The sequence below is a fragment of the Centropristis striata genome, chromosome 22, assembly GCF_030273125.1.
Source record: "Centropristis striata isolate RG_2023a ecotype Rhode Island chromosome 22, C.striata_1.0, whole genome shotgun sequence".
In the NCBI taxonomy this organism is placed as follows: Eukaryota; Metazoa; Chordata; class Actinopteri; order Perciformes; family Serranidae; genus Centropristis; species Centropristis striata.
In genome coordinates, this window is record NC_081538.1 from 19,859,833 (window position 1) to 19,920,780 (window position 60,948).

The 60,948-nt window shown below is 42.1% G+C and overlaps 1 protein-coding gene and 1 long non-coding RNA gene across 2 annotated transcripts; both read left to right on the forward strand.

The window, feature by feature from the left end:
* The first annotated feature begins 24,227 nt into the window (after positions 1–24,227).
* LOC131961119 (uncharacterized) lies at positions 24,228–58,089 on the forward strand. Its single transcript, XM_059326389.1, has 9 exons — positions 24,228–24,348; positions 44,368–44,505; positions 46,669–47,112; positions 47,243–47,538; positions 51,385–51,455; positions 51,769–51,975; positions 52,056–52,268; positions 55,658–55,952; positions 57,048–58,089. Exons 1-9 carry the CDS (start codon positions 24,313–24,315, stop codon positions 58,087–58,089), a joined length of 2,742 nt encoding a protein of 913 aa, XP_059182372.1. The 5' UTR covers positions 24,228–24,312.
* Positions 33,571–34,327, forward strand: LOC131961175 (uncharacterized). Its single transcript, XR_009389843.1, has 4 exons — positions 33,571–33,606; positions 33,730–33,812; positions 33,931–34,066; positions 34,149–34,327. It is a non-coding gene; the product is annotated as an uncharacterized LOC131961175 (long non-coding RNA).
* Positions 58,090–60,948: the final 2,859 nt, after the last annotated feature.

Consider the following 60,948-nt stretch of genomic DNA (forward strand, 5'->3'; position numbering starts at 1 on the left):
TTGATTGGGAGGGATATGGCCCAGAGGAGCGGGCTTGAATCTCTCGGGCCCTCATTCTCGACCCGGATATGGTGAAGGACTTTCACGATGCCAATCCTACCAAGCCTGGGGGTCGCCAGGAGGCTCCCATTGGAGGGGGGGTACTGTCAGGATCCTAGTGTTTCTCCCTGTTTTCCCTCCCCTTTTGTGGGCGTATATCTTGTCTTGGTTTCCCTGTCTTCTGTGTGTGTGTTTGTCTGGAGCTGGGCGGAGCTGGAGTTACCACTTACCTGCACACCTGCTCACCATCAGCCATCTTCAATCAAGCCACCTGCCAACTATCAGCCACTTCCACTCTCCCCTGGATATAAAAATAATAATAATAATGCATTTTATTTACAGGCGCCTTTCAGGACTCTCAAGGTCACCTTACAATAAACAATTAAAAACAAAACAATAATAATAAAACAGCAATGGCAGTAATAATAAACAACAATGAAACAATTACAAATTAGAACAATAAAGACAACAATGACAGTAATAATAAACAATAAACAACACTGAAACAATACAGAGAAAAATTGTAATTTGAAAATGATGAATATTTTAGGGATAGGCTAGTCTGAACAGGTGTGTTTTGAGATGTGACTTGAAAGTTGACAGTGTTGTTAGAGAGCGGATGTACTGAGGGAGTTTGTTCCAGAGTCGGGGGGCAGAGCAGCTAAAAGATCGTAGTCCCATTGTGGCTAAATGGGCGGAAGGGGTGGAGAGGAGTGAAGCAGAGGAGGTCCTGAGTGTACGGCAGGGTGTGTAGGTTTGGAGGAGCTCAGTGAGGTATGATGGTGCAAGGTTGTGGAGGGCTTTGAATGTGAGGAGCAGGATCTTGAAGTTAATACGGAGGTGGATCGGGAGCCAATGAAGGTGTTTGAGGACGGGAGTGATGTGCTGCGTGGATGAACTTCTGGAGATTATGCGTGCGGCCGAGTTTTGGACTAATTGCAGTTTATGGAGGGATTTTTGTGGCAGACCATGAAGAAGAGCATTACAGTAATCGAGTCGGGATGTGACAAGGGCATTGACCAGTATGGAGGTGCTATTATGGGAGAGAGATGGGCGAAGGCGATTGATGTTGCGAAGATGAAAGTATGCAGACCGGGTGATGTTATTGATATGGGCAGTGAAGGAGAGGGTGCTATCCAGGATGACGCCCAGACTTTTGACCTGAGGGGAGGGATGGATCGGGGTGCTATTATCAATATGCAGTGAGAAACTGTTGGTTTTTGATAATGTGGATTTACTGCCAACCAAAAGGAGTTCTGTTTTATTTCCGTTGAGTTTAAGAAAGTTGTGGGAGAACCAGGTGTTAACTTCTTGCAGACAATCAAGGAGGGGGGGGGGGGGGGGGGAAGTGTGGAGCCAGGATTGCAGGACAGATAGAGCTGGGTGTCGTCTGCATAACAATGAAAATTGAGTCCGTGATGCCTGAAGATATTACCGAGAGGGAGTAGATAGATGATGAAAAGAAGAGGGCCAAGGACAGAGCCCTGTGGTACACCACAAGTGACTGGGGAGGGTTGGGATTTGTGATTCCTGAGCTGTACCATCTGTGTGCGACCGGAGAGGTAGGAGGTGAACCAGGAGAGAGTGGTGAGAGTAAGACCAATGGAGTTTAGGCGGTTGAGGAGGATTCTATGTGAGATTGTATCAAAAGCTGCAGTGAGGTCAAGGAGGATGAGTATGGAGAGATGTCCGGAATCTGCTGCTGTGAGAAGGTCATTGGTGATCTTTGCCAGGGCTGTTTCAGTGCTGTGATGAGGACGGAAACCAGATTGAAACTTTTCATAGAGGGAATTGTGGATGAGATGATTATGAACCTGTGTAGCAACAACTTTCTCTAGAATTTTGGACAGAAAGGGAAGGTGTGATATTGGTCTGAAATTATTAAGGTCATTGGGGTCCAGGCCAGGTTTTTTGAGTATTGGAGTGATTATTGCTGTTTTGAGGGGGGCCGGAATGAAGCCAGAGGAGAGGGAGGAGTGTATAATGTCAGTAATGAGTGGGAAAAGAGAAGGGAGACAGAGTTTAACCAGGTTAGTAGGCAGGGGGTCAAGACTACAGGTGGAGGACTTGGATTTCTGTATGATGGTGGTTAATTCTGTGGGGGTTGGTAGATCAAAATTGGATAATGGGGGTATGAAAGGTGGAGCAGGGGAGAAGCAGTTGATGCAGTCGGTGCGTGTGCATGGAGGAGGTAGTTGTTTATGAATGCTGAGAATTTTGTCATTGAAAAATTCCATAAATTTATTGCAGAGGGTAGTAGAGTACATGTGAGGGGCAAGAGTGTCTGGGGGCCGTAGCATATTGTTGAGTGTGGTGAACAGAGTGCGTGTGTTTCCTTCAGCAGTCCCGATGACAGAGGTGTAGTAATCTGTTTTGGCCTTGGCAATGGCATCTTTATATTTGAGCAGATGGTTGTGGTACATGTTATGGTGAACAGTGAGGCCGGATTTTCTTGCGAGGCGTTCTAGTCGGTGTCCTTCAGTTTTGAGTTTACGGAGTTGTGGGATGTACCAGGGTGCAGAGCGTGTGAAGGTGACAGACCGTGTTTTTAATGGCGCCAGTGTATCCAGGAGGTTGTTGAGTTCATAGTTATAGTGGAATATCAGATCCTCGGGTGTGGTTAAAGTGGACGGTGCTTGGGAGGGAATTTACTGCAGCAGAGAAAGTTGATGGATTGATGCTCTTGACGTTTCTGAATGTAATATAGCGTGGTGTTTTTATTTTGGATATCGGTAGTTTAACGGTAAATGATACAAGCTTGTGATCTGACAGGGGAAAGTCTGATATTATATATTTCAGTGGTGGTATGCCAGTGCAACAGATGAGATCCAGAATATGTCCTCTTGAGTGGGTGGGAGTGTTGACAAACTGATGTAGACCAAAGCTGTTCAGGCAGGATGTGAAGTCTTTTGTGAGAGAGCTGTCTATGTTGTCCATGTGAATATTGAAGTCCCCTAGCAATATGATATTGGGTGACAGAGAGGACAAAGTGGCAACAAAGTCAGAGAATTCATTTATAAAACCAGAATTATTTTTAGGTGGACGGTAAATGGCAGCTAAAATAGTGGGTGTGGTTCCGTGGATTTTTAATGCAGTAGATTCAAATGATGTGTGAGAGGTGGCAGGGAGAGAGGAGACCTTGTATTCATCTTTGTATAGTATTGCCTCCCCCGCGTCCAGAGGCACGAGCTTGGCAGGTATATATAAAGCCTGGTGGGATACACAGGTTAAGTTCATTGTGATCATTAGGCTGCTGCCACGTCTCAGTTAAGCAGAGAAAGTCAAGTTTATGGTCTTTAACTAAATCGAGGATGAGCTGCCCTTTGCCAGTAAGTGAGCGGACAGCCCCATGGCAACGTTGCTTTCACCGGGATTATTGTTGGATGTCTCAGCTAGGCTAGTTAGCACAGAGTTATTTCTGCCTCTGATGGCTGGAGTGGGAAGGAGTCTGTTGGTAGTATGGACAGGAATGGGATAAGGCAGAGCAGCAGTGTGTATGTTTGTTGTCATAAAAACAGCATCAGCTTCAGCATCAGCATTAGCTTCAGCAGGACCCACATCGACGGAGACAAGGCTATGTGGGATGGAGCCAGTGGTCTGGGCAGGGTCCTGCTGGAATGACCATCAGTTGGTGTTAAAAGCAATGAAGTTGATGAGGTTTTGGGTCAGAATACCAGTTCCTTTCCTGTTAAGATGCAGTCCATCATGCCTGAACAGGTCCCACCTAGTCCAAAAGGAGTCGAAATGACTGATAAAACCAAGCCCAGTAGCAGTTGTAAAATTTTCCATCCATCGGTGTAAACTAAAAAGACGGCTAAAACGCTCAGAGCTTTTTGATAAGGTGGGGGTGGGACCGGATAGAATAAACCTCCTTCCCAGGCTTTCAACTGTTGTGGCAAGAGACTCAAGGTCATAGTGAAGTTTGGTAGAGTGCCTGGACATGACGTCATTTGTGCCAGAGTGCGAAATTATGGTGTGAACAGAGGGGTGAATGTCCAGGAGAGTTGGGATCAGTTCAATAAAATCAGTCGTTTTACCTCCAGAGAGACAATAGGTAATTGCACCGGGGAGCTTTACAAATCTGACAATGGAATCACCTACAATTAAGATCTCTGGACGGTCTGTATGGAGGTTATCATTGTAAACAGCAAGCTTTGATTTCAGGTGCTGACCAATAGGAAGTGAGCTGGTCGTGGTTGACCAGGCTGCGTAATTGCGCACCGGGTCTGAAACCTGCACAGCAACAGGTGACTTTCGTAGGGGAGCAGGAGACCCCGGTGCTGACACGGAGGGCTCCGAGTCAGCAGGTGACAAACGAGGTCGTTTGCCGCAGGGGGCCGTTGGGGAAGGGGAGCCCGAGGGAGAGGAGGAAGGGACAGGTGCATGGCGCTTCCTTGACACAGGCTGGGCCATGGACGTTGTGTGAGCCAGCTGAGGGGGGGCGGGATCGGGCGTCTCAGGCTCGGCGAGCGGGGTGAAAAAGTTACTGAACAGGATGTCGGCATCAGGCGGGTCGTAGAGAGGAAAAGAGAGACGCTTGGTGCCTTTTACTACCGTGGTCCAGGTGGGGGACTGAGGTGAAGACGGGCCGGGGACATCAGGAGGAGGAGCGGATGAAGCAGCGGACCAAGGCGGCTGGTTGACCGGGGGCTCGAGGCGCGCCAGCCGAGAACACAGGTCCGATTGCCGCTGGAGGAGTTCCTTAATGAGCCGATGTATGGACCTGAGTTCGGACTTCAGCTCCACGGCCTCGGCTCTTTCCATTGTTTCAAACGGAGCTATGATTGGAGCTGAAAACAAAAAGAAACACACAGCCAGCAAGACGCGGACAGACAGACAGTGGTGGAGTTTGGCAGGAACTTTGCTGAAGAGTGCAGGGCGCCGGAGCGGGGACTTACACGCCAGGGCTCCGTGTAGGAGCCCGAAAAGCGGAGAAATCAACTCGGAAAGTGGATAAGGTAAGCTGGATAGGAAACTTACCGGCAGGGGCCTGAGTCAGGCCCGCTGCGGTGAGATCGGCTCAGTAGATTCCGGTTTTTGGAGGGAGATTCAGACACAGTAGGTTGAAGACTGACAGCTGACAGGTTTTTCCCACGCTGTCAAGTGAGGCGGGCGGCAGAGCAGGTCAGGAAAACTAGTAGAATCTCTAGAAATCCTCGCCCGATGGCAGAGATCATTTACCCGTTTAAAGGTTATGGTTTAACACATGCAATCTGGTGAACTGCACGATAAAAAGAAGGCTTAAAACAGGGTAAAATCGAGAAAAAGGAGTCAGTTTAAATGAAGCCTTCCGTGAACGGCACGTAGACGGAAGCTGGAAGTGAGTGATGATGAGTGACAGTACAATGAGACGGCGGCTGATGGATATTTATTAATATAAGCCTGGTTCAGCTCAGCACTCGTCGCCAGATTGTCAACTTTGCTCAGTAATAGTGAGACGAACTTTGGCTCTGTAGTTCTCGTTGTTTATAGATATTCTTGCTTGCTAATCTAACCGTATTCTCTGTCCTCAGTTCCTGCCTTTGCCTGCTTCCCCCCCGGACTCTTACAACTACCTCTGCACCGCTCCAGCTCCAGCTCCAGCTCCAGCCCCAGCTAACTCCTTCACCTTCATTAAAGAGATTTTTTGTTGCAACTCTTTCGTTGACTCAGTGTCTGCATCATAGGTCCAGTTCTAGTCAACCATGACAGACGCTGATGCTCCGATGTGAGAGCTGGGTAACATTAAACAGCAGAAGACAACAACATTTAATATCCTCGGCTGGTATTCTGTTTAAAGAATTTCACGATCACAGGGTGTATTTATTTTTGAATTATGTTTTAATGATAAATTATGTAGTCTAAACATGTTTTGCTTTGTCACCATTAAAAATCAAAACACCACAGAGTTTTATCAGCTCCAGGCACCGATACAATAGTCTAAGATCAATTCTCCGACTCAGACGTGTGGACTTCACGCTGACTCAAATTTGCGTACACGAGCTGAGAGCAGGCGTGAGATCTGATCGTACCCTCCGCTCACGTCCACATTGATAAATGCCGAGGCTGCGCAGAAATTATCTTACGCCCACTTTAGGCTCACTTTCTGACGTACACTCGTTTGATAAATGAGGGCCCTGGTGCTCAGGATAAAGGAAGGAAGCGCCCAGCCACTTCCTCCTTTTGTACCCTGGGTGAGCAGACTAAGGAAGGAGGAGATGCCGATTTAAAATAAGTTATTTTATAAAGTGCTGCAATGATAATTGTAACTGTAATTATTAATATGGGAAGAATATATACTTGATAATGTTTCCTGAGTCTCCTCCTACAATTTACACTACAACAATGCTTTACAAGGGCGTCCCGGTGGCTCACACCGGTAGAACGCTTACCATGTATGCCGTGTGCTGCGGCGGAGCCGGGTTCGAATCCGGCCTGAGCTCCCTTTGCCGCATGTCTTCCCCTCTATCACCCCCTTTCTATCTCTCACTATCAATAAAGCAACAAAATGCCAAAAAAATACTCTTTAAAAAAACAAAAAAAAAACAATGCTTTACAATGTCAATCCCTGTGGGACGGAGGGAGACTCTTTCTTGCTGGTGCTTAACAATGCACGAGTTAAAAGGAAGGACACTGACCTTTGCCTTTGTATAGGTAACTTGAATTCAGCCAGGCCAGACCCCAGCATTGGGGGTCTAATGTTAATGCTGGACCACCCAGACACCCTGTGATTTTGCTGGATCAGCAACTTGTTGCTGGTCAGACCCAGTGCTGGTTCTTGCCACCAGCTGGCTGTGATGGCCAATGTTCTGCCTGTGGTCTTTCCTCACTAAATTCAATTTGCTATAGCTGCTCACTAAATGATTAATGGGCCACTGTCTTCGCTGTTAAGTCTCCAGAGTGAGGCAGAGGATTTTTGGGGTGTGGTTGTCGGCTAATTCTACTTGAGGTTTAGCTGTATTATTATCAGAGACTGGAAGTTAAAAAAGTTAAAAGCTCAAAAGCATGTCTTTTTCCAGAAATCATGACCCAGTTACTCAAGACAATCCACAGACGGGCGTTCCCGGTGGCACACCTGGTAGAGCGCATACCACAGAGGCCCAGTCCTCGTAAGCGGGCGGTCCGGGTTCGAATCCGGCTCGGAGCCCTTTCCCGCATGTCTTCCCCTCTGTCTCCCCCTTTCACTCTCAATATCTCTCCTGTCAATAAAGCTACAAAATGCCCAAAAAAATCTTAAAAAAAAAAAAAAGACAATCCACAGACATTGTTGTGAGCAGTTCCATGTGGGATCTATACTTCAGATCAAATAGTTGGCTATGAGAAATTTAATTATTTACAGAAAACACTTAAATGAAAAGGATTTGATCAGTTATGTATAGATGCCTATTTAAGCAATAGCCGCCACTGTGTTGTTCTGGGGAAAACTGTAAGGACATGAAAGCAATGGAACTAAATTTATTGAGAAATAGGGAAATTTGGTTCATGGAATATCATAAAATAATTATTAAACATGTCTATAAAACAAATGTTTGTGTAATAAGAGATGAACAAATTTAGATTTTCTTTTAATCCAAATCTGTCCACAAAAACTCAATATTATCTCTCCCCCCCCAAAAGGTCAAGCAGCCTTGAAGTACCTTATGTGCCGGTATGTGTCTCCATGCATAATAAAGTTAATAAATAATAAAATAAATAATAAAAATTTGTTTTCCAAAGACAGGAGTTTTAACAGACAAAATTACCTGTTGATGAAGTTAAAATGCACATGAGCAAGGTACTTTGCCTTTTACTCAACTTTTCAGTCTTGCTTCCTGTTTAACGGTAAAATTTCTCAAACAGAGAATAGGTGTGTGGTTAATGGTCAGAAGTCATCCATTTCCCTGGTAACCAGAGTTATTTTTTCCAACTAACCAGCCAACTTACAGTGGTTGGAAAACACCGATATAGCACTAAATTTGATGAATTTACAGTTCATCATCATCAACTATCTCTCTTTCCACCACAGACTCAGACTCTCCATATATATATATATATATATATATATATATATATATATATATATATATATATATATATATATATGCTCCCCCTTTCACTCCAAATATCTCCATCAATAAAGCTACAAAATGGCCAAAAAAAGGTTTAGGACTTCAAGACAAAACCTTTTGACCTCTTTGCTCCCGAATGCGAATGTGTGTTACATGTCAGCAATTTTAACTTAATCACAGGGTGCCAAACTGCGATGCGTAGGGTACTATTCAAAACGCTTCTACATCACAGAGAGAGGCATGGTACCAGGTCCAAGAGCTGTAGCAGACGCTACTGAAGCTGTTCTGGCTACAGCAGATCTTGTTGCGATGTGTCCTCTAACTGTGCATGTGCAACATGCTGTCCATTGATTCATTCTGAAAGCAAAAACAGCCCATTTGACACCAGCACAGTTGCTGCACTGGCAAAATGTCCTGCTGACTATGGCTCATGTCACGGATGGCTCAGCCATGAGAAACCCATCTGATGGTACAGGTGTCCTATGTTGTATGCACTGGACACAGTATTGAAAGTTTTAGCTGTAAATCTCTAGTGCATTTTTAATTTTTGAGGATCTACTGGCTCCTGGCTTCTGGTGTAGTGTATGCTTTAAATTTGCTTTTCTGCTTGCTGTGGTATTGCTGTATTTGTATTTTACTCTACTTAGTGGTTTTCACCTGACAGGCCTGAGTCACTTAGCTGAAATTGGCCTGTTAAAAGGCTTTGTTTTCTAGTTTCTGGGGGTGCGGTCTCGGGCCTTTATAACTATAGTTTTAGCTGTGGCTTTGCTCTTGGTATCATCTTTCTACCTCTTCCCTTGACCATGACGACTTACTCAATCCAGGTTTGAGTTTCAACTTGTAGATTCTTCAGACCACGCTCAGCCTATCGTACTTATTGCAACCTTGTGCAACCCGCTCGCTCAAAACACACTCAGCACCTCGTCAAGGGTGGACTCTGGAACTGACGGTCTGCATGCCGTAAGACTGAGTTCATCTCTGGCTTTGCTGCTCAGCAATCAGTGCTCACCAAACAACTCTTCCACTCCTGCAGCTCTTTCTGCTGCCTTCTCCTTCACTCACACCCCTAGACCCACTGGTAGGGGTGGAGGAACAGGTCTTCTCATCAACCGTGATTGGAAGTTCTCCCTCCATCCACTGCCACAGTTTTCCCCACGGTTCTTTCAATACCATGCTGTCACCATAACTTCTCCCTCACGAATAACCATTGTTGTTCTTTACCACCCACCAGGTCCCTTTGGAGAATTTCTGGAGGAATTGAACGTCCTATTTTCAAACTTCCCTGAAGATGGTCCACCACTTGTTCTTCTCGGCGACTTCAACATCCAGCTCGAGAAGTCAGCAGACTTACAACTCCTTCTCTCCTGCTTTGCTCTACTGCTCACTCCCTCACCACCTCACCTCACCACAAAGCTGGCAACCACCTCGATCTCATCTTTACCACCAATCTCTCCTTAACCCCACTTCATGTCTCTGATCACTACTTCATCAATTTCTCTCTCCCACTCTCCCGATCGGACTGTCTGCCCTCACCGACAGATACCACACTGGTCCGCCGCAACATTCGCTCTCTCCCTCCTCCTGCTCTGGCCTCATCCGTTCTCTCTTCCCTCCCTTCATCTGACTCATTTTCACTTCTGCAGCTCAACTCTGCAACCGACACTCTCCTTTCTACCCTCTCCTCCTCTCTTGATTCGCTCTTTCCTCTCACTCCTCAGAAAGTACGCAAGTCCTCCCCTGCCCCTTGGTTGTCGGACTCTGTGCGTGCCACCAGAGCTCCCCTACGGGCATCAGAACGGAAGTGGCAGAAATCGAAACACCCGGAAGACCTACGCAACTACCAATCTCTTCTCGTTGCCTTCTCATCTTTGATCTCAGCTGAAAAAAGCTCTTTCTATCAAACCAAGATCCAATCCTCATTTTCCAACCCGAAGAAGCTCTACTCCATCTTTACAAACCTCCTGGTCCCTCCAACTCCCCTCCTACCTCCTACCGACCCACTTTGTCAACCACTTCCTGAAAAAGATTAAGGACTTACGCTCTTCATTTACCGATCCATTCTTGCAACCCGCCTCTCCTCCTTCCTTGTCATCGTCTCCCACCCTCTCAGCTTTCACTCCACTGTCTCCTCCTCAAGTGCTCAGCCTTGTAACCTCTGCCCGTCCTACCACTTGTCAGCTGGATCTTATTCCTTCCCACCTGTTTCAGTCTATTGCTCCGGCTCTCCTCCCGTTCCTCTCCCATCTTATCAACACTTCCTTGACTACTGGCTGTTTTCCTAACTCTCTGAAGGAAGCAAGGGTGAATCCTCTCCTAAAGAAACCCACCCTCGACCCATCCTTAGTGGACAACTACAGATCCGTCTCTCTCCTACCATTCCTCTCCAAAACTCTGGAACAAGCTATCTTCAATCAACTATCCTGCCATCTGGCCTGCCATCTCTGCAATCTCCTTGACCCTCACCAGTCTGGTTTTAAGAAGGGCCACTCAACAGAGACTGCCCTTCTCACTGTGACTGAACAGCTTCACAAGGCGAAGGCGGCCTCTCTCTCATCTGTGGTGGTTCTACTTGACCTATCTGCGGCTTTCGACATTGTGGATCACCAGATCCTCATCTCCACCCTTCACCACCTTGGAGTATCAGGCTCTGCCCTCTCTCTGCTCAAATCCTATCTCAAGGACCGCACCTTTCGTGTAACTTGGTCTGCTCCTTTTCTCGGTGTACACCAACTCCCTCGGCTCCCTCATCCACTCGCATGGCTTCTCCTATCATAGCTATGCCGACGACACCCAGCTAATCCTCTCATTTCCTAAGTCTGAAACACAGACAGCAGCACGTATCTCTGCATGTCTGGCCGACATCTCTCAGTGGATGTCCTCGCACCACCTCAAACTCAACCTGGGAAAGACTGAGCTACTTTACCTCCCAGGGAAGGGCTCCCCCACCACTGACCTCCACATCACTGTCCAGAACACAGTGGTTGTCTCCACAGAAACTGCAAAAAACCTTGGCGGTACTCTTGACAACCAACTGTCCCTCTCCACAAACATCACCGCCACCACTAGATCCCGCAGATTCCTGTTGCATAACATCAGGAGAATCCGCCCGTTTCTCACTCAGAAGGCAGCTCAGGTCCTGGTCCAGGCGCTGGTCATCTCACACCTGGACTATTGCAACTCCCTCATGGCAGGTCTGACTGCCAAAGCCATCCAACCTCAGCAGCTCATCCAGAATGCAGCTGCTCAATTGGTCTTCAATCTTCCCAAATTTTCACACACAACACCCCTCCTCCGCTCCCTCCACTGGCTACCGGTGGCTGCTTGGATACGCTTCAACACTGTAGCTCTGGCGTACTCCGCTGCTAATGGTTCAGGTCCTACTTACATCCAGGACCTTGTCAAACTCTACACCCCTACTCGCCCTCTCCGCTCTGCATCAGCCAAACAGCTGGCAACCCCCACCCCGCGTGGGTCAACTCGCCTCAAAACCACCTCCAGACTTTTCTCTGTCCTGGCTCCCAAATGGTGGATGAGCTCCCCACTGACATCAGGACATCAGACAGCCTGTGCATCTTCCGCTGCAGGCTAAAGACCTACCTCTTCCAACAATACCTCGGTTAAGTCTTGGTCACCTAACATATATATATATATATATATATATGTATATATATATATATATATTAAATGCTCTTCTTCTTTTCTTCTTTAACATATAGCACTCCTGTAGCGATTACAGTTGGCACTTAGTTATGTACTTACTTGATTCCTGTGGTCTAAGTCTAGTACCCTCAGGTTCAATGTACTTATTGTAAGTCGCTTTGGACAAAAGCGTCAGCTAAATGACATGTAATGGAATGGAATGGAATGAAAGTGCAAGACTGCCTAAAAACCTGTCAGCACAGGCAGCTGAATTATTTGCATTAACACATGCTTTCATGTTAGGAACGGGACAGAACATTACAGTCTACACTGACTCAGTATGCATTCAATGTGTGTCATAATTTTAATGCTTTATGGAAAAAACTTTGCTTTCTTACTTCTACAGGAAAACTTTGTTTTAGTAGTCATCAACGCAGTCATCGTTAACCTCTTGTCTGCATTACTCCTGCCCGCATCTGTAGCAGTATGTAAATGCAAAGCTTATACAGGTTTCAACAATCCAGTGTCACATGGAAATTTGACTGCTGATGCTGTTGCAAAAACAGCTGCTTTGTCTCCAGCCTCCCCATTTTGCAGATGTCCCATTTTGTCCAAATTTTGTTTTCTACCTTAATGATGTTTCCTTACTTCAAACAGGAGCTGATGACAAGGAGAAAGCATTATGGCAAAAGAAAGGGTGCACAAAAACCTCATCTGGAGTCTGGGTAAATGCAAATGGCCTCCCAGGAGACGTTTTAAGAGAAATGAGACGTCCTTCCCTCCGAAGCGTCACGTGAAGCGACGTCCGTTTCTAATGACGGCGGCAGCGGATCACAGCTGGATCAGCTGTCAGTCGGCTTTTACAGCTGTAGGCATGCACTAATAATAATAATAATAATAATAATAATAAAGGGTCTTTAGGGATTTTTTCTTATTCCTTTTCCGGACGCAATTTCGTCCCACTACTAGTCCTACAACTTGAAGAGTTGCAGGACAAATTATATATCAAAACGTGCGGTTTGATGGGGATCGGTGTGGTATTACTTTTCTCTACAGAATACAAATTTTTCGCGCAGTAAGTCGCGAAAAACTGCCCAAAATTTTGCATTGAAATGAATGGGACGGCCGACAAAAAATGAGCGAAAAAGAAGAATAATTGGAGATTTTTAAACGTCTACTTCTCCGGCATAATTTCACCTAGAGACTCCATTTAAACTTTAAACAGTAGACACAAGTCTTGTGTATTGGTGTATTAATTTGCGTTTCGATAGGTCATATAGTTTTTTATCAATCCCTGTTCAATGACCATGATCATTTTTGGAGAAATTCTGAGATTATATTGGGTGGGTATTGCACGGAATGTTCGTGTCACAGTGTGTGACATCTTCCCCAGAGTGTAGAGGGAGAGAAAAAATTGTCAAAAAATAAATTTGAAAACTGCACTCCAGGCTGAAATAATTTATACATAGAAATGTAGGAAAATTTGTCTTCTCACTCACAATCCTCTGGTAAAGCTGTCAGAGTTATAGTTTGGGCGTACGACGCACAGATTCGCCACCAACAGCCTCATTGGGTCACATATTAAAAACGCAGGGAGATTTCGGAAAAAGGGAAGATGGAACAATTTTTTTAGATCGCTCTAACAAAGCTATTTTTTCATTTTTCTTAAAAAAAATCACATGTAGACGTTCAGGAAGAACTCAGGACGCTCAAAGTGAAGTCGGATCAATGATAGGTATTATGGTTTTGCCAAAAATGCTTTCTGTTCGAGGCCAGAAATTTCCGTCTACCTCTGGCTGCTGTCACTCTTTCATTAACAGGTGTCAGTTAATTCTGTTGATTGCTTTGATCTGATTTCCTTTGATCTTTGATGTGATTACAGTTACAGATACACACACACACACACACACACACATGCGCGTAAGCACGCACACTCCTCACACATGCATACACATGCTTCAAACACACGCACGCACGCATGCACGCACACACACACGCACACACACACACACACACACACACAGTAACTTTATGTGATTTTAATTACACACACACACACACACACCGGCAGTAGCCCCCGAGGCCCTTTCAAAATTTCCCCAGAGGAAATTTTCTAGTTTTTATTATGATTTTATGATCTTATGTGTATACATGCATATTTTATTTTGGGCAGTGTATTTTATTTATTTTTTATTCTATTCTATTCTATCTTATTTTATTTTATCGTTTTATTGTCTACTTATCTTTTTAATTGTGCTTTTATTGTGTTATCTATTTATTGTGTTTTTGTGTAGCACTTTGGAAAGCCTGTGTTTGCTATAAACGTGCTATACAAATAAAGTAGCAATATATAATATAGCCTGGTATTCAATCTGTAAACTATGTTCCCATTTAGAGTAAAAGGCATGGCTGCCTTGTGACTGACAAGTAGCTACCACAGAGTTTACTGGTTTGGGTGTTGTTCATGTTTTTGTTTTCAAACTTTGACCTTTCTGACAGTCCAAAGACATACAGTTTAGGTTTAAATGGTGACTCTAAATTGTAAGTGTGAATGCGAGCATGAATGATTGTCTGTATGTATGTTTCAGCCCTGCAATAGTCTGGCAACCTGTCCAGAGTGTTCCCCGCCTCTCGCCAAACCCAAGTTTAGCTAAGCAGTTAAGGATAAAGAATGAATGAATTAACTTTGACCCTTCCTCTTTGTTTTTTCAGTTCATGAAAGATAACTAAAATTTTGGCCACCAGTCAGTTGTACTGAAACAGGACTCTAAGGGGTTCAGGTCAAGTACAGAGGAGCGAGGTTGTGGATGGTTTTGAAAGTGAGAAGAAGGATTGTGTAGTACGTGCAGTATTTGACAGGAAGCCAGTAAAGTTGCTGTAGTACCGGAGATGTGACCGGTGGAGTTTTGGTGATGATAAGGGCTGCATCGTTCTGAACCAGTTGGAGTTTGTGGATGGATTTTTGAGGGAGACCAAAGAGCAGGGAGTTACAGAAATTGAGGCGAGACGTGACTAGAGAATGAACCAGGACAGCAGTGGTGTTGGATGGGAGGAAGCGGTTAACGTTGTGAATGTGGCAACATGTAGTTAGTCGTCATGGTGACCATCAGCTGTGCTGTTTAGTCCCAGCCAATCACGGTGGGAGACTGCCACATAAAGGCAGCCATAAAGCACCTGTCTGCCTTTTGCTTCCTGGAAACTGGCGAGTGTTTGTGCTTCTTCCTCTTGCTGCTTAGGCGAAGCGGTGGCTCGGCGAACGCTGTCTCTTTTATCTTTTGTGCAGCTACATCTTTAACTGTGTGTGTGTGTGTGTGTGTGAGAGAGAGAGAGAGAGAGAGAGAGAGAGAGAGAGAGAGAGAGAGAGAGCACACAGTGTGGGAACATACATTTGATTTTGTTCCTTTGTGGTAGTTTTTTAAATTTCTTTTGTAATTGTTTTTGTTGTAACCCATAAGTATGATTATCCTGTTAGATTTGTGTTTATTTTTGGGTTATTATGGGTTGCATCTCATTTGTGGTTATAGTTTTGCTTATTTGTCATTTGTGTTTAAGTACTATAGATTCTGTGTGTTTAATTGTTTGATTTCTCTTCTGCTATTAGTTATTGTTTTGTTTTCATTTCCTAACTGGTTGCTCTCTGGTCTCCCCCATTCAGGTGTTGAGCCTACGGTGGTGGATCGATGTCCTAGTCACGGTGTCCCCTTTGTATTGTGTTTGCACTTGGTTTATTATTTTACTTTTATTTGCTTCACGTGTGGTGGGATCCCCCTCTCCTTTGGATGCAGTTTGCCACAGTAGGTCTTAGCACTGATTGGAACCCCTTATTTCCCCTCAGTGAATACATTTTTAATTATTTTAAGAGGCATACCCCCATACCTCATGCTGCCACACGAAGATGGAAGAAAGCAGACCGGGTGATATTATTGATGTGGGAATTAAATCAGAGTGCTGACACCCAAATTCTTGACCTGAGGGGAGGGAGAAATGACAAAGTTGCCCATGTTGACATTAAAACTGTCAGTTGTTGATATTGTACCAATGAGGAGAACCTCTGTGTTGTCACTATTGAACTTGAGAAAATTGGAGAAAAACCAGGATTTGAATTGTTGAAGACAGTCACAGAAGGAGGATGGTGGGAGGGTGGAGGTGGGTTTGATGGAGACATAGAGCTGAGTGTCATCTGGGTAGCAATGGAAGTGAATGTTAAACTTTCTGAAGATATGGCTAAGGGGGAGAAAGCAGATAGTAAGTAGCAGAGATCCCAAAACAGAATCCTGGGGAACACCTGAAGAAACTGAGGATCGTTGTGATGTGGCGGTTGTGAGTTTAATGAACTGAGTGCGACCAGAGAGATATGAGTAGTCAATAGAGGGGGATGTTGTGGGACATGGTGTCAAAGCCCGCCCTCAGATCAAGCAGGATGAGGTTAGATAACAGTCCACAGTCAGCTGCAACGAGGAGGTCATTGGTGATTTTTTTATCAGGGCTGTTTCAGTGCTGTAGAGGGGACAGAAGCTAGATTGGAACTGTTCAAACAGGTTTTTGTTAGATCGAGGAGTATGGACCTGAGATGCAACTGTGTTTTCAAGATTTTTTGACAGAAAGGGGAGATTAGAACTCGGACTTAAGTTATTGAGATTGTTGGTCTGCAATGATTCAGACTGATTAGTTTGATTTGTAATATTTTTAAAACTTGAAGTATCCTTGGATTCAATCTGAACTGCCAGACTTACACACTTGTGAAATGAACCAATTAGATACACAATGAATATATGTATTTATCAGAAGTCACGCAAAATACCAGTCTATTTCTCTGCTCTCTCACCTTTGTAAAAGCCTCTTCTCATTGGCTTTGAGGGTTTCTTTGAATCCTGCCCTGGAATGGATGACCCTGGCACCACAGCTCAGTTTCTTTGGCTTGTAACAGAACCAAGGTTCGCCTGTAAGGAGGTCAGTGAAGTTGCACAGCGGCTGCTGTGTTGGACGTAGGCAGACGTTACAGAAGGTTGTTTCAGAGACTGAGCCTGAGCGGAAGACACTCTTGAAGTAAATCCTGTAAGGCTGTTGTCTGTCCAGCCTGTTCAGCACTGGGATAGCAGGGCTGCCAAGTTTCAGAAAATGACAAGAGTGAGACTCTAGCACCATGATGCCTTTGGCCTTTTAGCGTCGATTTATTCCTTAAGACTGATGTCCTCACCTACATGCCAGCGGCCAGGGGCGAGTCTAGGGTCAGAGCTTTAGGGCTGCTGAGCACCCATTGAGCCCCGCTGCCACCACCCACCCTCAATCAACAGTCATAAGAATTGATTAGATTGAACTTTATTGTCAATGAACAAAGTAACAGCTACTTGGACAACAAAATGCAAAATATAGGCCATCTTTCTCTCTTTCCCTTGGCACTGACAATCATACACAAATATATTGTAGCAGACCATTTCCTACATTTTTAGTTATTTTGTGTCTTTTTTTGGCCATTTTGTGTCTTTTTTAAGTAATTTAGGTTTTTTTCTGTCATTTTTTGTGATTTTTTTAAGTTATTTTGTGTCATTTTTCTGTCATTTTGTGTCTTTAAGTAATTTAGTTTTTTTTTGTCATTTTGTGTCCTTTTTAGTTATTTTGTGTGATTTTTTTAGTTATTTTGTGTCTTTTTTCTGTCATTTGTGTCTTTTTTGTCATTTTGTCTTTCTTTGGTCATTTTGTGTCCTTTTTAGTTATTTTGTGTCTTTTCTCTGTCATTTTGTTTTTTTTAAGTAATTTAGGTTTTGTGTGACACTGACAATCATACACAAATATATTGTAGCAGACCATTTCCTACATTTTTAGTTATTTTGTGTCTTTTTTTGGTCATTTTGTGTCTTTTTTAGTTATTTTGTGTCTTTTTTGTTCATTCTGTCTTTTTTTAGTAATTTTGTGTCATTTTTCTGTCATTTTGTGTCTTTTTAAAGTAATTTAGGTTTTTTTGGTCATTTTGTGTCCTTTTTAGTTATTTTGTGTCTTTTTTAAGTAATTTAGGTTTTTTTCTGTCATTTTGTATGACACTGACAATCATACACAAATATATTGTAGCAGACCATTTCCTACATTTTTACTGATTTTGTGTCTTTTTTTGGTCATTGTGTCTTTTTTTAGTTATTTTGTGTCTCTTTTTGGTCATTTTGTGTCCTTTTTAGTTATTTTGTGTCTTTTTTGTTCATTCTGTGTCTTTTTTAGTAATTTTGTGTCTTTTTTCTGTCATTTCGTGTCTTTTTAAAGTAATTTAGGTTTTTGTCTGTCATTTTGTGTGATTTATTTAGTTATTTTGTGTCTTTTTTCTGTCATTTTGTGTCTTTTTTAAGTAATTTAGGGGTTTTTTGGTCATTTTGTGTCCTTTTTAGTTATTTTGTGTCTTTTTTTGGTCATTTTGTGTCTTTTTTTCTGTCATTTTGTTTCTTTTTTTAAAGTAATTTAGGTTTTTTTCTGTCATTTTGTGTGATTTTTTTAGTTATTTTGTGTGTGTCTTTTTTCTGTCATTTGTGTCTTTTTTGTCATTTTGTCTTTCTTTGGTCATTTTGTGTCCTTTTTAGTTATTTTGTGTCTTTTCTCTGTCATTTTGTGTGTTTTTCAAGTAATTTAGGTTTTGTGTGACACTGACAATCATACACAAATATATTGTAGCAGACCATTTCCTACATTTTTAGTTATTTTGTGTCTTTTTTTGGTCATTTTGTGTCTTTTTTAGTTATTTTGTGTCTTTTTTGTTCATTCTGTGTCTTTTTTTAGTAATTTTGTGTAATTTTTAAAGTAATTTAGGTTTTTTTGGTCATTTTGTGTCCTTTTTAGTTATTTTGTGTCTTTTTTAAGTAATTTAGGTTTTTTTCTGTCATTTTGTGTGACACTGACAATCATACACAAATATATTGTAGCAGACCATTTCCTACATTTTTAGTGATTTTGTGTCTTTTTTTGGTCATTTTGTGTCTTTTTTTTAGTTGTTTTGTGTCTCTTTTTGGTCATTTTGTGTCCTTTTTAGTTATTTTGTGTCTTTTTTGTTCATTCTGTGTCTTTTTTAGTAATTTTGTGTCTTTTTTCTGTCACTTTGTGTCTTTTTAAAGTAATTTAGGTTATTGTCTGTCATTTTGTGTGATTTATTTAGTTATTTTGTGTCTTTTTTCTGTCATTTTGTGTCTTTTTTAAGTAATTTTGTGTCTTTTTTTGGTCATTTTGTGTCTTTTTTTACTAATTTTGTCTTTTTTTCTGTCATTTTGTTTCTTTTTTTTAAAGTAATTTAGGTTTTTTTCTGTCATTTTGTGTGATTTTTTTAGTTATTTTGTGTGTGTCTTTTTTTTTTAAATCTCGGACGTCTGGTCACTTATAGCATATAAGAATATTCAATTACTGTTAAGCCAACTATGAATAATAAAACACGCCAAAACGTGTGTCCTTTATCATAGCTACACGTATGAAAAAAAAAGCGTGAAAATCAGTAGTATTCAGTGAGGTAAGATTAATTAAATGCGCTGACAATTATATGCTCCTGTCAAACTAATTACACTGAGTGGAGCGTGTCGTGGCAATTTTAACAACTGCACTAAGTTAGTGGGTGAGCTAGCCAAACACAAAGCACTCAATACTCTGTTCAGCAAGTTTTATTAGCACATTCGTATTCCATACATCGCACAATTCCGAATGGCTATTTTACAATACAATAAAGTCCCATACACCGCTCGACTTATGACTGTTGCACTTTTCAGCATTGCCTTTTCAGCAAGACTCAATGCAGCCCTATCTTCCTGCCCTAAACATCACATCAGGACAGAGCCCACTGGTCAACACGTTCCCCTCAGTCATGGTGTTAGAATTGTTATGTTCACAGAGTCAGTTCCCACAATGCCTTGTGTCTTGAATACCAAGTAGGTCGACGCCTACTTCCCACCATGTGGGAACTGTCCCACCATGCAGGAAACACCAAATTTCCTTCACAAGCGGATCACCACTCCAAGATGGCGGCCGAATTTCTCGCGTCTCAGCAGCCGATGCTGCGTCTATGGCTGCATGCCAAAGCCCTTATTTCGCATCTATGCGTCCCTCACTTGCACCGTTCACTTGCGTCTTAGTCCCGCCCACCGGGGATGCATGGAGAGACGAAGCGAGGAGAGGGGAAACGATTTAAGAGACATGGGACGTCCTTCCCTCCGGAGCGTCACGTGAAGCGACGTCCGTTTCTAATGACGGCGGCAGCAGATCTGTAACGGGTATTGTGTGAACCCAAACGCAGTACAAACAAGGCCCAGAAACGAAGGTCAGTTAATGGTTTTATTTACTGCAATCCAGCAAACACACAGTTCAATGGCTTGGCAGGTGGCTTGGTCAGGACGGGCAAAAGTTTGTAAACCAGAAGGCAGGCAGTCCAGGCAAACAATCCGAAGGGGGGCAGGCAGAGCTCGTAGTCAGGAACAAAGGGTAGAGGTAATTTACAAGGCGGCAGGCAGAACAGGCAGGTCGAAGTCAGACAGGGTCGGAACCGGGAAGACAGGCAGATGAACGCTGGAAAGTCTCGCATGGCAAAGAACAATCTGGCACTGAGTGAGTGTGAGGCTGGAGAATATATACTGAGCAGGCAGGAGGGGCTGATTGGTGAGTGAGGGCAGGTGTGTGATTAGTGAGTGTGAGCAGGTGTGTGTGATCAGTGAGTGGAAGCAGGTGTGTGATCAGTGAGAGTGGGTGTGGTAATCAGTCAATGGGTGTGGTGAGAGTAGAGCAGTGGAAAATTACTGAGTCCATGGGGAAAGGCTAGAGCAGACTATGACAAGATCACAGCTGGATCAGCCGCCAGTCGCTTTAACAGCTGGAGACATGCACTAATAATAGGCTAATAATAATAATAATAATAAATGTTTTCTCTGTTTAACAAACACCTGCACATGAATAACAACCTCCATTGTGTATTTATACTGTGAACTGTGTCCAGCTCAGGGGCACGGGAATACCTTTATATTATGTATTTATAATTATTAGCTTCTGTATTAGGACAACTATTAGGGCCAAGTCTGAAAAAAAAAACACGGACCCGGGGGAGGGGGGTAATACTGGTCCATGCCTCACTGGGTCCGTCCAATACCACAAACGCAAGCACGCGCACACACACACACACACACACACACACTTCAAAGATGAATAAAGATTCCATAAACCAGCCACCTTAAACCAGCCACCATGGCACGCGTAAAGACGCATCACATGAGAATGCCCGTGAGGAATGAAGGCTGGGAACAATAAACCTGCTGCTGTGAAAAAAGTTTAGACGAACGTTACACACTGTAACTGTCAACAAGGAGCAGAGGCGGTCTGAAAGAGAGCGCTCCGTGTGAACGCGAGGAGGAGGGAGCATCAGTCGGATCACTCTGACAAAACACCCAAAACAGAGCGAGTGATGGAGGAGAAGAGACATCCCGCAGGTAGAAAGGAATGTAATGTAGTACTATCACCTCATGTTATGTGTTTTTAATCATGCCATGGTGGCTGGGCCCTTCTCCCCTGGGTCCATATTTATTTATTTTTTCATACATAGCCCTAAAGCCTGATTTCCACCGGGCGCGTTACAGCAGCGTCACATCAGAGTCGCGTTCGCCGTTGCAAATAGGTAACACTCTAATCAATGAGAGCATTTCCACCGGGCGCGCTGCGTAACGTTACAGCAGCGTCTCAGCAGGGTCTCTACGCAAGCATTAGGTAGGACTTCTATTTCTCCGTGTATACGGCCGGCTCGCTAAGCTGACGTGCCGCTGCTGTAACGCGCCCGGTGTGAATTGACGCCGGGCAGAAGACGCAGCAAAAACGCGGTGGAGACGTGCTGCTGCTGTAACGCGCCTGGTGGAAATCCCCAGTAATACGCCGTCGCAGTAGACGATCCTGGTGATAAATTAATTATTTAATATCCCAGAACATGATTGTGTCTGCTGAACACCGGCCAATATTTTATTAGGTTAGATGATTAAGGTAAAATGTAAATTATGTCACTCAGGAATGGTCAGCCTCACGTAGGACTGATGAAAATGACAAACAATGTAAAAGTGTTTCTTGCTGATGGGCAGACTCTCATACTCTCTAATGTTTTGTTTTTTGTTTTGTTTTTTTACTTTAATTATATCCATAATAAATCTGTATGGTGGAAAAAACAGATCACAAAAAGGAAAAAAACTTCTGGAGCGATCTTTCTCTTAATTTATTATAAATGTAGAAATATGTTTGTGGTGTTTTTGTCGTTCAGAGTCACAATAAAACAGATTTGAACTACATGGTGAATCATATGAATAAAATATAAAACTTGTGACGACATACTTTAGTTTAATCTGTGATCTGTCTTCACTCCGGTATGAAACTACAGCGATGTTGCGACGTATAACATCAGTCCAATCAGCTGCTGTGTCTATTCAATAAGTCAAGGGGCGGGGCCACCGCTAAAAGACTTCCGCATAGGATTCTCTCGTGTATCCTCGCTTGTGCCTCCTCCGATATGCCTCCTCTATCCTCTATACTCCGATCACAAATAAGAGCTTTGGGACAGTCTTAAAGATGGCGCCTGCGAAAGAACTTCCGGTTCAAGCGAGGATAGAGGAGGCGAAAATTAAGAGCTTTGGGATCCAGTCTATGTATATATATGTCTATGGGCGTGTCTGCTCCGCCTTCCGCCATGTTTGCCAATAGAGAGAGAGAGAGCGAGCGAGAGAGCGAGCGAGAGCGCGATGGAGAGAGAGTGCGAAAGAGAGAGATTTAATATGAAATATATTTAATGTAAAATATTTAATATATTTGTATTAATATTTAATGTATTGTATTGTATTGTAATTTAATTGCACGTCTGTATGTATGTTCTGCTTTTGGCAACAAAGGTTGATACCATTCATGCCAATAAAGCTAATTTGGTTCCATTTGTAGTTAAGGAATGGACCTTGAAATTTAGAATTTTGAGAAACACTGCTTAGGGGGGTCTAAATTGATATTTACAAGTCTGTAACTCTGACATACACACACACATTGAGACTAACGTTAGAGTCTCTTTCTCAAGTGTGAACTAGTCAAGAGAAGAGGCAAATAAATGTTACACAGCTCTGCAACAAATACAGGACAGTGATAGACTTATAGCAGCCTTAAAACAGTACATATTAACTCGGAAACTCAAGGAGAAACAGTGAATCAACTGTCAACAAAATTGAGTAGTTACTTACCATCTGTCTTCTAGCAATGTCGAGTGGGTTTTAAATGTCGGCGCTGTTGTGTGTGAAAGATAGTTAGAGACGCCAAGACCCGCCTTAAGTTGCTTCTGATTGGTTTATATTGTGTGGTGCCTTCCGCGGTTGGTTAGATTTAGGCACAAAGGACTGATGGATTGGTCTGGGATTGGTTATCTCTGTCAGTCAATCAGAGTTACTCGAACTACGGCAAGCCGCGAGGACGAAAGTTTATTATCATGAAAAAAATAAATACAGAGTATTGAATGGAGAAATATAAGCGTGAGAAATGTCAAGTGTGGCGTGTGGTGTGAGAATGGGTCAAATTGCGTGACTGTCACACTCAAAGCGTGACACTTGGCAGCTCTGCGTTCGATATGATCCAAACCCAAGACTAGGAAAAGACTGATATGAAACGGAGCAGATTACTACCTTACACTTAACCATGGAGAGGGGTGGTATGACGTCACTGAGCTGAGAGGTCGGTGGCACTGAACTCCCGCTCCCATCGACCATAATTTAAACTTTACCCACCACAGACTCATATCTTTATATTCTGCTGACCAACCTAAGCTTCCTAACAATGTCAGGCAAGGAAAGTGGCTTGGTTCCGCCCGAAAATCCGAGTAAATCTCAAAGAACAACGAGGGGCCGAACGAACATCGAGGCGCATGATGGCGGCTCAGGTGCTTGCGGCTACTCCTCACAGATAGTTCAGGAAGTTACTGAGAGCATCGGCAAGTTATTAGAGGAGAAGCTGGCCAACTTTACGAACACACTAGAAGCCATGACAGCCCGGGTGGAAGGCAACAGTAAAAGACTGGACGGAGCTGAGGGCCGAGTGTCCACACTGGAGGACATACTAGCTACCACCGAAAACAAGCTCAGGGAAGTCGAGGAGAAGTTACAAACTCTCACTAAAAAAGCGGACGACATGGAAAACAGGACGAGACGGGATAACATCAGGGTTGTTGGCTTAAAGGAAGGAGCTGAAGGTGAGCAACCTGTTGCTTTTTTTGAACGCTGGTTGCCGAAAATATTGAACTTAGATACTAAACACGGCATAATTAAAATCGACCGGGAACACAGAGGGCTCGGACCCGCTCGCGGCGACCGCCCCAGACCCATCATCATCAAACTGCACAACTCCGGGGACAAACAGCGGATCATGGCTGCACTGAGGGAGAGACGGGAGCTGACATATGAGGGACAGAAGCTGTACATCCAGCAGGATTTCTCGGCTGCAGTGAAGGAGAAGCGGCGTGGCTTTAACAAGGTGTGTGAACGTCTGATCGGACTGAACATCTGCTTCTTCATGCGGTTCCCCGCCGTCCTAACCTTCACATACAACGGACAGAAACACGCTTTCCAGTCACCCCGAGCTGCGCAGGGATTTGTGGATGGACTGCCGTGAACTATGCAACGATTACCATTGGGTAAATACACATACATATGTATATATATATTCTGTGACGAGATATCTCGGTAATTTTAGTTTGAGCTGCTGTATTTAAGTTTAAATTCACCTGTGCACAATATATGATAAGTCAGGGCTGTAAAGGCTGTGATGTTAACTTAAAAGGTTAAAAGTGGAGTTAGGCTTAGTCTGGTTTTAAAATGTCTGTAAATTGGAGCTGTGGCTAGAGCATCATGACCCCTGAGGAGCAAGGGGTCTGACATAATCCTTCTTTAATTATTATTTTCGGGCTCTAAAGGGATGTGAATCTATTTGAGTCGTGGGGGCGGGAGTTTCTTGAAGAGGTTGAGGCTGTTGCTCTTCTTCGGTGTTACCTGCGCTTTCAGCATCATGCAACTCCTTGTAGCTGCTACACAAACCTGGTTGTGGCTGTGTTTTTTGTTCTTTCTTAGGCCTGTTGAGGTTTATGTTAGTGTTAGATGCCCATCGTTCAGAGGCAGATTTTTTGTTTGTAGTGCTCTGAAATGTAAGACCACCTCCTCACCACCATTATACCCTGCCGAACATATATGTATCTTCTCATTGCTAATGACCCCAAACTTTATTTGGCCCGTGCATTATTGGCTTATCTTATTTTCATCTAACATCCATGAGTGACATTAAGATTATTTCTTTAAACGTCAAGGGGGTCGGCCATGTTGTAAAAAGACAGACGATTATCTCTTTATTGAAGAGAGAGAATGTACAAATCGCCCTTCTACAAGAAACACACCTAACAGATTTGGAACACGCTAAATTAAGGAGAAGCTGGATAGGCCAAGTGTTCTACTCATCCTTCAATTCACACAGTAGAGGAGTAGCCATTCTCATTCATAAGAACTTACCGTTTACTCTAGATGAGGTTATTAAGGACGATGAGGGACGATTTGTTATTATCTCAGGTTTCCTTTATGGGGAGCGAATCCTCATCGGCTCTGTCTATGGTCCTAACGCATTCGAACCCTCTTTCTTTTCTAGACTGCTTGCAGCGGTGTCCTCGCATTTAACCCCCTTCACAGTATTCGAAGGAGACTTTAACTGTGTTCAGGATGCTAGTGTTGACCAATCTCCATCAAAACCTGCTTTTATATCAAGAAAGTCAGCGAGGCTGAAGGAGCTGTGTGCGGATTTGGGTCTCTTTGACGTTTGGAGAACCCAACAGCAAAAGACTACACGTTTTACTCCCACCCACACCAATCTCTATCAAGAATCGACTATTTTCTAGTGTCTAGAGAGGTAGTAGATAGAGTGCAAGCATGCTCAATTGGAATACGCACGTTGTCTGATCCTAACCCGGTATCTATGATTATATCCCCCCCTATCTCGATCCCTCCACATACCACTGGAGACTTAATTCTACACTTCTAAGTAGCCCCCTATTTTTGGACTTTCTAGAGAAGCAATGGGAACTTTTTATGGCAACAAATAACACACCAGGTATAAATCCTTCCCTGCTATGGGAAACGGCTAAGGCGGTTATGAGGGGGGTCCATTATATCTTACTCAGCAGCTCATAAGAGGGATACAATCAGGAAGCAATTGGAATTGGAACATTCAATACAGGATTTAGAGAACACGTTTAAAAGATCTCCATCTAAACAAAATCTTAAAAAGTTAGAAGCAGCAAGATCGGCACTTAATCAACTCTTAACAAGCAAAGCAGAGGCTTCCATCCTTTTTGCCAGACAGAGGCTGTATGAACACGGCAATAAGCCTGAACGCCTTCTTGCCCGCCTGGCAAGGGGCAGAAATTCCATTAATTCAATACCATCACTTAAAGATAGTAATGGAGACAAAGTTCATGAATCAAAGAAAATTAACAATGTTATGAGACAGTTTTATCACAAGTTATATTCCACCGAATGCAACTCATCGGATGAACTAAGAAAATCCTTCCTGGATCAAATCAGTCTCCCCTCTCTTACAGAAGGACAACAGGAGCTCTTGAATAGACTGGTTACCAGGGAAGAGGTCCTGGATGCTATTCGCACACTTCAAAGTGGGAAAGCACCAGGGCCGGATGGCTATGGGCCGGAGTATTATAAAAAAATGAGCAGAGTTGTGGTGGGCCCTCTGACCGATATGTTTTTGGACTCCTTTAGGAATAGACGTCTCCCTCCCTCTCTAAATCTAGCCAATATCTCTTTAATCCTGAAGAAAAATAAACCATCAGATGAGTGTGGTTCTTATAGACCTATTAGCCTCATAAATGTGGAAGATCAGAGTATCTCATAAAAGATACTTTCTAAAGTGCTGGCCAGAAGATTAGAGAATTATTTACCTTCACTTATAAATGACGATCAGACAGGTTTTATCAAGGGGAGGTTCTCGTACTCTAATGTGAGAAGACTTCTTAATGTGACTTCTTAACTCCTGATGGGTGCACACCTGCCCAGGTGTCGCAACGCATCATCTGACGGCAATTTTTTTGGGTGTGCCAGGGTGTGCCGGTGCCACCCACAGAGGCAGCTGACCCCAAAGACACCCAAAAAAATTGCCGTCAGATGATGCGTTGCGACACCTGGGCAGGTGTGCACCCATCAGGAGTGATTCTGATTGCGCTCCTTGTGGATTATCCTTGACAGACAGCTGGTCGACCCGTGGCTACGCCATTGATTCAAACACTTCTCCGCCCTCTGTTGTGAGAAGGGAGATCTGCGTGTTGTGAAACAGGAACACAGACGGGTTCAGCGGGTTATTTGTGTTGATTCAAACAGCTGTGTAAGCAGAAAATGTATTCTGAGGTAGGCTTCTTAAATTCTACTTCTAAAGTAACATGGAATGGAGATACTCCAGCACTTATAAGTATTCTCAAGCACAGAGTAAATATACTTAGTTACTCATTTCACCACTGCCTGGGAGATTGGAACATAAGCCCTTTAACAGGATATATATGTATATGTATATATGTGTGTGTGTGTGTGTGCATATATATCATAATAAAATGAAACCACAGTAAACACAGTTAACAGAGGATTGTGTCAAAAAAACACAATTTTTCCACCACTGTTAGGTCAGTGTCAGTCTTGGCTATTTATAATGCAAAAGGGCTGTCTTCTCCAGAATTATATGTATTAAGAGGAATTGCATTTGCGAAAGGCTCATTCATTTGTGCCTGTAGAGGCCACTTGATTTCATTTATTTTCTGAGGCGCTTGTGGGTGGGGATAAAGGGGACGGCGGACGCAGCCTGAGAGTGAAGCACAGGTGATTTAAGTTGAGTACTGATTAGTTGAGTTTTGTGTGTTCAGAATCAGCGGGAGCGTCACGCCACATCTTTTGATCGTGAGTGAAAACAATGTTAAAGATATGAAGAAATATATGAAATAAAAGAAATGACTGAGACGGAAGCATTGCTTGTTGGTTTGTGGACAGTGGACACGCATCGGAGATCAGACCCCCGCTGATAAGTGTCACTTAATTTGTTTTGATCGTGCCACTACAGTAAAATCAAAAGATTACGTGAAGATCAACTGTTGCATTGAATGGAAATCCAGTGGATCAAACACGCCATAAGAGTGAAAGCCGTGATTTGTGCCCTCGTAATGAATTAATGAATGGATTGATTTGAGTGTGAAACATGACGGATGAAAGCGCCGGTGATACTGGCCTCGCGGAGAAAGACGAGGATGATAAGTTGTATGATGACATCGGTGCAAGGAGAACAAAGTTAAGGCAGCTCACCCTAAAATCAAACCAGATCGATGATCTCATGGGAAAGGAGGCGGACTATCGAGACATAAAACTAAAGATGAAGGATTTCAATGCTGTGTTTGAGACGTTCAAGGCGCTCAACAAATCTGTTCAACAGCGTTTAAATCCGGAGGAATTACGCGCTGACCAGGAGCAATGGTTTCAGCCAAAGTTAAAGAGATTTGAGGAATTCATTCAAAAAGTATTAATGTGGTGCAAAGATGCCAAGGCAAAGCCCCGCAGCAACGGGGCGGCTGAAGAGGAGGATGAATTATCCCCGCTGGACAGTGTGTCAAACGTGTCAAAACAAGGATCATCAACGTCACGCAGTGCGCGCTCTGGCACGTCATCAGCGTCCTCCGCGCGCATCAAAGAGGAAACAAGGAGAGCAGCCTTGGTGGCAAAGGCAGCCGCATTGAGACAAAAGCAAGCACTGGCATTAAAGGAGGCACAGCTTGCAGCTGAAAAGGAGGAGCTAAGGATTCAAACTGCCCTGGCAGTGTCTAATGCAAAGATTAAAGTGTATGAAGAATATGATGTTTCTGAACCAGTTGATGGGATGAATGAATATCTTGATGAAGCAGTTGTTTCACATGTTCAAAAGGGTGTTGATGTGCAAAAGGTGACAATGCCCCCCACATATCCCAGCCAGGTGACAATGCCCCCCACATATCCCAGGCAGCCTCCAGTCACATCACTGGGAGCCAAACCCAAGATTAAAGGGCCAATCATGATGCAGGAGCCCAACACTGGTCGTCAACGAATAATAAATCATGACAATGAATTATATGATGTTATAAAGAAGCAGACAGATATAACAGAATTGCTTGTCAAACAACAACAGTCAACTCGTTTACCTTATCGTGATGTGCCTGTGTTTTGTGGTGACCCGCTTGACTTCAGATCTTTTTTGAAGGCATTTGAACATGTTATTGACTCGAAGACTGATAACAATGCAGATAAACTCTTCTTCTTGGAGCAGTTTACTAAAGGTGAGCCACACGACCTGGTGAAAAGTTGCCAACATATGCCTTCCAGCCGGGGTTATACAGAAGCGGTGCGCCTCCTGGAGGACCGCTATGGAAACCCACTTAAGATTGCAACAGCGCTGGTTGGTAAACTGCTAAGCTGGCCGCAGATTAAATCCGAGGATGCCAAGACCCTCCACAGTTTTTCCCTTTTTCTTGTGACCTGCATGAATGCCTTGGGAGATGTTGACTATATGGAGGAACTGGATAACCCAGCCAACATGAGAGTGGTTATTGCAAAACTCCCATATAAAATGAGAGAAAAATGGAGAGCTGTTGCCTTTGACATCACAGAGAAAAAGCAATGTCGGGTAAAATTTGTGGATCTGGTAACTTTTGTGGACAAAGAGGCAAGAATAGCAAATGACCCCCTCTTTGGCGACCTGCATGGATTAGCAGGTGAAGAAAAAGAAAGAAAAATCCCCATTGCTGTGAAAATGTCAAGGAAGGAAAATTCAAGAGGCAGTAGTTTTGCCACCAGCGTGTCATTGCGCAGTGAAGCTGTCAATTCAAGCAACAGGCCCACTACATCTCACAACAACGCTGCCCTCACCAGGCCATGTCTGTATTGCAGGAAAAATCACACAATGGCTGAGTGTCACCAAATCCTAGAAAAATCACACAAAGAAAAGCTGGACTTTTTACGAAAGAATGGCATATGTTTTGGCTGTCTATTGAAGGGGCATCTTAGCAGACATTGCAGCAGAAGAATGACGTGTCAGGTGTGCTCACAAAAACACCCAAGCTTGTTGCACATTCATAAAGATGGAAATGTTACAAAGCAAACTAACACAAGCTGTCAAACTGAATTCACTGAATGTCAACAAACAATCAGAAGTGCTCTTGTGGGTCTGGATGAGGAGGCATCTCTTGCTACTGGGGCCGGAGACAGCTGCATCCTGGCAATTCTTCCAGTGTATGTCAAAGCAAAACTGGGGACAAAGATTGTGAAGACCTATGCATTTATCGATCCGGGGAGCTCCGGAACCTTTTGTACTGATGCACTGGTCAAGCAGCTTAACCTGCATGGTAAAGGAACAGAGATAGTTTTAAGCACCATGAACTCAACCAAGCGTGTAAAGGGCTGTCTTGTAAGAAACTTGGAAGTTTGTGGGATCAATGAGGACAAATACGTAACTCTCTCAAAGGTGTTTGTACAAAAGAGGATTCCAGTTGGAAAGAAAAACATCCCTCAACAAAAGGACATTAACGAGTGGTCTTACCTTAGAGACGTGAAATTACCACACATCGATGCTGATGTAGGACTCCTTATTGGCAATGACACTCCTGAAGTTTTTGAACCTTGGAGTGTGATTCACAGTTGCAACAAGGGACCGTATGCTGTCAAAACAATCCTGGGATGGACAGTCAACGGACCAATCAGAGCGCATGTGGAAAGAGAACAGCAAGCTGTCACAGTTAACCGGATATCAATAGAAAACATAGAGAAAATGCTGTTGCAGCAGTACAACATAGACTTTCCAGAACGCAGCCGTGATGAAAAAATGGAAATGTCAATCGAAGACAAAAGATTCATGGAATCAGTTTCAAAGTCTGTGGAATTCAAGGAGGGACACTACTACATTGAGCTACCAATGAAAGACTCAGAGATAAAGATGCCGAACAATCGAGACGCAGCTATCCAGCGTGCACTCGCCCTTAAGAAAAGGCTCAGCAGGAATCCTGACTTTCACAGAGAATATTCTAACTGCATGGCAGACATGTTGAATAAAGGATACGCAGTCAAACTCCCAGAAATGCAGTTAAAGGGGCAGGTTGGCGCAGCATGGTATATACCACACCATGGTGTATACCATCCACGGAAGAAAAAACTTCGTGTTGTGTTTGACTGTGCTGCTAGTTACCAAGGGGTGTCTCTTAACCAAAGGCTGCTCCAAGGCCCAGACTTAACTAACACACTTATAGGTGTGCTGACTCGATTCAGAGAAGAAAGTGTGGCCATGATGGCCGACATAGAGGCCATGTACCACCAAGTGAGAGTCCCAGAGAAGGACACTGACCTTCTGCATTTTTTCTGGTGGCCAGATGGAGACCTGTCTCGAGAGATGGCTGAGCACAAGGTAGTAGTTCATCTTTTCGGAGCCACCTCATCTGCCAGCTGTGCGAACTTTGCCTTGCGCAAAACTGCAGAGGACAACAGGACAAGGTCATCATCAGAAGCTGTGGAAACGTATGACGGTTTGGGTTTTTATTTATAGTTTGGGCGCCAGCCAGGTTTCTCTCCTGGCAGTTAAGAGTCAGTGGTAAGTCCCCCAAAACACCATACTAGGATGCAGCCTAAAATAGCTACACCCTATTTGCTTTAAAACCTCACAAATATTTACTGGCTTTCACAACAAAGGAAAAAAAAACACATGCAACAAAATTACCAACCACAAATTAATAGACAACATAGGTTCTGCTTTTTCAAAGAAAATTCATTCATTTAATTTCAGTTCTTCAGGAAAAGGGAAAAAATATAATATTCAGTGCATTCAATGTCCGTTTCTTTTTTCAAAATAAAGTTCAGTTCCGTTTCTTCTTTTCAAAATAAAATTCTGTTCATTCACAAACAAAACAAAAGTTCTTTTCTCATTCAACAAACAAAACAAAAGTTCTTTTCATTCACCAAAACAAATCAAAAATATATGGGGTGAAGAAAAAAACAGTCCTTCAAATAAAGTCAGAAAAAAAAAAGAGAGAAAAAAAAAACGTCAGTCAGTAGTCACTGTCCGTCAGTATTGTGGTCGGGTGATGTGAAGGAGTGACGTGGATTACCGGTTCCGGGCTGTGTGGAGATGAAAGGTTGGATGCGGGTTGATGAGATGATAGTACGAGGATACGTGGTCGCGGTCCGTCGGCAAAGAAAAAGAAACACGGGCTAAACTTCGTGTCTTTTAACGCGCTGAGCCTTGCTCCGTTTCCGTGGTACACACTCTCTCTCTCTCGCTCGCTCTCTCTCTCTCCGACTGCTGCCTCTCGGAAGTGCGCCCCGCCGGCTCTTTTTAAGATCTCCGTTTCCGTTTTCTATTAAGCGTCATCTTCCCAGCCACTTAACACCGTGGCAATTTCGGGTTGTCACACTCCCCCCCCCTTGGAAAAAGACGGAATTTGTGTCTAATTAATGGAGGCTGTCAACAATTTTCCTGGGTTTCATCTGAAGCAGAGGTAGGAAAGCCAAGAAAATCTTCTTCATCACTGTCTTCATGCAAAATATCAAGCACTTTTTGACGCTGCTTCCTGTCCAGCTCTTTAGCGCTGGGGTAGCAGGGTTTCAGCTGTGCCACATTAACGACGCGCAAGTCCTCTCCCGTGTCCTCCAGAACCACCTCAAAATTCAGAGGGCCCATTCTTCTGGTCACACGATACGGACCTTTCCAGCGTGGTGCAAGTTTGGCAGCATACGATCTGTCAGCTTTTGAAAGAGGGTGAGTTTTGATCCATACACGGTCTTTTTCTGCGAAATTTGCATCTCTCCTCCCTTTGTCATAATAGTGCTTTTGTCTTGTTTTTGCTTTTTCCAGATTAATTTCCACCAGTTTTTTGAATTCCTCAATCTGTTTTGTAGTGACATATGCGTTTGTGTCAGGGTTACACAGCTTGGGCATGAGCTCAGCATCCAGGGGGCCCTTCAAAGGTCGACCAAGGTTGAGCTCTGCTGGTGTAACTCCAATGGACTCGTGCACAGCTGAATTTAGAGCAAAGCGGAACTCAGGTAAGTACTTGTCCCAGCTCTTGTGTTTTTCTTGTACATATGAAGCGATCATGGCTTTCACATTCCGGTTCACTCTTTCTGTTAGGTTTGTTTGTGGATGGTAGGATGAAGTCCTCTTCTGCTTGAGGTTCCAGCGGCTGCATGTTTCCTCAAAGACGGCTGAAACGAACTGAGATCCTCTGTCCGAGAGTATGTAAGTTGGCACACCCCAGCGGGTCAAAATTTCCTTTGTTAGGATCTGGGATATTGTCTCAGAGGTGGCTTTACGAAGGGGAAACATCTCAACCCATCTTGTGTAATAGTCAACGAAGACCAGGAGATATACGTTGCCATTTGAGCTTCGGGGGAAGGGTCCCATGAGGTCGACTCCCAACATCTCCCACGGTTTTTGTACCACTGTCTGTTGGAGTTTTCCAGGTGGCTTCCGGGTCTCAGGTTTGTAGAGCTGACAAACTTGGCAACATTGTACATAATTTTTTACCTCCAGGCTCATTTTAGGCCAATATACCAAAGCTTGTAGCCTCTTATAGGTCTTGTATCTTCCAAAATGGCCAGAGAGAGGGTCGTCGTGATAGTGAGCGAGTAACTGAGGACGGAGTGAAGTGGGGATGTATATTTGATACAGGGTTTTATGAGGTAATTTCACCACTCTGTAGACCTTATCTTCTAGAACTGTGAACTTCACAGCCAAATCTTCAGTTAATTCTCCTGTTTCCATGATTTTATTGTACAGGTGTCGGACATCAGAGTCCTCCTGCTGGGCTTTCCAAATGTCTTCGTCGGTAATCTGAAGGTGTTTAGAGGTATTTCTTTTTGAGCGTAGCACTGCAGCACACGTGGCATGGGGGTGTTGATCATCCACAGGAGCTCTCGATAAAGCATCAGGCACGGTGTTATATTTCCCTTTGCGATATTCCACTGTGAAGGAGAACTCCTGAAGGCGAAGTGCCCATCGGATGAGCCGAGTGCTTGGCTTTTGGGTTTTGAAAACCCAGACAAGAGATGAATGGTCAGTAACTACTGAGAAATGTCTTCCTTCCAAATAATATCTCCATTTTTCCAGGGCCCAGACAACAGCAAGACATTCCTGCTCTGTGGTTGAATAATTTCGCTCTGCTTGGTTCAAGGTGCGGCTGGCAAAGGCAAGAACCTGTTCGGTACCCAGACCAGTCTGTTGAGCCAAGACAGCTCCAAGACCAACATCGCTGGCATCTGTGTACACAGTGAAAGGCAGATTGAAATCCGGATGTCCGAGGATTGGAGGTGAGATCAGACACTGCTTTAAGGTCTCAAATGCTTCTTGACATGAAGAGGTCCAGATGAACTTTGCTCCTTTTCGTTTAAGGGCATTCAGTGGTTCAGAGACCTGGGAAAACCGGGGCACAAAACGGTGGTACCATCCTGTCATCCCCAAAAACCTTTGCAGTTCTTTGATGGTTTGTGGGACAGGGAAATCTTGTACTGCCTTGGTCTTCTCACTATCCACTGCTATCCCAGCAGAGGATACAATGTGGCCCAGAAACTTCAGGGAGGTTCGAAAAAACTGGCTCTTCTTCATATTTACTGTCAGGTTAGCAGCTCGTAGTCTGTCAAGCACTTTTTATATGTCATTTCCATGTTGTTCCACTGTAGGAGAGTAAATGATAATATCGTCCAAATACACAAAGCATGTGTTTCCTCGTAGGTCTCCAAGAACTAACTCCATTAGCCGTTGGAAGGTGGCTGGGGCGTTTTTGAGACCAAAGGGCATTACTTTAAACTGGTAGAGGCCAAAAGGACTGATGAAGGCAGTCTTCTCCCGACTCTCTGGATCCATCCTGACTTGCCAGTAGCCACTGTTGAGGTCCAAGGTTGTGAACGTGACCGCTCCGGCTAATGATTCCAGTATTTCCTGGATGTTTGGTAGGGGGTAGGCATCAGTATGCGTTGCAGCATTCAGCTTTCGGTAATCTACACAAAATCTTGGTTTTGGGTCTTGTTTTTTAGGTACCAGGACCACAGGAGCAGCATAAGGAGATGTTGATGGCTCTATGATGTCCTTCTCAAGCATGTCCTCCACATGTTCTTTGATCACCTGAAACTTTGTTGGTGAAACACGATAGGGTTTCTGCTTGATTGGTACTTCATGGGTAAGGAAGATTTTGTGAGTGAGAACACTTGTGCATCCTAAAGTTTCAGTGCAAACACTTGAATTTTTATGTAGTTGATTTAACAACTGACTCTTTCCAAAATCATCCAGATGAGCATTGTCAGTGGCAGCTTGCAGCAGATCTTGGCACGGAAGCGAAGAAACCAGACTGGCAGGAGCAACAGCAGAAAAAAAAGCAAGCTGAGGTGGGCATCCAGCTTCTGATGGATTCAGGAACTGATACCTGTGCTCCAGATTGTTTTTGAACCAGTAACTGTTCTGAGAGACATCAAATTGCAGGCCGGTTAACGACATGAAATCAAGTCCCACAACTGCAGGAAATGCAAGGCTGCGTGCTGGCAAAATGACACAAGGTAATGTCACCATCTGAGTCTGTACGAAAAGCTTCAGCTCACTCCATCCTAATGGCTGTCTTCCCTCTCCATCTGCCAGATACAGAGGTCCTCTACTCCATGGTTTCAACACATGATGCTGCCGCTTTATTGTTGACCAGACTCTTTCATTTAGCAAAGTGTAAGATGATCCAGTGTCCATGACAGCAGTTCCCTTCCAAGATCCTATGCTCAGTGGTACAATTAATTGGCAAGGAGGGGGAGGTTTTCCTGCTGGTGATGAAGGAGACATTCCCCTCAGAGAACTGGAGTGACTGGACGATGTGAGTGACCCCAGGGTGGCAGGTCCTTCCTTACTGGGGCTCGTTTTCCCACCCTGTTGGTATAGAGGTCTTGAAGATTGAGCTCGATGAGGTGTCCACTGTGGGCAAGAAGCAGGTGCATGGCTTCCTTTGCAGCGCCAACAGTACACCGGTTGTGGCTGGTTATGACTGGAAGTACTTGAACGAACAAGGTTATTATCTTTATTGGGTGGTAAGGGAGTATTTTCAGAAGTGGGTTTGCTTGTTCTCCTCAATGCATTTTTCCTCTGTTCATATTGCAGCTGATTCTCCCGGTCCTTCTCCAGTTGCTGGCCCAGACGCACAAGTGCATCAACAGAAGAAACTCCACTACTTCTCAGCTGACTGGCCAGTTGGGGGTTAATATTTTTCAAAAAAAGCAAGGCTCAGCGCGTTAAAAGAAACACGGGCTAAACTTCGTGTCTTTTAACGCGCTGAGCCTTGCTCCGTTTCCGTGGTACACACTCTCTCTCTCTCGCTCGCTCTCTCTCTCTCCGACTGCTGCCTCTCGGAAGTGCGCCCCGCCGGCTCTTTTTAAGATCTCCGTTTCCGTTTTCTATTAAGCGTCATCTTCCCAGCCACTTAACACCGTGGCAATTTCGGGTTGTCACAAACGATAATGAGAAACTTCTACGTTGACGACTGCCTAAAGTCAGTTAGCAGCGAGAAGGCTGCCATCGCATTAAGAAAGGAGCTCACAACACTATGCGCTGCTGGAGGCTTCAAACTGTCTAGATGGACAAGTAGCAGTCGTGCACTTTTGAAATCGGTGCCGGAAAATGACAGAGCAAAGGAGGTGAAAGCATTGGACCTTGTTAAAGACGCTCTTCCCATAGAAAGAGCTTTGGGTGTGTTGTGGTGTGAAAACTCAGACACTTTCAGATTCAAAGTTTCCATGAAAGAGAAGCCAAACACAAGAAGAGCAGTCCTTTCTACAGTCAGCTCCATATACGACCCTCTTGGGTTTCTTGCCCCTGTCATACTCCCTGCCAAATCCATTCTGCAAAGGCTGTGCAAAGAAAAAATCACCTGGGATGAAGAAATCCCTCAGCACCTATTACATGATTGGGGGAACTAGGTGAACCAATTGCCTCAAATATCCAACTTCCAAATAGCAAGGTGCATCAAGCCTAGGGATTTTGGTCCAGTTGCCACAGCCCAGCTCAATCACTTTTCAGACGCCAGTGAGAGTGGCTATGGGACAGTGTCATACCTGAAGCTGACAAACAAGAACGGCCATGTTCACTGCGCCTTTATGATGGGTAAGGCCAGAGTAGCCCCGCTGAAGCAAACCACCATCCCACGCTTAGAGCTCACTGCAGCAGCGATGGCCGTAAACATGGACAAAGTGTTGAAAAGGGAGCTCCAGTGGGACCTCCAAGCCTCAGCTTTTTGGACAGATAGCACAGCTGTGCTAAAATACATCACGAATGAAGCATTGAGGCTGAAAACCTTCGTGGCCAATAGAATTGCCATCATTAAGGAGGCCACAAATGTGGAACAGTGGAACTTCATAAACACCTCTGAAAACCCAGCTGATTGTGCCTCACGGGGACTCACAGTGGAGCAGTTCTTGGCCAACCAAAGATGGCTGCAAGGGCCTGCCTCCTTACAGAGCGCAAATGTGAGAGCAGTGGACAAGCCTCAAGGCTTGAATCTTGGTGAGGATGATCCAGAGGTGAGAAAAACAATCATGGCGTTCTCCGCAGTCACTGTAGGCTTATGTGCAGTGGAAAAATTGATAGACTACTATTCTAGCTGGTGGCGCTTAAAACGGGCCATAGCCTGGATCCTGAGAATAAGAGATTATCTGATAGCCAAGGCACACAAAGGAAGGAAAACAGTAAATTCTGCTTCCCCCCTTCAAGGCCCGCTGACTGTGGAAGAATTGGACAGAGCAGAAGTGGCGGTTGTTCGGTACTGTCAGCGTTGCAGCTTCCAGTCAGAAATCTCAGCTCTGGAAAAAGGAAAGCAGGCGCTAAAAGGAAACAGCCCCATCTTTAGGTTGGATCCTTGTCTTCAGGATGGCCTGCTCAGAGTCGGTGGACGATTGCATAAATCCGCCCTGCCTGAAAGCTCAAAACATCCCATAATAATGCCGAAAGGTCTCCATGCTACCAACCTGTTATTGCAAGACATTCATGAAAAAACTGGACATTCTGGCAGGAACTTCATGCTTTCTCGCCTTCGACAGCATTACTGGATACCTGCAGCAAACGCAGCAGCAAGAAAGGTTATATTTCGTTGTGTCGTTTGTAGAAAACGTCATGCAAGAGGTCAGGAGCAAAAAATGGCAGACTTGCCTGTAGATCGGCTGATTCCTGACAAACCCCCCTTCACACACGTAGGGATGGACTACTTTGGGCCCATGGAGGTCAAAAGAGGTCGCACCATCATTAAGAGGTACGGCGTATTGTTTACCTGCTTAACAACACGTGCTCTGCACATCGAAGTCGCTCACAGCCTGGACACAAGCTCGTGCATACATGCTATCCGACGCTTCATGTGTAGAAGAGGACAGGTGGATCTCATCCGGTCTGATAATGGGACAAACCTAGTTGGGGCCGAGAAAGAGCTCAGAGCTGCTACAAGAGAAATGAATCAAGCCAAGATCAAAAACACTCTGGCAGAAAAAGGAATACAGTGGCTCTTCAACCCACCGGCTGGACCACACTTTGGCGGAATATGGGAGAGGCAAGTAAGACTGGTGAAAAGAATATTAAAGTCAGTGCTGGGTGAACAAATTATGGACGACGAGTGCCTACAAACTTTGCTTTGTGAAGTGGAAGCAATTGTTAATGATAGGCCCATAACCACTACGTCTGATGATCCAGGTGACATAGAGGCATTAACTCCAAATCATTTGTTGCTACTTAAGAAAAAGCCACTGCTTCCCCCTGGGCTCTTCAGTAAGCAGGATTGTTACTCCCGAAGACGGTGGAAGCAAGCCCAGTATCTGGCCGATTTATTTTGGAGAAGATGGACCAAAGAGTATCTCCCAAACCTTCAAGAGCGTCAAAAGTGGAACAAGATAAAAAGGAATCTCAAAGTTGGAGATGTCGTCTTGATAATGGATGAAAACTCGCCAAGAAATTCATGGTTGCTAGGCCGAGTGGAGCAGACTACGTTGGACGCCAGAGGCCTTGTTCGTCGGGTACAGGTCAAGACTCGGAGCAGCACCCTCGAAAGGCCCATCGACAAGCTCTGCCTTGTCTGTGAGACTGACACCTGACTAATGACTAAGGACTGATGACTGACTGACATTTGCAAAGGGGTGTAGGCGGATCGCTGCCCCAGAAAAGACTATTTTCTTTGCAGCAAGGACCCAGAAGAATAAAATCAAGTACTTTTGTATTGTTATGTTATGTATGAGCTGTAAAAAAATAGATAGAATGGGTTAGAAATGATAGCAAATAGTTAAAAAATATTGCTTAAAGTGTCATATGTGTTATAACAGTAATGATGCTCTGTTTAAGTTAATTATAAGTCCCCCTGCCTTATAATTAGGGGCCGGATTGTAGAGGCCACTTGATTTCATTTATTTTCTGAGGCGCTTGTGGGTGGGGATAAAGGGGACGGCGGACGCAGCCTGAGAGTGAAGCACAGGTGATTTAAGTTGAGTACTGATTAGTTGAGTTTTGTGTGTTCAGAATCAGCGGGAGCGTCACGCCACATCTTTTGATCGTGAGTGAAAACAATGTTAAAGATATGAAGAAATATATGAAATAAAAGAAATGACTGAGACGGAAGCATTGCTTGTTGGTTTGTGGACAGTGGACACGCATCGGAGATCAGACCCCCGCTGATAAGTGTCACTTAATTTGTTTTGATCGTGCCACTACAGTGCCAATCATCACATCAGTATACTGTTAAAGGAGGAACTGTTACAGGAAGTTGTCCAGTTGGTTGGCAGTTGAAATTAACCAGTACATTTTTTATAACTAATAATATAATAAGGGGGTGGAGGACTATAAATACCTCGGAGTGGTGATCGGCAACAGGCTGGACTGGAAATCTAACACAGAGGCTGTGTACAAGAAGGGGCTGAGCAGACTCTATTTCCTGAGGAAGCTGAGATCCTTCAATGTTTGCAGCAAGATGTTGGAGATCTTCTACCAGTCTGTTGTTGCCAGCGCCATTTTCTTTGCTGCTGTGTGTTGGGGCAGCAGCATCAGAGCCAGCGACACCAACAGACTTGATAAAATTATCAAGAAGGCTGGCTCTGTACTCGGTCTCAGGCTGGAGACTTTTGAGACTGTGGTGGAGAGGAGAACACTGAACAAACTGCTGGCCATCATGGACAATGATCAGCACCCTCTCCATCACACAGTAGAAAGACAACGGAGCACCTTCTCTCACAGGCTGCTCCAGCTCCGCTGTCATAGGGACAGATACAAAAAATCTTTCCTGCCACATGCCATCACACTGTACAATAACAAATAATAATCTGGTTCATTACATACTGTCTATGCACTTTATGTGTTTTTTATGCACACTGTTCATTGCACCTGATTTGTTTCATAGCACCTACATTTTTATACTGTATATTCATATTTATTCTGCACTGGAATTCTATTCTACTCCTTCTTTAGACACTTTATTTTTTATTGTATTTTCTATTTTATTGCTTGAAGTATGCCTAGGTTGTTCTTTTTATTTAATTGTGTTGTCATTGTCTCTGTGTGTAATGCTGCTGCTACGCTGTAATTTCCCAGCTTGGGATAAATAAAGTCAGTCTATCTGTCTATCTATCTGTCTATCTATCTATCTATCTATCTATCTATCTATCTATCTATCTATCTATCTATCTATCTATCTATCTATCTACAGAACTTGAACCTTAAAGTAGCATGACTTTTGCTTTCTTCCCTCTGCTCTGTGGAGCGTTTTTTGCACAACCCAGTCTTCTGGATAATTTCTTTCTCTAAATTTAGAGAACATCTATGTTTTTGTATTCTTCTGGATCATATTCTTCAGTCTGGTGAGTTGACTTACAGGAAGTCTTTTTGATGGGGATGGGATAAAAGTGTTGGACATGATGACGTGTACTCTGATCGGTTGGTTTAGTGTAAAGGGAACAAGAGAGGATGGCATATGTGTGTTGAAAAAATCTATTTGCTCAAGGCATTGTATGTCGTTAAAAAATATTTACATTTGAACAAAAGAGCGATAGAGTGCATTCTCATTGATCTGGTGTGTCATAAGACTTAATATTTAAGGTGAACGTGGCCACATTTGATTTAATTACTCTTCTGTAATGTTAGACTTGAACAAAGTCTACAGAACTTGGTGTTGTTTCTGTTAGATTTCTAATTCCAGAAGCAATGGCTCAATCAGGTGTTTGCTGTGAATGGGTGTGGTGATGAGACATACACTTGATAAATTACCTCAGTAAACATTCTCATAATGTGTTCATGTTGAAAACGATGCTCCCATTTAGAGTAAAACAGACGATACAGCAGAGTATGTTTTATTGGGCACTCCCCCACCTCTGGTGAAGGCAAACAATAGCCTACAGTTGTTCTGTTAACTTAAGGATGGGAAAATGAGGCCTAATGAAGCACTGAGGCTTTCTTTCTTTCCATTTTATTTTTATTTCTAAGAGTGTTTATGTGCAATAGAAGTTGAACAAGCCTGTGTGTTATTACTAAATCTGTTGATAGTATTGGCTATATGTTAGAGTAAAATAATTTAACAGCCACTGATACATGTTCCAAACTAGCTAGCTTAAGTACCTATTTTTGCTATCTTGCTAATTTACTTTTCCACCAAGGCCCATAATGATTGTTTTTCTCTTTAGCCTTTATGATGTTCATAGCATATTTTATTCATAATTATAACAGGTGAAATAATATTTAGACATACCTTGATGGGCAGTCCACTGCACTGCTTGTCCCAGGAAGCAAATGCTAGCTAGCTCATTTGCTAGCTAGCTCAATGGCTAGCCGGATTGTGGTGGGGCAGGAAAAATAACTGAAAGAGTGTCTAACTGGATTTTTGTTAATTTAATGTGTATTTACATTTTTTTATTTATGTTTGTATATTTAGTTTACATTTTTTAAATATTTTAAGAAATAATTTAAATATTTTTTGTAATTTTAACAAAGAAAATGACTGCTATGGCCACTAGGGGGCGAATTTGCTTTGGCCTAATATACAGATTTGTTTGAAACATATCCACCAAATTGTGTGCTTCTATCACAAAATAAGCAATTCTTGTGATTTATTGAGCTAATCCGCCCCACAGGGGATGCACATTTTTGGGGGGTGCTACCCACACGTTTAGCCCCGTTGCTCATTCCATGACTGCACGATCCTTACAAGCTGTACCTCGTTGTAAAGGTGACTAATCAGGCTTTCCAACAATATACAATTCATCACCAGTTGGTATTAATAAAAGGGCATTTTTTATTCATCATTGATTTATTCGTATAACAGATGCCTGCCACGGCCACTAGGGGGCGCCTTTGAGGTGGCCCAATATCCAGATTTGTTTGAAGCATATTCACCAACAGATCTACCAAATTTCATGCTTTTATCACAAAGTGAACGATTGGTGTAAAATATTGAGCTAATCCACCCCACTATAAAATAATTTATCAGATGACATATAAATCCCATGTATAAAACATTTCAATGTACCTTATTAGTGTAGCTCAGTTTTACTGTGGACCTCATGGGGTTTTAACTTCATGGTTGATATTTAAGTAACATATAATCAATAAGAAATGTTCTCATACTTATAATAATGTCTTTCTGGTGTACATCACTATGTTTCTCAGTTATTCTCATTAACATAGTAACATAGTTTTGATAATAATGATTAATGATTTGATAATTTTGCAGTGGTGGACGTCGTTAGTCATGTGGTATTCACCTGACATAATGTATTGAACATTGTACTTCACAAAGCTTTAGTATAAATTGGTTGATGAAGTTTTACTTTTTTTTTAATCTCCATATATTCAAATCCTGTTACATGACTTTTTACACCAGAGAGAGAGCGAGAGAGGCAACGGGCAAGCAGCTGCCTCCGGGTTCGGCTGCGGCCAAAGGCACAATCAATCAAAAAATATAAATAAATAAAACAATAGGAACTCTTGTTTTGTCTTACCTGCCTCCCGCTGGGTAGCCCGACTGTGCTACTTTTTTATTTTGTATGTACGTATGTATGTATGTACGTATGTATGTATGTATATATATATATATACATATATAAATGTGTGTGTGTGTGTGTGTGTATATATATGTGTGTGTGTGTGTATATGTGTGTGTGTGTGTGTGTGTATATATATATATATATAATTATTTTTAATATTATCTTTTTTATTCATTTACTTAGTTATTTTATTTATTCTTATTTATTTTCTCTTTTTCTTTCCTCTTCCTTCTCTTCTCGCGTTAGTGCTTCCTTCTTGTTTGCCTATTTATTTTCATTGTGTTATACATATAAGTGAGCCATGTTATATATATTTATATATATGTTGTAGCATCTGCCTCTCATCCACATACGCACACACATACGCACATACACTTGTGATGCCTCTGTGCAAATCGTTTACCATTTGTGTTTTTCTTTGTTGTTGTTTGCGCTGTATGTTCAATGTCTCTACTTGTGGTCCACATGGTGTAGTGTATTTGTTCCTCATGTCACCTTGTTTGTTACGTCATTTCACCAATAAAAAAAAAAGAAAAAAGAGAGAGAGAGCTGCTTTCTGTGGTTGTGGCCCTGGTTAGTGGCTGATGAAACCAGGCGGCAATCTCCGTGTCTGAGCAGGGAGGCCAACCAGGAAGTGCCTTAAGCCTGCAATCCACCGAAAATTCCAGCGGGGGGCGCTACGTTTGGCTGCAAAAAAAATCTGCCCATTCATTTCAGTGCAAAATTTGAAAACTTCTCACTTGATTTATTACCTCAGAAAACATTTTCAGGACAACACTATGGTCCCAATCACTAGTTAAAAATGATCTTCAAGACAATTTGATATCAATAGTTCCAATAATGGCCCCATTTAGAGGAAAATAGAAGATGAAGAATCATATGATTTGGGGCGTTTCTAGCCGTCATCAGGAGAGAAGCAGAGCAATGCGTATCCACGGCAATGAGTCAATAAAGTTATATATAACGTTATGTAGATATATAAGAGGACATTTACTGATTTGGTCTCATAACTTTGACCCTTTCACACTGTATTTTAACTGAATGACAGTTTATTTGAACGTTTTGTTCGGTAAAAATGTCTTGTTCAGTGTTTGGTTGGACTAACAGACACTCCAAGGAGTCGCTGCTCAGTTTTCTGAGGTCAGTAACATACATTTTGTTTTTGTTTTTTGCTAGCCAAAACTAACATCCCAGTTAATGCTCCAATTGATGCTAACATGAATTAGCAGCGGCTTCTCTCAGTCGGGTTGCCGGTGTAGAGAGGTGTGTAGTCAGTGTCGTCAGATCCCTCGCGCTCCGCCACAGTCCAAATATGGTCTGTTCCACGTATTGGAAACAAGATGGCTTCCAACGGGCAGTCCACAAACCAATGGGTGACGTCACGGTGACTACGTCCATTATTTATATACAGTCTATGGATGAAACAAATGAATTACCTTGGTGACTGGATTTAGTTAAGTCTTAATGATCAAAAGCCAGGAATGTGCTCTATCAAAGAGAATTTCATAATGAAGTTAGAAAGCTATGAAATAATGTGGTTCTGCACAACAAGGTGACTTTTGTTTTTGTTTATTCATTACCAGAGGAAGTGGCCACTGTGTAACGCTACAGCCATAGATGAAGGGGATCATGTTTGTACAAGAAAGGAGTTTGCTGCCATTTTTCTCTTTCTGACTATCTTTGTCTTCACCCTTCTGCTACGTAACACAGACGTTCTGAAGGTAAGAACTTGGTTTTAATGGGATTGTTTAAAGTGTTTATTTTCAGTCAGGTTACTGACTGAATATATTGTTTTCAAACACAATGTGGCTCAGAAACAGTAATGTTCTAGCAGTAATATAACATAATATATCCCAAAAAATGTATTACAGCAAACAAGACTTAAAAACACAGTCAAAAATACCTTTTAAATTTAATACTGCCATGTGCAAATACATTTTGTCCATTTGGACATACCACATATGAGCGCTAGTGGTGGGAACGTCAGTTCTTTTCAGTGTACTGAATATTTAGAATCCGTTGTTTAAAAAAAGAAATATAAAAGATTAGAAGAGACTGTATCAGTACTCACTGAACTGAAACACGGCCAAGTGCCCCGTTCTGCTTGCTAACGGCCATACATGAAAAAGCCAATGAGCAGAGAATTAAGTGGGATGAAGCTGGGGGGTGTTTCAAATCATTGAACTCCTTGGCAATATCTTTACAGTATAATCTCACTTCGTTTTTCTGATAGACAGGAAGTCTCTTTTCATCCTTTCAAAATAAAAGCATCCATTATCAAAAAAGGCAACTCTCACAGGGCTCCAGTTTACTGTACCAGTACTTCAGTGAACTGAATGGTGGTCGCAGTACGTTCTTTGAACGTCTCACTGAGTGAGACAGAGAGCGAATCAGGAATCTCCTTAACTGCACTAGTACTTCAGTTCATGAACTGAAACACTGACAGGGAATGACAGTTTCTTTGAGAGGGGCGAGACTCTCTGGGGCAGAAGGTGGCAGTAGTGCACCTATTGTTGGTTGCCAACCGTAGGTAAAACACAGAAAGAATAAAAGTAAAACAGAAGAGGTCTGAAGTGAGGGGCGGACTTACGGTCTGGAGAGAGAGACACACGAGACAGGACGGGAGTTGAGAAAAGAACAAAACTTTTCAGGCTTTGTGTTAACAAAGGATTCTGCCCAAAGAAACAAAACAGTCCTTGCTGTGGAACACAACCTGGGTTTGTTTGACAATCTTTTGCTTGTTTTTTAACCTTTATTTAACCAAGAATTAATCCATTCAGATCAGAAATTTCTTTCACCAGCATGTCATAAAACAAAGATTAAAACTGTATACAAAACAACAAACAAGACAAAGCAGCAATATGGAGAAAAATACAAAATAATTATTTCCGACGCCATCACTGCCTATCATTTTTCCAACCAACTTTAGATTAAACCACAGCCATGGCAGTAAACAAAAGCCTCGACTGCATTGGTGAAGTTACTGTTTATTAGACCACAGTTAGTTAGCTAGCTTGCTAATTGCACCATGCTTTTGTGCTACACCAGACAATAAATGAGATGAACAAAGTTGTTGCTTTTGGACATTTTGACAATAGTGTTGATGAAGTGGTTAATATCTAAGTAATTTGTTAAGCTCTTAGCAACATTGCTAGCTAGCATTTTGTAAATGTGCAGTCTACCTCCTGGAGGTATTACTCCAAAAAGAATCGCTAACACAAACATCACCCGTCTGCGCCATGGCTGCTGACAGTCCTGGGATCTCCAAATTACCGCTACCTTCACCACCAGAAATTCTCCACAGTCTGCTCTCAAACAAGCAGAGAGAGGTTTGTTTTAACTTCCAGGGCAGTTGCAGCTCAGCTCAGCTGTCAGTCAAAACACATTAGCCAATAGGAATGCACCCAGAAAAATATAACTGATATTTTGATTAATATTTTTTGTTTGAATTTGAAGTGTTGTTTGAACATTTTGGCACAAATCTAACTCCATATATATCCCCTTTAAATCTTCATTACGTGAATGATACTGTATGTGCATAGTAGTTCCACATTGCACATGTGTTATAAAAGGTGTATTTACAGTGTATGTATGCATTTATTAGTGGAAAGTTGTGTTAAATATCAGTTTTCATTATAGCTAACTGAATACAGATTTGTATTTGCACATCTGAAGGACGTCCAGCAGATGGCACTGGTCATTTTGAAAAGATTTAATAGTCAATTCCAGAGCCCTATATAAACAGTATATAACAGTCCATACCTCCAGCACCACATACCAACCCACTGCTCATGCAGCCTGTGTGTCCTGGTCGTAAGGGGCCACAAACCCATTTTGTGCTTTTCTTTTCTTTTTTCCATCTGTCTCTCTCCATCTCCTCCTAGTTTCACTATAAAGTGAACTCCACCATCATCGTCCCAAAAGTTTCCTCTGAGCCTGACATGCATCACAGCTTCTGCACCTTCCAGCCACGATTACCTGAGGATGCTCTGGAGGAATTCCTCCTACTAGACTCCATTGCTTGGCCTGAAGCTCCGCCTCTCTCAGATCCTCTTTCCCTGAATCAGACCAGTGATCCAGCTCACAGCACCTTCACCATTCTCCCAAGGAGGACAGGAGGACAGTGGCATGTCTGCGATCAGCTGGAGATTATTATCAAAATGTCTGATTTCCATGGCCGTCCCAAGAAGTCTGGGGGAGACTTCTTACTCGCCCGCCTGCACAATCAGAGGCTTGGTACAGGTGTGGTTGGGCAGGTGGTGGATCATCTCAATGGCAGCTACTCTGCTGTTTTCTCTTTACTCTGGGAAGGAGACGCACAGGTTGAGGTGATGCTAAAAACCATCATGTTAAATGGGGTTAACCTGTAGATGTTTTTAGTCTTACCTGTTGCTATGCCTGAACGCAGTGTCTCATTTCTAGCCACTGATCTTAATCTTTTGTTCTCTATTCAATCAGGTGACCCTGGTTCACTCTAGTGAGGCTATTCAAGTGGTGAAGAGACTGAACAATGACCAGCCTGACAGGATTATGTTCAAGAGTGTCTTCCGCTCAGGCTCACTTTCTGAAACTACTTTCTGTAACATGTGCCTACGTCCAACCAAGCAGCCGCTGTGCAACTACACTGACCTCCGTACAGGCGAACCTTGGTTCTGTCACAAGCCAAAAAAGTTAAGCTGTGATGCCAGGATCAGCCACAGATTTGGCTATTTTAAAAAAAACATTCGGGCCAGTGAGGATAAGCTCATTCAAAGGTAAGGGAGCAGAGAGACAGGACTGACATTGAAAAATCCCAAATACATCAGTGTCGGTCTAAATGTTGTCTGATGAAAACTTTTTTTACAGAATATAATGCAGAAAAATATGCTTGGGTAATTTAGAAGTACTGTCATCACATCGTTCTTAAAGCATGGCGTGCTTTAACTTATTGGCAAGCAGCACAGAATTAGAGACAAAATGCTGCTCTTGCTCGTGATGTCAACCCTAAAATATCATTAAACGCAACCGACAAGAGTTTAAGTCTTGGGGCAGCACAACAAGTTATAGAACACCTTTTCAATATGATAGTGTTAGCAAGCACTGGACTATTGCACATCTAGTATATCCAGCAACTTCACAGTTATGCTGTGTTTATACCGGCTATGTCCATTATTCATTAAAGTTTTAGCTTTAGTTTGGTCTCCATTGACTTCTTAGGGATCGTTTAGCTTCTAAATGCTCTGCGATGTAAACCTGCTAACTTTCTCTGTTTGTCGGTAGCTTTTTTGAAAATAATTGCCTGCTGTGTTGAACTGACCTTGATCCTCGCCCTAATGATACCTTGCATGAGTTTTTTGGCACAACTTCTGGCTGGCACTTGCACAATTTGTTATTTTATTAGCCCTGCTGCAACAAACTGAAGAAAAATAGCAGTCTATTTGCTGCCAGTTTGCACCAAACAGTATCAGTTTTAGTGTTCGCTATTTTGTATAACTTGCAGTCAGACAGCAACTGAAGTTGTTATATTCATCTATGCCAAGACTCCAGATTCTATTAAAAAAAATGATTTTTTTTCCCTGACAGAACACAGGAGATGAACGTCATAATGGAGTCTGGTGGTTTGGAAAAAAAGCAAAGATGGATATGATGGCTAGTGTGCTATGATATTGATTTATTAGGTTGGCCTTTTAATGTTTTTATGCTTAACAATGTTTAGCTGTACACAGCATTACATTACTTCGGCTTCTCCAGTAGGTAATACACTGACTTTGTATAATAAATCATTTATACAACCACAAAACAAAAACCCAAACTATCATTCTAAATTTCATTTTAAAAAACGGAACAGTATTTGTCAAATTGAAGGCTAGTTACTTTAGCCAGAGGCAGCTACTGGGACTTACTAGCTTACTGCTGCTTCCACTAACTTACCAGAAGTCACGTTCAATCATTTCAACAGTAGCTCCCCGAGAATATATCGGATATAATATGTTAATGTACGGTGGCCCTGAGAGCTCACATTGTGTCCATATCATAGCATGCTATCGATCGAGCCGCTAATGTTAGCACGCTAGCACTAGCACGCATGTGCATCACTTTTAAGTGTCCTCTGGAAACACTTCTGTTGTGTTGTGGTATATATGCAGCGCTTTTTCTTATTAGGGCCTTGGGGCAATCGCACCGAGCACTACTGTTATACTGTGGATTTCTTCTTATTCCTCTTCCGGACGCAATTTCGTCCCGCTACTAGTCTCTAGTTTCCTCTGGTGGAAATTTTGAAAGGGCCACGGGGGCTTCTGCCGGTGTGTGTACACTATGATGAGATTCTTCAGAGATTTCAAACAATTAATACTAGTAATGTTATGATACTATTCCTCTTAAAGTATTTATTTATACAGCAACCTATGCCCTTTAACCTCAAAATGTGTGTGTGTGAAACATTTGTATCTGGAGGAGTGTGGACAAATTATATATCAAAACGTGCGGTTTGATCGGGATCGGTGTGCTATTACTTTTCTCTACGGAATATGAATTTTTCGCGACGTAAGTCGCGAAAAACTGCCCAAAATTTTGCATTGAAATGAATGGGACGGCCGAAAGAAAATGAGCAAAAAAGAACATTAATTGAAGATTTTTAAAAGTCTACTTCTCCGGCATAATTTCACCGAGAGACTCCATTTAAACTTTAAACAGTAGACACAAGTCTTGTGTATTGGTGGATTACTTTGTGTTTCGATAGGTCATATAGTTTTTTATCAATCCCTGTTCAATGACCATGATCATTTTTGGAGAAATTCTGAGATTATAATGGGTGTGTATTGCACGGAATGTTCGTGTCAGAGTGTGTGATGTCATCGCTCAGAGTGTAGAGGGAGAGGTTAAACTGTCAAAAAATTTATTTGAAAACTGCACCCCAGGCCGCAAATTCCATTCTACAGAAATAATTTATACATAGAAATGTAGGAAAATTTGTCTTCTCACTCACAATCCTCTGGTAATCCTCTGGTTATAGTTTGGGCGTACGACGCAAAGATGCGCCACCAAAACCACCAACAGCCTCATTGGGTCCCATATTAAAAACGCAGGAAGATTTCGGAAAAAGTGAGATTTAACTGTTTTTTTAGATCGCTCTAACAAAGCAATTTTTTCATTTTTCTTTAAAAAAAACATATGTAGAGGTTCAGGAAGAACTCAGGACGCTCAAAGTGAAGTCGGATCAATGATAGGTATTATGGTTTTGCCAAAAATGCTTTCTGTTCGAGGCCAGAAATTTCACTCTGCCCACCTCTGGCTGCTTTCACTCTGCCAGAAGATTCCACAGCTGTTAATTCCGTTGATTGCTCTGCTCTGATTGGTCGACCCCACGCTTTGATGTTGTGATTACAGTTACAGATACACGCACGCACACACACACACACACACACACACTGGTCATTTAATGTAATAACAGTTAAAGATACACGCACACACACACACACACTGGTCATTTAATGTAATAACAGTTAAAGATACACGCACGCACACACACACTGGTCATTTAATGTAATAACAGTTAAAGATACACGCACGCACACACACACTGGTCATTTAATGTAATATCAGTTAAAGATACACGCACGCACACACACACTGGTCATTTAATGTAATAACAGTTAAAGATACACGCACGCACACACACACTGGTCATTTAATGTAATAACAGTTAAAGATACACGCACGCACACACACACTGGTCATTTAATGTAATATCAGTTAAAGATACACGCACGCACACACACACACTGGTCATTTAATGTAATAACAGTTAAAGATACACGCACGCACAGACACACACACACACATATGCGCGCGTAAGCGCGCACACTCCTCCAGATACAAATGTTTCACACACACACATTTTGAGGTTAAAGGGCATAGGTTGCTGTATAAATAAATACTTGAAGAGGAATAGTATCATAACATTACTAGTATTAATTGTTTGAAATCTCTGAAGAATCTCATCATAGTGTACACACACCGGCAGTAGCCCCCGTGGCCCTTTCAAAATTTCCACCAGAGGAAATTTTCTAGTTGTGTTGTGTTGTGGTCTTTGCAGCAAGTTTTCTAAATTATGTGCTTGTGTTGTCAAATTGATGAAGATGTTTTCTTAATTTGCCTGTGTTTTGTGTATTTGCATGTGTTTTCTTAAGTTGCAGCGCTGTGAGCTCTCAGGGCCACCATAAGTGAGACCACTGAAACTCTATCAAAGAGTAGTGGGGGCAAGTAATGGAGCATAAAACCCAAATTATGGGCTAAAAGATGGTATAATGTTCTGTGGAAGTTAAGGGGAGCTGTAAAGTTAGGTGACATGATGTGAGCGTTCCTCACCATTTACGTCACCTTAAACATTAAACATAGTCATTTTACTGACTGTTTATGTGGAAATCTAAATCAGTGCAGCTTTAATTAAAAAAGGGAAGTTATGTGAATTAATTTTCAAGTACTTGTTCCCATTTAAGTGCTTGGTTTTTCTAGTTTAAACTCATTAAATGATTCTGAAGATTTGCCCTCCTTATGATGTTAATGTTGTTGCCAACTTGGAGAATATTTATTTTTATTAATATGTGTGCTTTCCTTTTCAGTGGTGTTAACATGAAAGTCTCAATTCTGGTTTTGGGACCTGCCAATGTCACTGTACTGCCAAAAAAAGAAGGTAAATTAAGATTTTAATAACTGCCATCCTTGATTCAAATTTGAATACGCTGCAAACAAATTAAAACTGGAAAAAATTGGTAAAAAACAACTTCTGAGTAGCATTCTCTTATAAAGAGATGTATTCATCCCAATTTGGGAGTATGGAGCACAAGGCTAAAAGTTAACGAACCTGGAATCAGCTGTTAAAGCTGAACCTAGTCTCACAGGAGAGAGGTTAGTCCATAAGAGATTCAGACATCATTTTATGTATTGGTTTGGTCTCTTTATGTTGACAAAAACATTAATTGACTTCACCTTTAACTCCCTCTCAGATCAATCAAAGGTACAGAGCAGCGTTGTGTCATCTGGACCCTCTGGCTATTACTACCAGGGTGTGTGGCGAGCACTAGGTGGCACCAAAGTTCACCAGTTCAACAGCGCCTCTGTTATCAGTCAGTGCCTGAAAGGCAAAGTGCTCCACATGTATGGAGACTCCACCATCAGGCAGTGGTTTGAATACCTCAACGCAGAACTACCAGGTATCTAATCCACAGGGATTAATGGTAAAACCTTCATTTGAAATCTGCAGCTTCATCTGTTGTCTCTGTAATACTTTCAGATCTTAAGGAGTTTAACCTGCACAGCCCAAAGCAAGTTGGACCTTTCATGGCTTTAGACTATGCAAACAACATCTTGGTGACGTATCGCTGTCATGGTCCTCCGATACGCTTTGGCCCAGTCCAAACCAGTCAGCTTCGTTATATTGCCAATGAACTGGATGGTGTAACTGGAGGCACCAACACTGTCAGATTCTCCGGGTTCAAAAACTCATGTCCCTGAATACAAACAGACGGGTTTCAGTTCGTGAAGTCTGAACCCCGTCTCTCCCCCTACGAACCCATTAAAAACCTTACAATTGTTTACAAAACATGCTGGTCAACCCCTTCCAGGAAGTTCCGCCCTCCTCACCCGCCGATTCGCCAGTCCCAATCAACACAACGGCACGTCATGCCACCTGGAACAATCTTGCTGCCGGAACCAGGCCTTGCCTTGGCCTACTAACAAACTTTGTTAGGACAAACATTCTACCTTGTTATGACTTACAGAGATCCTTCACACGGGACTCCCATCCGGCCTTCTGTGGTCACCACTCTTGTTCTTGTTTTTTACCATGTTGTGTTGTTTTTAGCATGTTGTCTTGTTTTTAAAGATGTTTTAAATTTTAGGCTTTGTAAGGTGACCTTGGGTGACATGAAAGACGCCTATAAATTAAATAGTATTATTATTATTATTATGCAGTGCTTGAATCAGACTGACACAGCTCTTGCAGCACGCAACCAAATTCTATTGGCCAGTTACCAATGACAACACCTTATAAAAATTCAAAGAATTTTAATCAGATCCACCCTAGACACCTGTAAATAACAGGCGTGGTTTCTGAAATGAGACAACATGGCAATAGGTAGCACAATTCTGTCCTCAAATGACAACAGAAAAAAACTGAAAGACTCCAAATAACATTTCATTTCAGTTAAAACAACTTTTAAAATGGGTTTCAATTAAGAAACATAGCTTAATAAATATGGCATTGTCCTAAAAACAATAGTACATAGAGTAATGTGCAAAAGTTTTAGGCAGGTGTGAAAATGCTGTAAAATAAGAAAGCTTTAAAAAATAGAAATGTTACAAGAGGGGGCAGCCCTTTTATTAGATCACAGGTAAAGTTATGCAGTGCTTGAATCAGACTGACACAGCTCTTGCAGCACGCAACCAAATTCTATTGGCCAGTTACCAATGACAACCACTTATAATTATTCAAAGAACATGGTTTACTTCTTCTTTTGTTGTAACTGTATTTTAATCGGATCCACCCTAGACACCTGTAAATAACAGGCGTGGTTGCTGAAATGAGACAACATGGCAATAGGTAGCACAATTCTGTCCTCAAATGACAACAGAAAAAAACTGAAAGACTCCAAATAACATTTCATTTCAGTTAAAACAACTTTTAAAATGGGTTTCAATTAAGAAACATAGCTTAATAAATATGGCATTGTCCTAAAAACAATAGTACATAGAGTAATGTGCAAAAGTTTTAGGCAGGTGTGAAAATGCTGTAAAATAAGAAAGCTTTAAAAAATAGAAATGTTACAAGAGGGGGCAGCCATCGTTCTCCAGCAGAGAACGATGTCGCAGATCGTTGATGGGGAATGAAGAGCAGGAAGCGTCCAAGTTCTCAGTTTAACATAGTTTTATTACAATATGTCAAAAAATTTGCATTTTACAGAGATTCTCCGGGTTCAAAAACTCATGTCCCTGAATACAAACAGACGGGTTTCAGTTTGTGAAGTCTGAACCCCGTCTCTCTCCCTACGAACCCATTAAAAACCTTACAATTGTTTACAAAACATGCTGGTCAACCCCTTCCAGGAAGTTCCGCCCTCCTCACCCGCCGATTCGCCAGTCCCAATCAACACAACGGCACGTCATGCCACCTGGAACAATCTTGCTGCCGGAACCAGGCCTTGCCTTGACCTACTAACAAACTTTGTTAGGACAAACATTCTACCTTGTTATGACTTACAGAGATCCTTCACACGGGACTCCCATCCGGCCTTCTGTGGTCACCACTCTCTCCAGACACACATACCCACACACTCACAAATGCACACACGCACAGTAAAAATTGTGCACCAATACATCTGGATGTCATTCTTTGTGATTTATAGAATCTTAGTCAGTTTAAGCCAATGATATATATGTCATCAAAGTAATCACAGTTTCTAAATCAACATTAACACACAAACATAATCATTGTATCAAAATCATATTGCCTGATTTAATATAAATGCATAGAGAGAGATATTACACTCAAGGTTTGACCTTTGATAGTGACCTGCGTCACTCACAGAGACAGAGAACAGAGACAGACAACAGGGACAGACACCAGGGAGTCAAACATTATTATTATTATTTTAACAATAATAAGTTGGACTGGTCCCTAAACACAGACGCTCTCTACAAAAAGGAAGCTCAGATCTCTGGACATCTGTAGTAAGATGCTGCAGGTGTTTTATCAGTCTGTGGTGGTAGCGTGTTGTTTTATGCTGGGCTTACACCAAACGATTTTCACAGTCCCAGACTAAAAACTGAAAGTCTTTAGTAAATCTAGGAGTTTACTGGAGTCACAGCGCACTCCCGTCATCTCGATCGTTAAGTGTAAGGTAGTAATCGGCGCTGTTTCATATCAGTCTTTTCCTAGTCTTGGGTTTGGATCATATCAAACGTGTTTGATATTATCGCAAGTCGCAGTGACGTAACAACACAATCAACAACCATAGATGAGCGGGGGAAAGGTCCCCGGTTCCAGACCGGCCAGTAAAACATCTAAAAATGAATGAAAAATTAAAAAGTAACATCACAAAAAATGCTAGTAAGCTCAGTCCTAAATAAAAATATAGTGATGTAATATATTTACGGCCACAAGCGGGATTTTGCAGGTGCTGTTTCTTAGTAAAGAGAACAGTAAAAGTAGCCTAAATGTAGGCCTATACATCAGGGCCGGCCCGTGGCATAGGCCGTATAGGCAAATGCTAAGGGCGCCGTCCATCAGGGGGCGCCACGCCAGCGCCACAAATGGGGGAAAAAAAAAAAAAGAAAAAAAAAAAAATTATAACTAGTTGGTACTATTATTTCTTAATACAAAAAAGAATCCCACATTAATATAAATGAAAAGCAAAGCCTATTTAATAGAAATAATATAATCTGTTTGAAATGTTATGACATTACATCACCATCGCGCGCCCCCCGCCCCCGCCCCCCTTCCTTACACGCTCGGCTCAACACAAGATGTCAAGATGTCAAAACGGACAAAACTGTCAGGTGCGCAAGGAAGAAATTGCCTTCTGGTAAGCTAACTTTTACCCCTTTATATATTATAGTTTAAGCCTAGTTGTTAAAGTGCACATCATTAATGTTAATTAAGCAATATCACATGAGAGGGAATGCTGTTTTGAATATCAACACTGCTGTGATTCGGTCAAAGATAATCATAACATAACATGATATTCAGTATTTCACTGTAATGGTTAACATCATACATATCTCTTTGGTTTTTCATTTATATTATATCATTTCATATTATTTCATTTTATTCCTGGAATTACATGTTTTTATTATTAGACTGTAATACTCAATGGTGTCACATACTCCTCTCTTCAGATGCGCTGTTGAAATTTCTAAATCCAACCCCTGGGCCATCTACCAAATCTACTGCTGTTGCCTCCACCTCATCAGCAGAACCAAGCAGTGATGCAGCAGCATCAAGCAGTCCTCCCATTGCCTCCACCTCATCAGCAGAACCAAGCAGTGATGCAGCAGCATCAAGCAGTCCTCCCATTGCCTCCACCTCATCAGCAGAACCAAGCAGTGATGCAGCAGCATCAAGCGGTCCTCCTGCTGCACCAATAGACCCTGCTGACTGGCCTTCTGCTTTAACTGAAAAGGTACGAACAGAGTTAGTTCACAGAGGTCCATTTGTAATTGAAAGTGGCTTCACATTCCCAAAACAGAAAGATGGAAGAAGGTGTCAGCATGATTATTTTAACAGACTCTTAATCAATGGGGAAAAGGTGAGAAGAACCTGGCTTATGTACTCGAAAAAAGAGGATAGCTTGCACTGCTTCTGCTGCAAAATGTTCTCCAAGAGAGAGTATAAACTGATTAGGGAAGGTCTAAAGGACTGGAAAAATGCAAGTCACTTGCTGAAGGTCCATGAGGATAGCCAGGAGCATAATGCTCACATGGCAACATGGAAGGACTTGTAGGTCCGTTTTGCTAAAGGACTCACTATAGATAAACAAGAGATGGCACTTGCTGAGGCTGAGAGAAAAAGGTGGCGTGAAGTTCTACATCGTTTGGTGGCAATAATTCAGTCCTTAGCTGAAAGAAACCTGGCTTTCAGGGGGTCTACAGACACACTAAATAAACCAGACAATGGCAATTTTCTAAAAGAGGTGGAGCTCATGGCTAAATTTGATCCAGTGATGAAGCAGCATGTCAGTAGGGTCGAAAGTGGAGCTGGCAGTCACGTACATTATCTGGGAAAAACAATCCAAAATGAACTGATTGACTCCATCAGTTCAAGAATAATAAAAAGCATTGTGGAAGAGATCAAAACATCAAAGTATTTCTCCATCATTTTAGATTGCACCCCTGATCTGAGTCATAAGGAACAGCTGTCTGTCATAGTCAGGTTAGTGTCACAAGAAGACACACCACAAGTTAAAGAGCATTTCCTGGGCTTTCTTGTTGCAGAGGAGTCAACAGGAGATCATTTGTCAACTCTCATCCTAAAACGATTAGAGGAGCTTAACATTCCTTTTGAAGACTGCAGAGGACAGTCCTATGACAATGGGGCCAACATGAAGGGAAAAAATAAAGGTGTTCAGGCAAGGTTGCTTCAGCTAAACTCAAGAGCTTTCTTTGTACCATGTGGTGCCCACACTTTAAATCTGGTAGTAGCTGATGCTGCAAAAAGCTCACCAGATGCCCTTGGCTACTTTGGGCATTTAACAAAGCTTTTCAAGCTCTTCTCAGCCTCCACCCATAGGTGGAGTGTCCTCCTGAAACACGTTAAAACCACTTTGAAATCATGGGCTGAGACCAGATGGGAAAGCAGGATAAAAAGCATTGAGGCAGTCAGGTATCAGGCTGGGCAAGTCAGAGAGGCTCTTCTGGAGGTGAGGGAAACAACAAAAGACCCTGTGGTGAGGGTTGAAGCCCAGTCTTTGGCTGAGGAGATTGGATCGTATCGTTTTTGCATTTGTACAGCCATCTGGTATGACATTCTTAGCAAGATCCAGCATGTGAGCAAACTCATGCAGTCGCCCTCCATGCAGCTAGATGTGGCTGTCGACTTGCTGAAGAAGACCAAAGATTCCCTCACCAGCTACAGAAACACTGGATTTTCTGATGCGCAGACAACGGCAAAGGAGATGTGTGAAGAAATGAATGTGGAGGCTGAACTCAAACAAAAGCGACTGAGAGCCACCAAAAGGCACTTTGGTTATGAGTCTCCAGATGAGCCCATACAAGATGCACTTAAAAAAATGGAAACCACATTTTTTTATGTGGTAGTGGATACAGCCACCTCTTCTCTTGATGAAAGATTTCAGAACCTTGGAGAGGTAAATGACAAGTTTGGTGTACTCCTCAATTTCCACAACTTGCAAAAAGAAGAGCTGCTACAGCAGTGCAAAACCCTGAGTACTACTCTGACCCATGACAGCCAGCCGGACATTAATGGCACAGAACTTGCAATGGAAATGCAGAATTTCCCACCATTGCCATCAAAGAACATTACACACATGGAGCTCTTGACCTTCCTGCATGAGAAGAAGCTGGCAGAAATTTACCCCAACATGTGGATTGCTCTCAGAATCTCTGCCACTCTTCCTGTCACAGTGGCTGCTGCTGAAAGAAGCTTCTCTAAGCTCAAACTCATTAAAACTTACCTGAGATCTACTATGATGCAAGAACGTCTCAGTGGACTTTCCATTATAAGCATCAATCATGTGGTCTCAAATCAGCTGTCATATGATGATGTTGTTGATGACTTTGCTGCAAGAAAAACTAGGAGAGTAAGGCTGTAGCAGGTGATGTGAGGTTGATGAGGGGGTGGTGTACAGTAATTTGTAAGTCATTCTAGTTAATGCAGTATTAAAAAGCACAACTAGAGAACTCTGTAGGATCCCCTTTTTTGTAATATAGTTGTTAGTCATTACTGGTTTCTTTAATATCTTGTTTTGTGCAGTGCCTTATTTATATTGTATTTTTAATTTGTTTTATGTAACTTATTGACATGTTTTATTTTGTGTTTAGTTCGATTTTATACTTTATGTAGGCTATTTATAAAACTGTAAAAATGTTTGCATTTCATATATTCATTTATTATTTTTGTATTCATTTGTTTATTTATAATTCTTTATCTTGTTAATGATTCTGATTGTGAATTTTCTTTCTTTAAGTAAAAAAAAGGTCAAAAACAAAGCTATTTCATTTCTTGTGAGTATATACACTACACTGTCGATGCAAGGGGGGCGCCACCTAAAATCTTGCCTAGGGCGCCGGATTGGTTAGGGCCGGGCCTGCTATACATAAATAAGTAATAAATAATCGATAATTAATGTATGATTAACTAAATGAGAGTTGAAAGAGCTGATAAATATAACTTTTCAATTAAACACATAATTAAATAGGGCATAAATGTATATCATTAATTCATTTATAAATGTTCCTTTCCTTTATTCTTCCTTCTAAATTATTTATTTAAAAATGTAATTTATTTATTCAGGTTATCTCCCTACGTTGTTTTTAGCAGTAAAATGTTTTGCCTGTTTTCTTCAATTAGGTTATAACAACAGAGGTACGAGCAAAAATCCGTGTATCATTCGTTATTTCCATTTTCAATTGGCAATCAAAAATCAAATAATGAAAAATTGACTGGTTATTTTGTTATTTGTTTTTATTATAACACAAAACACACAAAAAAAAATGCTTGTTTTATCATACTTCAATATTTGGCTCAGATCAAAAATACGAAATGGAAAAACGGGCACCAGGACTTAATTTGATTTTAATATTTAATTGGAAATGTTTTTGTATATATATATATATATATATATATAATATTGTAAATGAATCTAATTTTTTTCATGTTGAATATTAACATGATAAGTAACTATTTTAAATACTTAATATGCTGTTATGTGGTTTCATTATTTTTTTTAGAGCATAAATATTTAAATTGAAAAAACTGGCAGATAAATGTCGTGGAGTAAAAAGTACAATATTTGCCTCTAAAATGTAGTGAAGTTGAAGTATAAAGCTACATAAATAGAAATAAAATACCTCAAAACTGTACTTAATTTTTTTTTTTATTTATTTTATTTGATAGGGACAATGCAGTTAGCATAGATACAGGACATGCATCTGATGTGCTGCATACAGAGATATAGCTTCAGCTTATTTTCAACTCCCGTCCCTAGTTGGGCTTTTACAACTACATACAAAATCACAATACTATAAAAATCCAATATACAATGACACCATCTACAAAATAGAATACAATTACAAACAATTACAATATACATTTACCCTGAGAAAAAAAATAAAAATAAAATAAACCCTGTATAAATATAGCTTAGAGTTTAAAATCATCATAAATCTATACAACAATAAGGAGAAAAGAAAGAAATAACAGAGAAAAAGAAAGGAGAAAAAAAAGGTCCCCGGTTCCAGACCGGCCAGTAAAACATCTTCGACAGGAAAAAGTAACATCACAAAAAATGCTAGTAAGCTCAGTCCTAAATAAAAATATAGTGATGTAATATATTTACGGCCACAAGCGGGATTTTGCGGGCGCTGTGTCTTAGTAAAGAGAACAGTAAAAGTAAATGTAGGCCTATACATAAATAAGTAATAAATAATCGATAATTAACTAAATGAGAGTTGAAAGAGCTGATAAATATAACTTTTCAATTAAACACATAATTAAATAGGGCATAAATGTATATCATGAATTCATTTATACAATTTCCTTTCCTTTATTCTTCCTTATATCTATTTTTACTGTAAAATAGTCAACTTTTCATGTCAGAAAAACAGAAATCACTTTTCAGCTTTGTGAGGGGCATTTTGTGGCGTCTATTCTTTTTATTGTTTTTGGGGGGTTTTCAACACAAACCACTGCACACACTAGAGCAGCTGGAGCCAAAAGCTGCTTCTCCTCCATTTTGTAAGTTTAAACAAAAAAATTGCATGGTAGGTAAAAAATGCTAAAAGAATCTAGTTGTAGTCTTGTAAATAGTGACCCTGAAAGATTCACAGTCTTTGTAGAACCTCAGTCTGAGACTAGGCTGGGACTAAAAAGTCTAAACACTTGTCTTTAGATGTGAGCTGATAGTCTTCCAGGAGTCTTTCCAGATATTTTCATATATTTCATATTGCTTTTCTATATGTGTGTTTTAATTTACACCAAACGATACTCAATTGTATATAGCTAGATTATGTCAAGCCGGGCTCGAAGCAGGACTCAGACGCAGAGATATATCAGAGTATGTCAAAAGCACTTTATTTAGGTACTTAGTCAGCAAGAGGAACTCCCCGAACAGAGGAAACAAAAAGGCTATGAACATTAACAGTCTAAAAGACCTAACAATATTAATCTCTACAAAGAGGGAAAAAACACAAAACTCCTGACTATCCTGAAACTCAGGGCAAACTATCCTATGGGATAATGAACAAACAACTAGACAAGGGAAGGGGGGAAAAAAGGGACAAACTAAAATACTAATAAACAAAAGGCGCTCCAAAAGGGAGGAAAAACCTAAACAGGGAAAAAGACTAAACTAAAAATCACTCCGTAAAATGGAGGAACGATCTAAGGGCAAAAAACTAAATAACTCAAAATCACTCTTAAGGAGGAATAACAAAAGGCAATCTAAACAACT

Bases quoted from the DNA above. Each gene is read 5' to 3' on its own strand.
- LOC131961119 (XM_059326389.1), top strand. From the start codon at position 24,313: ATGGACTGCCGTGAACTATGCAACGATTACCATTGG. The intron at 47,113-47,242 runs GTGATGCTAAAA...CTATTCAATCAG, and splicing joins AAGGAGACGCACAGGTTGAG to GTGACCCTGGTTCACTCTAG. The intron at 52,269-55,657 runs GTCCCTGAATAC...TCCTCTCTTCAG, and splicing joins CTCCGGGTTCAAAAACTCAT to ATGCGCTGTTGAAATTTCTA.